The 70,291-nt window shown below is 52.1% G+C and overlaps 1 protein-coding gene and 1 pseudogene across 2 annotated transcripts; one reads left to right on the top strand and one right to left on the bottom strand.

The window, feature by feature from the left end:
• Positions 1–34,426: 34,426 nt before the first annotated feature.
• On the top strand, positions 34,427–37,436 carry LOC131834759 (olfactory receptor 2H1-like; annotated as a pseudogene).
• Positions 37,437–43,446: 6,010 nt separating this feature from the next.
• Positions 43,447–69,941, bottom strand: GABBR1 (gamma-aminobutyric acid type B receptor subunit 1). 2 transcript variants are annotated; one of them, XM_059179553.1, is made up of 23 exons: positions 69,811–69,941; positions 69,296–69,383; positions 68,472–68,675; positions 67,541–67,726; positions 66,176–66,196; positions 64,735–64,895; positions 61,603–61,737; positions 61,172–61,342; positions 59,887–59,988; positions 59,299–59,364; positions 58,729–58,920; positions 52,754–52,996; positions 52,122–52,185; positions 50,915–50,992; positions 48,646–48,796; positions 48,129–48,261; positions 46,976–47,092; positions 46,780–46,887; positions 46,351–46,444; positions 45,705–45,832; positions 45,081–45,209; positions 44,794–44,937; positions 43,447–44,519 (listed from the first exon to the last, which is right to left on the bottom strand). In XM_059179553.1, exons 2-23 carry the CDS (start codon positions 69,381–69,383, stop codon positions 44,346–44,348), a joined length of 2,889 nt encoding a protein of 962 aa, XP_059035536.1. In that variant the 5' UTR covers positions 69,811–69,941; the 3' UTR covers positions 43,447–44,345. The 2 variants fall into 2 exon arrangements, with proteins under 2 accessions (XP_059035536.1, XP_059035537.1); XM_059179554.1 differs by lacking the exon at positions 67,541–67,726.
• Positions 69,942–70,291: the final 350 nt, after the last annotated feature.

The raw sequence follows: 70,291 nt of genomic DNA, 5'->3' as shown, positions 1-70,291 counted from the left end.
AAAAGGTCAGAGCAGGTTGGCGGTAGCAGGGAGCAGGTCCACAGCAGGAAATGAGGGGAAGCTCACGAGCCCAGGCTCCTCACTCCACATTTCATCTGCGCCCGTTACCTTCTTGGGCCTTTGCCTCCTTCCTGGAAAGGGAAGCCGAGAGGAGGCATCTAGAGCTGCTTAGCATGAAGTCATTCTGCTCCTCCTCCCCCTTCTAGTCTTCCTGCCTGGGCAGCCTACACCATCTTGGGGCAATGATCTCTTTTCTGGGCAAGCAGGGAACCTTGAGAGAAGCTCCTGCCCGGAGAGCCCAGGAACCACGTTTCTCAGGATGGTGTCTGTCAGAGCTGTACCCGCAGCCCTGATCCGAGCGGCAGATCTGCAAGTCTAGCAGCTTGTGTGCATGGTTCCAAGTTTCCTGCCACCAGGTCACAAAGCATGCATCTCCTTCCAGCTCTACCCAGGGTCAGGGATTACACAGATACAAGATGTAAGCTGTGCCTCCTCCAGGAAGCCTTCCCTAGCTCCTGTCCCAATCTGGGTCATGTGCCATCCTCTGTCCAATTGTTCACCCTCCCCAAGCCCCTCAGAGCAAGTGTCTCCAGCAGGAAGATCATCTGCTTATTTGTCTACTTGCCCCCATGAAACACTGGAGACCTGGGGCAGGGGGTCCATGATTGTGTCTTGACTAACTTGGATCTCTAGCACTTCCCAGGCATACTGTCTGGTACATGAAATACTTAGCATTTACCGAATGCATGAATGAACTAAAAAAAAAAAAAAAAAAAAAAAAAAAAAAAAAAAAAAAAGAGTAAGTAAGTAAATTAAGAAATTGGAAAATAACATTTAACGAGTACTTGCTAGAGTTCAGGAGCTGCACAAGGTGTTCGTAAATGGCCCCTGATGCACTGTTCTAGCTTTCTAATGAGGTAAGTGTCCGTTTCCCCACTGCGCAGCACGCAGTGAGCTCACCCACAATCACATCGGGAGGAGCAGGTGAGCAAGTCTTCAGGTGCATATCTCGACGGTTGTCCTTCTGCTCATCTCCTCCCAGTGGAAAGGAAGGGGGGCTTGACATGCGCAGTTTTGCGTTACAGGGAGGGCACACATCAGGGAAGGGGTACAGACAGACCAAGGAAAGCAGAGCCTTCGAGGAGCCTTGTGAGGAATGAGCAAGGAGAGTCTGGGCCCATATGTGGGTAGGAGCAGCCACGGGCAAAGAGCCTGTGAGTGCAGCAGGCCGAGGCTGGGGAAGGATGGCAGCCCGCCCAGGACTGGGAGGGTTAACGGTGCCACTGTGTCACTCGCCTCAGCCACAGGGATCTCCAGCAGGGAGCTACCTCAAGGGCCAGCCTCAGATGCTCCCAGGAGTCAGTGATTCAGGGGCTTCCCTACCCAGCCAGATCTGGATTCTGAGAAACACTGTCCCTTCGAGGAATCAGAATAGCAAGCCTAGACATTGACCTCTCTCTTTCCCTCCTCCCTTCCCTGTGCAGTTCCTTTCCACGCCAAGGGGCGCGGCAAGGGCTGTCCCCCGCTGAGTCACAGCTAGGACTTCTCCCCACCACCTGACCTCCACCCTGCTTCCTAGCACACTGTCAGTCCGGCGTTTTTCCCTCTGTGCCACAGTAAATGTTTTCAGAGGTGGGAGGATCGCTTTCCATCTGCCCTTCGACAAATTCAGGAAACCAGCCAAGGTAAAAGGTCATGAAGACCTCACAAGGACACAAAACAAACATCTTAGATACACACTCAGATACACACATCTCAGACCTCCCCGTGTGACTCCCTCGCTGATGCGCAGTCTTGGGAAGCTCATTGCCTTGCTGAATCCTTCCTGGAGAAGGAAGCAGGCTCTGCCTTCTGCACTCACAGGCTCTTTGCTCCTGTCTCTTTAATGGTCCCCAGGAAGGTGCTTGTTAAACTGCTTTGACATCTAGAATATTGCTTCAGAAATGTAAACCAAATTCGCTCAGAAACCTACTGTGACTTTTCCTTTATTGATGATTGGGAGAAAATATTCATCCACTCTCAAAGGTCAATTTGGAAAAACTTATAAATATAAGTCTTTATTTGTGGATATTTCCATTATGTTCCATTGCTCTATTTGTCTATCCTTACATCACTACGACACTGTTTTTGTCTCTCAAGGTCATAATGAGTTTTGAAATCAGAGTATATAATTTTAACATTTTTTTAACAAATCTGTTTTAGCTATTCTCAGTCCCTTGTATTCCCATTAAAGTTTTAAGATTAGCTAGTCAATTTCTAAAAACAAAACAAAACAGGATCCTGCTTTTTAAATTTCTCTATCTATAGAGAAATTGGAGAATACCCACTTTTTTAAAATACCCAATTTTAAATTTTCTTCTAGAGTTCTTAGAGTTTAGCAGTTAGGTCTGAGATCCCTTTTGAGTGTATAATATGAGATAAGGAGATCCAGATGAAAATACTTCTTGGTGTTGGTGTATGTTGATCTCTGATTGTAACAGGACAATTTTTTAAAAGACTATCTTTTTAAGACAAGGCAAGATGGCAGAAGAGTAGGGACCTAATTACATCTGGCTCCTTGAATTTAGCTGGATATATATTAAACCATTCTGAATGACCATGAATCCAGCCTGAGATGTAGAAAATATATCTGGATCTCCACAACTAGAACAGTGACTGCTTTTTACAAGGTAGGACGTGCAGAGTCCTGAATCTGCGAGGAGTCACCAGAAGATCAACGGAGCGGGGAGGGAGCCTCCATAAGCTGGCTCCTGGAAAGTGACAGAACATCAGAAGCACAAAATCAGAACCCTTAGAAACTGCTCCAATGAGAGACATCCCTCTCTGAAAGGCGCTCAGGGGATGAAAAGGGCAGAATTCTATTGAGTCATTGTGGTTTCAGGATCCCAGGAGACACAGAAGGAATGGGGGTGCCTGAGCCAGTAGAGTTACCAAGCAGTGGAGCAGGGAAACTGGTTACGGTCACCAAGCCCAAGAGGGACTCTCAGCTTGGCTCACCATAAACTGTGAGCTGGACCAGTTGGGTGACCACTCTTTCCCTGAGCATCCTGAAAAGGACTAGAACTTGCAGGCCATTTACCATCCCCTGGGAGGGGTCAAACAGCTGTGGCCATGAGCGGCAACAGCTCTCAGGGTGGGGGTGGCCCTGGAAAGGACTGCACCCAGCTGTGACCCAGGAGCAGAGGAGCAGGGTGTATTCGTGAGCTGGCAATAGCTAGCAGACCCAAGTACACAAAGGGCACTGGCACTCTCGGGTCCCTGGGACTCCCACCAGGAGACTGTAGTGGGCATGCGCCACAAGAGTCTATGAAGTTTGGCACCAATGAAAGTGAAGACTCTTTGTCCCAGAGAGTTGATCGAAGGAGGGGGGGCCACAATTTTTCAGTTCTAGGCCAGAAATCCAGGCACAGCCCTTGTTGCTCTGACCCTCTGATGTGGTACAGAAAGCCTCCAGGGAACAAAAACCACACAGAGAACCAGCTTACACTGAGCCCAGCCCCTTGACAAGGGGCAGGGCAAATCCATGGATGCAAAGACCCCTGAGAAGCAGCACAGCATATCCCCCCCCCAGAAGACAGGCTGGAAGAACAGGTGGACTAGGACTTCATGGATCCACAAGACTGTACACCTCCAGCACCGGGGGAAACTAGTACACTGAGCTCCAGGTGTTTTCTCACAACCCATTCAACTTTCAGTCTAAAGGTTTCCATTTCTTTTTTTTTTTTTTTTTTAGCTTTTCTGCATTTCAATTAGATATTTATTTTACCAACTTATGTTTTTAAGTCTCTTTTTAACTTTCAATTTTGACTTTTACATTTTATAGGTATATGCTTCATTTTAGTTCTTTGTTCCCTTCATTCAATTATATAATATATATATTGCTTTGTGTTATTTGCAGTTTGGGGAGGTGGAGTCTTCTAACACAGAGACCAAAATTCAATCAGGAACAAGTGGGTCACCCTGCTTTGTCCACCCTGGGAGGTTATAATCTCCCCCCACCCTTTCTTAGGTTTTGTTTCATTTTGGTAGTGTTTGCTTTTCTGTTGTGGCTTCAGACTTTTCTAGGGTATATTTTCCTCGGGTCATGGTTGATATTTTGGACTCTGCTCATTCGCTCACCCATCCTTCTCTGGGCAAAATAACCAGAAGGTGTAATTCACAACAAAAGGAGGAATTAGAGGCAATATTCCCTGATACAGAGCTAATCGTTATGGATATAGGTAAGATATCAGAGATGGAATTCAGCAGTAATTAATAGATAGACAGTACAGAATCTCTAAGGGTAGAAATGAGATTGAATCATGTTGAAATTTAAAATAATATGAATGAGATGCAGTCTAAACCGATGCTATAACAGCTAGGGTCAATGACGCAGAAAAGAGAACAAGTGATCTAGAGGACAGGCTGACTGGAAGGAAGAAAGGGGAAGAAAAGAGAAAGACAGCCAATAGTCCATAAAGAAAGGCTTCCAGAATTTAACGATGCCTTGTAAGGAACCAATGTCAGAATTAATGGGATCCCAGAGTAAGTGTAGAGATAGAGAGGGCTAGAAGGTACATTGGAGCAAAGCATGGCTGCGAATTTCCATAATCTGGGGAAGAGAACAAGCATTCATGTCCAAGTGGCAAGAAGAACCTCCCAAAATCAATAAAAATAGGTCAACACCGGGGCGATGGTTGGGAGGTGGGGGAGCCTGGTGGTGGGTATTATGGAGGGCACATATTGCATGGAGCATTGGGTGTGGTGCATAAAAAATGAATTCTGTTTCACTGAAAAGAAATTAAATAATAAATAAATAAATAAATAAATAATTTTTAAAAAATTTTTAAAAAAGAAAAAGAAAAATTAGGAACCACTGTTTAAAAAAAGATAAAAGATCAACACCCTGACATGTAATAGTAAAGTTTGAAAATATTAGAGAAAAAACGTTATCCTGAGAACAACTAGGGAGAGGAGGTTTCTTACATATGGAGAGAAGAGCACCAGAATACTATCACGCCTGTCCACAGAAACCAGGCAAGCCAGAAAGGGCTGGCAAGACATATTCAGGGTACTGAATGAAAAAAATGTGCAGCCAAGAATACGTTAGCCAGCAAGGTTCCCATTCAGAATGGAGGAGAGATAAAGAGCTTCCAGAACAGACAGAAACTGAACAAATATCAGAACACCAAACCAGTCCTTCAAGAAATATTAAGGGGGGGGGGGGCGCCTGGGTGGCTCAGTGGGTTAAGCCGCTGCCTTCGGCTCAGGTCATGATCTCAGGGTCCTGGGATCGAGTCCCACATCGGGCTTTCTGCTCAGCAGGGAGCCTGCTTCTCTCTCTCTCTCTCTCTCTCTCTCTCTCTGCCTGCCTCTCCATCTACTTGTGATCTCTCTCTGTCAAATAAATAATAAAAAAAAGAAATATTAAGGGGGATACTGTAAGTGAAGAGAGACCCCAAGAGTCACAGAGACCAGAAAGAAACATATAATCTACAGAAACAAGGACTTTACAGGAAACACAATGCCAGTAAATTTGTATCTTTCAATAGTTGCATGAATGTAAATGGGCTAAATACTCCAATCAAAAAACACAGGGTATCAGATTGGATAAAAGAGCAAGAACCATCCATGTGCTGTCTATAAAAGACTCGTTTTGAAACTAAGGACACCTCCAGATGGAAAGTGAGGGGATGGAGAACCATTTACCACACAAGGAACCTCAAAAGAAAGCTGGGGTAGCGAACATCGTATCAGATAAATTAGATTTTAAACCAAATACTGTTGTAAGAGATGTAAAGAGACACTATATTATGCTTAAAGGGTCTACCCAACAAGAAGATCTAACAATTGTAAATATCTCTGCCCCCAAAGTGGGAGCAGCCAATTATATAAAACAATGAATACCCAAAATAAAGTAACATGAAGATAATAATACATTAATACGAGGAGACCTCAGTATTCCACTCACAGCAATGGATAGATCATGAGACAGAAGATCAAAAAGAAACAAGAGCTCTGAATGACACATTGGACCAGATACACTTTGTAGATATATACAGGCTACTCCATCCTAAAACAACAGAAAACTCATTCTTCTCAAGTGTACAGGAGACATTCTCCGAAACAGATCCCACACCAGGTCACAAATCAGGTCACAACCAGTACCAAAAGACTGAGATTGTCCCCTGCATATTTTCATACCACAGTGCTTTGGAACTCAATCACAAGAGGAAATTTGAAAGGAACACAAACACTTGGAGGTTAAAGAGCATCCTGCAAAAAAATGAAGGGGTCAACCAGGAAATTAAGGAACTTAAACAATTCACTGAAACCAATGAGAATGAAAATGCATTAGTTCAAAACAGCAAAGGTGGTCCTTAGAGGGAAGTACATAGCATTACAAGACTCTGAAGAAAATTAGAAAAATCCCAAATACACAAGCTAACCATACATCTAAATGATCTGGTGAAAGAACAGCAAATGAAGCCTAAACCCAACAGGAGATGAGAAATAATAAAGATTAAAACAGAAATCAGGGGCGCCTGGGTGGCTCAGTGGGTTAAAGCCTCTGCCTTCAGCTCAGGTCATGATCCCAGGGTCCTGTGATCGAGCCCTGCATCGGTCTCTCTGCTCAATGGGGAGCCTGCTTCCTCCTCTCTCTCTGCCTGCCTCTCTGCCTACTTGTGATCTGTCAAATAAATAAATAAAAATATTTTTTAAAAAAACAGAAATCAATGAAATAGAGGCCAGAAGAACAGGGGAACAGATCAATAAAACTAGAAGGTGGTTCTTTGAAAGAATTGATAAGATTGAAAAACCTCTGGCCAGGCTTATCCAAAAGTAAAGGGAAAATGACACAAATTAATAAAACCATGAAAGAAAGGGGAGAGATCATGACCAACACCAAGGAAATACAGACAAGTATAATAACACATTAGGAGCTAATACATCCCTCCCAAAAAATAGGAATCTGGAAGAGATGAATGCATTCTTAGACATGTATAAACAACAAGAATGAAACTGGAAGAAATAAAAAAAAAAAACTTGAACAGACCCATAACCAACAAGGAAATTGAAATAGTCATCAAAGATTTCCCAACACACAAGAGTCCAGGGCCAGATGGCTTCCCAGGGGAATTCTACCAAACATTTAAAGAAGAAATAATACCTACTCTTCTGAAGCTTTTTGGAAGGAAAACTTCTAAACTCATCCTATGAGGCTAGCACTACATTGACCCCAAACCAGACAAAGACCCCACCACAAAGAAGAATTACAGACCAATATCCCTGATGAACATGGATCCAAATATTCTCACCAAAATATTAGCCAAAAGGATCCAACAGTACATAAAAAGGATTATTCACCATGGCGAAATGGGATTCATGCCTGAGCTCCAAGTCTGGTTCTACATCTGCAAATCAATCAGGGTGATACAATACATGTATAAAAGAAAGGACAAGAACCATATGACCCTTTCAATTGATGCAGAAAAAGCATTTGATCAAATACAGCATCCTATCTCTAAAGATTTTATTTATTTATTTGACAGAGATCACAAGTAGGCAGAGAGGCAGGCAGAGAGAGAGAGAGAGAGGAAGCAGGCTCCCCGCTAAGCAGAGAGCTTGATGCAGAGCTTGATCCCAAGACCCTGGGATCATGACCTGAGCCGAAAGCAGGGGCTTTAACCCCTGAGCAACCCAGGCACCCCATACAGTATACTTTGTTGATTAAAACCCTTCACAGTGTAGGGATAGAGGGAACATACCTCAGTATCACAAAAGCCATCTACAAAAGTCCACAGTGACTATCATTCTCAACGGGAAAAGAAAGAGAGCTTTTCCCTTAAGGTCAGGAACACGGCAGGGACGTCCCCTATCATCGCTGCTATTCACCGTAGTACTAAAAGTCCTAGCCTCACCAATCAGACAACAAAAAGAAATAAAAGGCATCTGAATCAGCAAAGATGAAGCCAAACCCTCTCTTTGCAAATGACATCATACTCTATGTGGAAAACCCCAAAATGCCACCCCTAAGTGACTAGAACTCATACAGCAATTCAGCAAAGTGGCAGGATATAAAATCAATACACAGAAATAAGTTGCATTTCTATACACCAACAATGAGACACAAGAAAAGAAATTAAGGAGTCGATCCCATTTACAATTGCACCCAAGCCATAAGATACTTTGGAATATACCTAACCAAAGAGGCAAAGGATTTGTACTCAAAAAACTACAGAATACTCATGAAATAAATGTGGAAGATACAAGGAAATGGAAAAACATTCCATGCTCATGAATTGGAAGAACAAATACTGATAAAATTTCTATGCTAGGGGTGCCTGGGTGGCTCAGTGGTTTAAAGCCTCTGCCTTCGGCTCGGGACATGATCCCAGGGTCCTGGGATCAAGCCCTGCATCAGGCTCTCTGCTCAGCAGGGAGCCTGCTTCCTCCTCTCTCTCTCTGCCTACCTCTCTGCCTACTTGTGATCTCTGTCAAACAAATAAATAAAATCTTTAAAAATGTCTATGCTACCCAGAGCAATGTACACATTCAGTATAATCCCTATCAAAATACCATCGACATTTTTCACAGGGCTGGAATAAACAATCCTAAAACTTGTATGGAACCAGAAAAGACCCCGAATAGCCAAAGAAATGTTGAAAAAGAAAATCTGAGCTGGTGGCATCACAGTTCTGGACTTTAAGCTCTATTACAAAGCTGTAATCATCAAGGCAATATGGTACTGGCACAAAAACAGATATATAGATCAATGGAACAGAATAGAAACCCCAGAAGTGGATGGTCAACTAATCTTCAATGAAACAGGAAAGAAGATCCAATGGAAAGAAGATAGTCTCTTCAATATATGGTTTTGGGAAAAATTGGACAGCCACATGCAGAAGAATGAAACTGGATCATTTCCTTACACCACACACAAAAATATACTCAAAATAGATGAAAGACCTCAATGTGAAACAAGACTCCATCAAAATCCTAGAGGAGAACTCAGGCAGCAACCTCTTCAACATTGGCTGCAGCAATTTCTTGCTAGACATGTCTCCAAAGGCAAGGGAAACAAAAGCAAAAATGAACTATTGGGACTTCCTCAAGATAAAAAGCTTCTGCACAGCAAAGAACAGTTGTCAAAACCAAAAGGCAACCTAAGGAAAGGGAAAAAATATTTGCAAATGACATATCAGATAAAGGGCTGGTATCCAAAATCTAAAAAGAATGCATATTCAACACCCAAAGAGTAAATGATCCAGTCACAAAATGGGCAGAAGGCATAAACAAACTTTCTCCAAAAAATACATCCAATGGCCAACAGATGTCACGGGCAGCTACGTACATAATAAGCAACATGGCGCTTGCGCCTGTGGCCAGGCAGAGGACCTGCGCACCACCTGAAAGATGATTGGCTATGCCCAGAACAGGAAGCGGACACTGCGTGCCTTTTATCATGCTAAGTGTTGATCATGCTTCCTTTCACGTGTACAGTCTGCTGATTGGAGGAGAGGGGATATAAATAGGGGTAAACATCTGGGTAAGGGGAGAACAATAAAGATTCACAAGCTTGTCACTCCGTGTCTCCTGGTCATTCTTGCTGGCAAGAGCGACAAGTGGCGCCAAAACCCGGGAACCTCAAAATTCGGTATAGGAGACAGGGGATTGACAACAAGAAGGTCAGTGTGCACCCAGAGTCTGTCTTTTGACAGGGAAGTTCCATAAGTAGGAGAGAAAAGCTTTCCTTTTTTTTTTTTTTAAAAGATTTATTTATTTGACAGAGAGAAATCACAAGTAGAGAGGCAGGCAGAGAGGGGGGGGGGGGAAGCAGGCTCCCCGCTGAGCAGAGAGCCCAATATGGGACTCGATCCCAGGACCCTGAGATCATGACCTGAGCCGAAGGCAGCGGCTTAACCCACTGAGCCACCCAGGTGCCCCCGAGAAAAGCTTTCCAAAATGGGAAACGAGGTATCTAGACTTAGGATGGAGGGACCTTTGCGGGAGCTGCTTAAAGCTAACGGCACCCCCTTAAAGGTGAAAACAGCCCGTGCCTTTTTAAAAGAGGTTGAGAGAGGAGCGCCCTGGTTTCTGGAGGAAGGACTCCTGAATATACCCCAGTGGGAGCATTTGGGAAAAGACCTTAGGCGTGATCCGGAAGTCAGCGGTGGCCGCCTTGCCGTGTGGTCTTTAGTAAAACTATGCTTGCAGTCAGAGCGGGGGCCAGTGCGGGAAGTCATAAAACAGGGGGAAGAGGTTTTAGAGCAAGTGAAAGAGGAATCTCGTAGAGAGCCGCTCCGAAGCTCTAATACTGCTAGTGAAAGCTCCGAAGGGCTCTCTGAGGACGAGCTCGAAGACATAGCCACGCAGGAGAAGGTGAAGGGAGAAGAAAATTTAAAAGAGGGAGAAGTGAGGAAGGTTCTGGCTCAACTGAGAGAAGAAAGAGGAGTTAGAAAAGGTTATGGCGTAGTTAAAATTAAAAGAGGAAGTAGGGAATAAACCTGATACCACAGCGCCATCTCCTGGCCCTACAGCCCCACCTTATGAATGGCCACCCCCTTACAGGCCCGCCTGTTCGGGGGCGTGTCGATGTCCCGCTTGCATCGCGGAAAATTGGAGGGAGGTACTAGAAAAGGGTTTTTTCCTCTTATGGAAGATCAGAACCAGCAGAGGTATCATCAGCCCTTAGACTTCAAATTGGTGAAGCAACTTAAGGAGGCGGTTATGCCATACGGGCCACAGGCTGCTTTCACAATTTCCTTGGTGGAAGCTGTGGGGAGCCTTTACCTCACTCCTGAAGATTGGGGAAATTTAGCTAAAGCTGTACGATCAGGGGGACAGTATTTGGAATGGAAAATATAAAATCAAGATAACTGTCAGGAGACAGCAAGGAGGAATGCAGCAGCAGGAAATCCTCAGTGGAATTTAGATATGTTAACTGGCACTGGGCTTTATCTGGGATCCCAAGCGCAAAGTCTATACCCACCTGGAGTTTATCATCAAATAGCTACAGCGGCGACTAGAGCTTGGAGAACCTTGTGGGGGGGCGGGAGACTTGCAAGGGCAACTGTCCAAAGTATTGCAGGGGCCAAATGAGCCTTACACAGATTTTGTAGATAGGTTAATGCAAACAGCAGGGAGAGTATTTGGGGACGTGGATACTGCCATGCCTCTGGTTAAACAGTTGGCTTTCGAAAATGCAAATAAGTGGTGTAGAGAAGCTATTAGGCCATGGAAGGCTAAGGATTTATCTGTTTATATTAAAGTTTGCCGAGACATTTCAGGGCAAGTCATTCAAGGACAGGTTATGGCTGCTGCGTTTGCGCAAGCCTTACAAGACACAAGAGCAAGACCCAAAGGATGCTTCCTGTGGGGCCAAGAAGGCCACCTCAAGAGGGACTGCCCTCAAAGAAAAATGCAATATCAAGGTCAAGGGCAGATAAAAACAGTTACGTTTGTGAAGCCTGGTGAAGCAGCTAGTGGTAAATCTCCAGGATATCCTAAACCCAACTTATGCCCAAGGTGCAGAAAAGGAAACCACTTGGCTAGTGAATGCCGTTCTGTGGTTGATACAGAAGGCAACCCATTACCCTCTAATAATTGGGGCGAGTCAAAAAACGGACGGCCGGGCCCATCCCCGGGGCCCGAATCAAATGTACGGGGCGGTCATGACTCTGCCCCAGATGGCGCGGCAACTTTACCCCCCAACAGACCAAGGCGAGCAACTGCAGGATCTGCAGGACTCGACATCTGTGCAACCTCCAGACTGGTCCTAACGCCAGATATGGGAGTGCAGGCGGTTCCCTCTGATCTAGCGGAAGGCCCCCAGAGGGAACCGTGGGGTTGCTTATAGGGAGGAGTTCCTCTACCTTAAAAGGCTTAATTGTTCATCCAGGAGTGATTGATCCAGATTTTACTGGAGAGGTTAAAATCTTGGTTTCTTCCCCAAAGGGTATAACAGTCATTAACCCTGGAGAAAGAATTGCTCAGCTCTTGATTTCGCCTAGTAAGCATGATAACTATGCACCTACGGGTCTTCAAAGAAAAGGAGGGTTTGGGTCGACAGGGGATTCTTTAGCATGCTTAACTATGGATATGAAACATAGGCCTATGTTACCCTTAAAGATAAGGGGAAGGAAGTTCTATGGACTATTGGATACAGGAGCTGACAAAAGCATCATTAACCAAAGAGACTGGCCAAAAGATTGGGCACTAGTAAAAGCAAATCAAACACTAAGAGGTCTTGGAGTGGCCACGAGTCCAGACCTTAGTGCCTCTTCATTAGAGTGGGAGGATGAGGAGGGACATAGCGGAGTCTTCCGACCTTATGTGCATCCCCTTCCCATAACGCTCTGGGGACGAGATGTCTTGGAACAAATGGATATTGTGATAACCACAGAGAAATTATATAGTGATCCTGCAAAGCATATAATGGAGAATATGGGATATAAACCAGGAGAAGGACTAGGAAAGCAAAGGCAAGGAGACCCTAGGCTACCATCTATGGGGGGCCAGGGTTTTTTCCAGCGGCCACTGGGGCAATAAGAATTAAATGGAAGGACGATACGCCTCGGTGGGTGCCTCAGTGGCCGCTGACAAAAGAGAAATTGATGGCAGCTAGAGAACTTGTCCAAGACCAATTGAAGGAGGGTCATTTGCATGAATCCACATCTCCTTGGAATACTCCTATATTTGTCATAAAGAAAAAGTCAGGTAAGTGGAGGCTGTTGCATGATCTCAGGCAGATAAACGAGCAAATGCAGTTAATGGGACCCATTCAATTGGGACTTCCCGTAGTCACTGCATTGCCAAAAAATTGGCCGTCCTTAGTTATTGACATTAAAGACTGCTTCTTCTCCATACCCCTACACTCAGAGGACACAGAAAGGTTTGCATTTACCCTCCCATCTGTTAATCATGCCGAGCCTGATCAAAGATATGAATGGGTTGTCCTCCCACAAGGGATGGCCAATAGTCCTACAATGTGCCAATTGTATGTCAGCAATGCCCTTCAGTCTTTTCAAAAAAGATTCACATATATTCATTGTTATCATTACATGGATGATATTTTACTTTGTGGAGAGGATCCGCAGACACTCCCTGAGGCATTGACTTACATGCAACAACAGCTTGCCACATGGGGGCTAGTAATCTCCCCTGAGAAGATTCAAGCAGGAAACCTGAAGGAATATTTAGGTCTGAGGGTTTCAGACACGATGATATCATCCCAGAAAATGAGCATACGAAAGGATCACCTTAAAACCCTAAATGATTTCCAAAAACTCCTAGGAGATATTAACTAGATAAGACCATATATTAAAGTCACCACAAGTGAATTACAACCTTTATTTGATATTCTACGTGGGGATCCAGGTTTAGATTCTCCTAGATCCCTCACCCCTGAGGCTGTTAAGACTTTAAATTTGATTGAAGAGAGAATCTCTAACACTACTGCAGATAGATGTAACCTTGCAGATCCAGTGATGGCTACAGTCATCCCATCGCCAGGCTCACCTACAGGAGTGCTCTGGCTAGGAGGGCCTCTCCAGTGGGCTTACTTCCCACATAATCTCTCCCGTGCTGCTACTACATGTCCAAATGCTGTTGCTAGCTTAACTGCCAAAGTCATAAGGATGTGTCTTAGCATTCTTGGACGATTACCTGATACTTGCATTATTCCCTATGATAAGGGTCAAGTGAATATCCTTGTAAATTCCAATGATGATTGGGCTATTTTAGTGACTTCTTACCATGTAAAGTTTGATAATCTCTATCCCTCTCATCCTCTAATTGACTTCTGTAAAGAAGCATATTTCATATGGCCAAAGGTATGTCACTTAGAACCTTTAGCAGGAGCTACCACTTTTTTCACTGATGGTAGCAAAGCTGGAACGGGTGCGTATGTTATAGATGGACAAGTAACACCTGTGGTGGTACCAGCAAATACAGCACAAAGGACAGAATTGCTGGTAATTACTGTGGTCCTACAGTCATTTGCTGACACACCCCTCAACATAATGTCAGACAGCAAATATGCAGTCGCTGTTACTCGCTCGATAGAAACAGCTATTATTTCTCCATCTCAATCTCCCATCTCCTTATTATCAGACTTAAGGAGCACTATAAGAGCCCGATATGCACCCTTTTATATTGGCCATATGAGAGCTCACTCGGGGATGCCTGGACCTTTGACAGAAGGTAACAACTTGGCAGATGCAAATGCTAAGTTTGATCTCTGCTGTACTATAGAAGAAGCAAAGCACTATCATCAAAAATGGCACGTGAACCCTGATACCTTGAAAATGCGATTTAACATATCCAGAGCAAACGCGCGGGAGATTGTGCGAAGTTGTGGTAATTGTTCTGTACATCTTCCAATGCCCTCATGGGGTGTTAACCCTAAAGGCCTGCTCCCCAATCATTTGTGGCAGATGGATGTGACACATGTTCCATCCTTTGGACTTCAGAGATAGCTGCATCTGTCCATAGATACTTGCTCGGGAATAGTAACGGCCACACCACTAAGAGGAGAAAATGTTAAAAATGTAATAACCCATTGTTTACGAAGCTTTGCATGCTGGGGTGACCCAAAAGTTTGAAAACAGATAATGGGCCTGTTTATACGTCTAAAACATTCAAGAGCTCTTTAACCTGCTACGGTATTCAACATAGCACAGGAATCCCTTATAATCCACAAGGCCAAGGAATAGTGGAGAGAGCCCACTTAACCTTCAAGACCACATTACAAAAAATAAAAAGAGGGGGAGCAGGGGAAGAATACACCACCCCCAGAGATCTCACCAATTTAGTAACATTTATTTTAAATTTTCTGACGCTAGATACGGATGGCCTGTCCGCCGCAGAAAGGCACTGGGGCCAGCACAAGCAGTCACAGATGATGGTTAAATGGAAAGATATCCTTACTGGGATATGGAAAGGCCCGGACCCGGTGCTCCGGTGGCACCGAGGATGTCTCTGTGTTTTTCCACAGGATGCCGCGACTCCTGTGTGGGTTCCTGAGAGGCTCATGAGGATGGTGGCAATGGAGCCTGTGGATGATGATGGTGATGATCCTGAGCCAGGACAGCACGATAGAGGCGAGCCAATGACAGATGTGGGCGCTGGTGAAGGCCTGGCCTGTCCCAATGCCACTGACAAATGAGCCGGAGATCCTCCCTCCTATCTTCACAACCAATGCTACTACCGGCGTGCCTTGGGTGACAGGTGCTGGTTGTCTGAATGTTGGAACAGCTCGACAGGGGACTCTGCTTTGATAACAAGAATACCAACATACATTCCTATGCCGGTGTTGGTTAACACAGACGAACGGCCTGTGTTGCTGCGACCTAGAAGGGACTTTGGAATTACAGCCACAATCGTGGCTGCAATAGCAGCTTCGGCAGCTGCAGCCACGGCAGCTATAGCCCTGACTACATCTGTACAGACTGCCGCAGCACTCAACAATGTGACAACTAACAGAGGCATTGGCTACCCAGGAACAGATCAATGGACACTTACATGCATGGATCCTAATTGTAAATCAGAGAGTGGACTTGCTACAAGAACAAATGGAGATTCTAGAGGGACTTCTGACGGTGGGATGTATAAGCAATATGAAGGGAATCTGTGTTATGCCAGTAGAGTATCATAATTTCACCTGAGCTGCCAATATCTCCAAAGAGTTAGGAAAAATGCTCAATGGGACTTGGTCCGCCAAATTTCATAACCTTACACGACTGCTTAGATCCCAAATTGTAAGCCTAAATGCCACCAAAGTGTCCCTGGCTTCCGTAGGAGACTGGGCTAAATTGATTCAAAGCTCATTGACCTTCCTGAAGGAATGGGCAGGCATAGGAGTATTTTGTGCTCTTATGGTGGGAGCGTCTATATTTATGCTAAGATACCTCTGCCGTCTAGGCCGCCAACAACGACAACAACGAGATATGACTGTACAAGCTATGATGGCCTTCGAAGCTGGGACCTCCCCCCAAATATGGCTCAGCATGCTGGACCGGTAGTCAAAGACGGATAAGACTGGTCCCACATCCATAGCAACCTAAGACAGGGGCTCCTCGACCAGGGGGAGTACCTGATGACGGGTAAGCATGGAAGGTGAGGATCGGCAACCTAAGACAGGCACGGTCCCTGCCATATATATAAAAGAAAAGGGGGAGCTGTCGGGGGCAGCTACGTACATAATACGCAACATGGCGCTTGCGCCTGCGGCCAGGCAGAGGACCTGCGCACCACCTGAAAGATGATTGGCTATGCCCAGAACAGGAAGCCCGTGGACACTGCGTGCTTTCTATCATGCTAAGCATTGATCATGCTTCCTTTCACGTGTACAGTCTGCTGATTGGAGGAGAGGGGATATAAATAGGGGTAAACATCGGGGTAGAGAGAGAACAATAAAGATTCGCAAGCTTGTCACTCCGTGGCTCCGTTCTTATTGGCGAGAGTGACAAACAGACACATGAAAAATCATCAACTTCATCCAGCATCAGGGAAAACAAATCAAAACCACAATGCAATCCCACTTCACCCCAGTCAGAATGGCTAACATGAAGAAGTCAGGAAATGACAGATGCTGGCGAGGATGCGGAGAAAGGGGAACCCTCCTACACTGTTGGCGGGAAAGCAAGCTGGTGCAGCCGCTCTGGAAAATGGTATGGAGTTTCCTCAAGAAGTTGAAAATAGAGCTATTCTATGACCCAGGAATTGCACTACTGGGTATTTACCCCAAAGATATAAATGTAGGATCCAAAGGAGCACCTGCACCCCAATGTTCACAGCAGCAATGTCCACAATTGCCAAACTACGGAAAGATTCCAGATGTCTACCAACAGATGATTGGATAAAGAAGATGTGGTACATACATGCTATGGAAGACTATTCAGTCATCCAAAAAGTGAAATCTTGCCATTTGCAATGATATGGACAGAACTAGAGGGTATGATGCCAAGTAAAGTAAGTCAATCAGAGAAAAACATTATTGGGGCGCCTGGGTGGATCATTGGGTTAACACCTCTGCCTTCGGCTCAGGTCATGATCTCAGGGTCCTGGGATCGAGTCCCGCATCGGGCTCTCTGCTCAGCAGGGAACCTGCTTCCTCCTCTCTCTCTCTCTGCCTGCCTCTCTGTCTACTTGTGATCTCTGTCTGTCAAATAAATAAATAAATTCTTTTTTAAAAAAATGAAAAAAAGAAAGACATTATCATATGATCTCAGTGATATTTGGAAGTTAAGAAACACAACAGAAGATCAGAGGGAAGAGAAGGAAAAATAAAACAAGATGAAACTAGTGAGAGACAAACCGTAAGAGACTCTTAATCGTAGGAAACAATCTGAGGGCTGCTGGAAGGCAGGGAGGGGAGGGTGGAGTCACTGGGTGATGGGCATGAAGGAGGCGTCTGGTACAATGAAATTAATTAAATTCAATTAATTATTTTGTTTCTTTTTTTTAAAGATTTTATTTATTTATTTGACAGAGAGAAATCACAAGTAGATGGAGAGGCAGGCAGAGAGAGAGAGAGAGAGAGAAGCAGGCTCCCTGCCGAGCAGAGAGCCCGATGCGGGACTCGATCCCAGGACCCTGAGATCATGACCTGAGCGGAAGGCAGCGGCTTAACCCACTGAGCCACCCAGGCGCCCCAAATTCAATTAATTAACATAAAATGTATTATACGTATATTACCTAAGACTGATGCGGGGCGCCTGGGTGGCTCAGTCGTTAAGTGTCTGCCTTCAGCCCAGGTCATGATCCCAGGGTCCTGGTCAGCAGGAAACCCGCTTCTCCCTCTCCCGCTCCCCCTGCTTATGTTCCCTCTCTCGATGTGTCTTTCTCTGTCAAACAAATAAATAAATAAATAAAATATTTTTTAAAAAAAAGACTGATGAGTTACAAGCATGTACCTCTGAAACGTATAATACATTTTATGTTAATTAATTGAATTTGAATTTTAAAAACGTTTTAAAAAAAGAAGTTTGACTACCATGTCTGAGGGATTATGTGGAGAGGTCCTACGAGAACAGGTGGGTGGAATGGAATCCAGAAGAACCAAGACTTACGGTTGAACACACCAAGGTACTAATCATAGGAATAAAGCTGTCTTTGGATCTGGAGCAGTCCATTTCCTGGCCGAACCCCTCCAAGTGATCCCAGATGATGCTACAAAAGAAACACCAGCCAAACATTCCCCGTGTCTGGCTCACATTATGAGATACCGTTAAATAGTTGTTGGCCTAAGTCACCAGTTTTGGGAGCAGTTGGTTACGCAGCAGTAGGCAACTTGGAACACCCCCAGGGCAGCCACCGGTGTGAGTAAAGCGAGGGGTAGAAGCAAGAATGTGGAGGGCGAGGAGATCTGACCCACCTGCTCACAGGCCTTGTGCAGCTCTCGGCTGCTCGTTTTTGATCTGGGACATGGAATTTCTATCCAACGGTGATTCAAGCTGGAACTCCTGAGCTTATCCCTTGATTGGTCTGCTAGAACCCAGCTCATCATGGGCAGTTTCCAACGCCCCCATGGATACTCGCTGTCCCATGTCAGGAGCCCTGTCTCTGCTAAAGCCCAGTAGTGGGCCAGGAGCTCTCCCCTAATAGGACACACCCCTTCGCAGTAGACAGCACGGCTTGATCAGGAACCTGGGGTGTGTGTCATGCCTCTCTGTTGGGGTCTTACCAGCAGGAACACCACACTGCCTCTTGTCCCACCTCGGCGACCTCTACAGCCTGGGCATCTCTTGGCTGTGGTGGAGCTCCTCCAGAGCCCCGTTCTGTTCTGGGCTCCAGTCAGTCACTGGAAATGGTCTCGTGAACGCAAACATGGAGGGTGTCCAGGCATTCGTGGTGTTACCATCAACTGTGTTAAATATGACAAGGAATAATCTGTTCTTTACCTTAGAGCAATGACCTGGCATGCTCCAGACCACTGGCCCTCTAGAAACTTCAGGGATGTGGAGGGCCTTGAAACATAACAGGGTTTCTCTCCCAATCTCAGGAACCCACTGCCTTACCAACACCACCAACATATTCACCAATCCTGGCTCATCCTGCTTGTGTAATTATATATCATCAATCTGGTGGAACCAAGTGAGGTTCTGTGGCATGTCCAGAAGGCCCATACCCGGAGGCCGCCCGAGTGGCCTCATATTTTCTCATGAGAGCAGTTAGATTTTCAGGCATTTTGCAAACCACTTGTTAAAACAGCCACTATTAAAAACAAGTCATTATAAACTTGTAAATTATATTAAAAGCAGAGATAATATTTTAAAGTCATCATTTCCTAGTTATTTTACTATATTTTGTGATTTTTTTTCTTTTATTTGTATTTATTTTATGCAGAATTTACTCCCAGGCCATACACTGTTGCTTCTTCAGTTCTTCTGGGACAGCTTTTTCTTCTGGGCAGCCTCCTCTTCTGCTTCAGGAGCAATCTGCTCTTTCTCAGTAAGGATCATCTCAGTGTGGCAGGGAGAGCTCACGTGTGGTTGAATCTGACCATGAACCCAGTAACTTCTGTGCCACATCTTGGGGCTTTGTTCACCTGAATGTGCTCAGGGGGCCAGAGAATCTACTAAACTCTTAAGCTCAGCATTACTCTCTGCAGTTTTAAGCGTGTGCAGTAAAATCTGGCACTCTTTTTGGGCCACTGGCCCTGTGTCCACCCCACTGTTTGGCCTGGCGACACCTCCCAACACCACCATTGTACCCAGGGAGCCGTGCACGCTGCTTCTGCAGTGACGTCCTTCAGATACTTGGTGGCTTTCCTGATACGCATATTTCTGATGATCTGGGCAGTTTCGGGTGTGATCTTAAAGTAAACACAAAGATTCGAGCTTCTTTTTTTTTTTTTTTAAGAATTTATTTATTTATTTGTCAGAGAGAGAGAGCGAGCACAGGCAGACAGAGTGGCAGGCAGAGTCAGAGGGAGAGGCAGGCTCCCTGCAGAGCAAGGAGCCCGATGTGGGACTCGATTCCAGGACGCTGGGATCACGACCCGAGCCAAAGGCAGCTGCTTAACCAACTGAGCCACCCAGGCGTCCCAAGATTCGAGCTTCTTGATTTGCATCATTTTGTAGGGTTTTCTGGGTCAAGTGAATAGTGAACTATTTTCAGAGATAACCTCAGACTGCTTATGGGACGAGCTATATTTTATGCTAAACTATACTTATTGACATCTATTGTGTCTGTATGATTAAAAAAAATACAAGAATACACTGGATGGGGGTGTGTTACTGTGTACAGCTCTCCAAATCTGCATTTTCAGCAAAGTCACACTTTTACTGGCAGCTTAAAATCAGATGTGGTAGAAACAGTCACACTACAAGGGCACCTGGGTGGCTCAGTGGGTTAAGCCTTTGTCTTCAGCTCAGGTCACGATCCCAGGGTTCTAGGATGGAGACCCACATCAAACTCTTTGCTCAGTATGGAGCCTGCTTCCCTCTCTCTCTCTGCAAACCTCTCTGCCTACTTGTGATCTCTCCCTCTCTGTCAAATAAATAAATAAAAATCTTTTTTAAAAATTAAAAAAAAAAGAAAAGAAACAGTCACACTACAGAAATCACCAAACAGGACAAATGATGCTTTTCTGCCTATAGTACCAACACATGCTGTCCACGTCCCTTTGGGCCACATTACGATGCCAGAGTTGATACAGTAACATAAATGTGTAGTTGTACACATGTCATGCAGAGGCGAACTGCTCCTCATCCTCCATCCTGACACTATTTAAAAACACATTCATCAGTAGCCAAGAGCCACATGTCAGAGCCCCAAACTCTGTTAATTAGGCATGACAGCTACCATTAGGACAACCACCTGGTTGAGTTCCTCATGGCCTACTGTCACCTTCCAGGATCTGGTCTGGTATTTGTAGGGACCAGAGGGTCAATGAAGGATATAGGACAGGAACAACCACCTCCTGCATCCATTTAGGCGGCATCAACCTCCACCATTTCCTTTGGACTGTGATATTGCTCTAGACTTAGTGTCTTTGTGGAGAAGGGGGTACAGATTTGGGGCTCCCACTCAGCCTCCTCCTACCATATCACTTACTCCACTGGTCCAAGAACAAGTGTGGCGATTCTGCCAAATACCGGGTGTTCCAACTAGACATTCAGGGACTGTAAGAATGACTACTAAGGGGCGCCTGGGTGGCTCAGTTGGTTAAGCGACTGCCTTCAGCTCGGGTCATGACCCTGGAGTCCTGGGATTGAGTCCCATATCGGGCTTCCAGCTCCATGGGGAGTCCAATTCTCCCTCTGACCTTCTCCCCTCTCATGCTCTCTCTCTCAAATAAATAAAATGTTAAAAAAAAAAAAAAAAAGAATGACTACTAGGTAGGTCCACAGACTTCACAGAGCCACTGTGATTTGGGCCAGGGTGCCACTGATCAGCCGCTCCCATGATTCCCTACTGCAATGAAGGACAGGCATGTTCATGACTCAGCTACGCTGTATGACCTTTAGACTGCTCCAGCCCTAGGGTTTTGTAGTTCTGTGCTACTGCAATCAGTCCGACTCAGAAAGAAGTCAATGGGACAGGAGGAAGTTGAGCACTTTAAAAAGTAGGATCCTACATAGTTGGATCAGAGTCTTTGAGGAACATCTAGAAGCCTGGGGGAGTCTCTGGAGTGGGAGGGTGGAGACCTCCTCGTTCTTCCTGACAGAAAGAAGCAGTGGGGGACCTCTTTACCCTCCACAGGGATAAATGCTGGCACAGTTCCTCTAGATAGTCCCCTGCCTCTCTACAATAATCAGGGGCTAATTGTCTTTTGACTATGGGACCCTAGGGTCTTAATAACATTAATGAGCTCTTTCCCCCATGGGATGGGGGTCATGCAATCTCTCCCTCCGGCACCAGATCAACACTTTTTCCTCCTACACCCATGAAACAGCCTACCTTCTCCCCAGCCAAGGGAAAAGGCTGCTCACAAGCAGGGGCCTCGGACCCCTGGGGCCTCCCCTTCTCTGCAGGGATGTAGTGGGCTGAGGTTGGCACGCAGCCCCTGCAGCCAGCCCACTGAGGTTCAGATGTCAGCTCTTGAGCTCACTGATCAGACTGAGGCAAGGGATCTCATCTGTCTCTGCTTCAGACTCTACTTCAGAGGGAGAGGGTGCCCAGAGTCGCTGTGTGGGTGATGAGGGGCATGCTGATGTTTGGCAACCAGCTTAGCTGGGGCAGATACAGCCCCCCATTGAAGGGCTGGCCAATTTCTGTGGCATAAATGTTCCCACAATGGCTAAGCCAAGCTACCAATGGTTTAACTCTCTCACAAAAGTCCCCAAAATTTAACAGTCAAGAGCTGTTACGAGCAGTTCCAACACATCTCCTGTCCGTGTGCCTAGAGAAGTGCCTGCTGGCAAGCATTAGCAGCCCTCCATACGACCAGGGACCCAAGGGCCCATTCCAGGCTACCCACTCCTGTCTGGTACGTCTCCCTCTTGATGTCCACAAGGAGGCACCAGTGGAGAGTTTTGCCATCACAGGCAGCAGAGGGGACTTCTTTTCACCCTCTTAACATTTTTAATAACAATAAACCACTCAAAAGAAGAGATATAGGGCTTACACTTTTATATTACAAAGGTATTTCATTTCTTCATCAATATTGGTATTTACATAATAGCCTGGAATTGTGAAATGAAAAACCAAGCCAAAGCAAATCAAAAGAGAAACAATGTTAAAGTAAAAGGCAACATGGTGATACTTTACATATGAAATAGAAAATGAAGTTGATGGGCAGACAAATTCTGATTCTGCAACAGATGAATACGAAAACTTCTAAGGGATTCACATCAATCAAACATGTTAGTTAATGAAAATAACAGCATTGTCTGGAGGCAAACGTTCTGGACTCAGTAGGTAGAAGTAAGGACCACAAATCAACCAAACATCATCATCAGGACCCTACTTCCCTTCTACTATCTTTTTTTTTTTTAAGATTATTTATTTATTTATTTGTCAAATAAATAAGAGAGATCACAAGTAGGCAGAGAGGCAGGCAGAGAGAGGAGAGGAGGAAGCAGGCTCCCTGCTGAGCAGAGAGCCCAATGCGGGACTCGATCCCAGGACCCTGAGATCATGACCTGAGCCGAAGGCAGCGGCTTAACCCACTGAGCCACCCAGGCGCCCCCCCCTTCTACTATCTTTAATGAAGGAAGAAGTGAAAGAGGTGGTAATCCATCTTCAGGATGGGTGAAAAGGTTCAGGACCCTTAGCAGGAAATGCTGGAAATTCCAAAAGACACATCATGCCCTTGCTTATTTCTTATTTTGTTACCCGTAGCCTATCCATACTCACAGACAACCAGACTATGCTCAATGGCCTAGCAATGAACTTGTAAATTACTATATACTGGTGCTATGGATAAGTATTATTTGGGGTATACAGATACTAATAAGCAGGACTAAACCACAGAATTTATGACAAATCTCGCAGCCTTCCAAAGGCAATACGTTTTTAAAACATACTCAGGGTAAATATTAAACAAAAAAGTTTAATAAAACATATTCATTTTTATTCCCAGCTAAATCTTATTTCATTTTCTTATTATTATTATTATTATGTTCAGTTAGCTAACGTACAGTACATGATTAGTTTTCGATGTAGTGTTCAATGTTTCATTAGCTGCATGTAACACCCAGTGCTCATCACACACATGCCCTCCTATTGCCCATCACCCAGCTACCTCATCCCTCCACCCAGCTCCCCTCCAACAACTCTTTGTTTCCTAGGGGTTAAGAGTCTCTCATGGCTTTTCTCCCGCTCTGACGGCTTCCCATTCCGTTTTCCCTCCCTTCCCCCGCGCTCCTCCACTCTGTTCTTTCTGTTCCACATATGAGTGAAACCATACAGTTGTCTTTCTCTGCCTGACTTATTCAACTCAGCATAATAACCTTCCAGTTCCATCCACGTCAGAGTAAATGACAAGTATTCATCCTGTCTGATGGCCGAGGAATAGCCATTGTATATATGAACCACATCTTCTTTACCCATTCATCTGTTGAAGGGCATCTCAGCACCTTCCACAATTTGGCTATTGTGGACATGGCTGCTATGAACATTGCGGTGCAGGTGCCCTTTCAAATCAGTACATTTGTATCTTTAGGGTAAATACCTAGTAGTGCAATCCTGTGTCATAGGGTAGCCTATTTTTAACATCCTGAGGAACCTCCATACTGTTTTCCAGAGTTGCTGTACCAGCTCACATTGCCACCAACAGTGTAAGAGGATTCCCCTTCTCCACATCCTCACTAACATTTGTTGTTTCCTGTCTTGTTAAATTTTGCCATTTCAACTGATGTAAGATGATATCTCAATGAGAGGTTTTGATTTGTCTTTCCCTGACAGCTAGTGATATGGACGATTTTGTCATGTGTCTGTTGGCCATTTGTATGTCTTCTTTGGAGAAGTGTCTGTTCATGTCTTCTGCCTCTTTCTTGAGTGGATTATCTGGTTTTGGGGTGTTGAGTTTGAGAAGTTCTTTATAGATCTTGGATACCAGCCCTTTATCTGAAATGTCATTTGCAAATATGTTCTCTCACTCCGTGCATTGTTTCTTTGTTTTGTTGATTGTTTCCTTTCTGTGCAGAAGCTTTTTTTTAAAAAGATTTTATTTATTTATTTGACAGACAGAGATCATAAGTAGGCACAGAGACAGGCAGAGAGAGGAGAGGGAAGCAGGCTCCCCACTGAGCAGAGAGACTGATGCGGGGCTTGATCCCAGGACCCTGGGATTGCGACCTGAGCTGAAGGCAGAGGATTTAACCCACTGAGCCACCCAGGCGCCCCTGTGCAGAAGCTTTTTATCTTTTTGTTTCCCTTGCCTTTAGAGATGTGTCTTGCAAGAAGTTGCTGTGGTCAAGGTGGAAAAGGTTGCAGCCTGTGTTCTCCTCTAGGAATTTTATGGATGCCTGTCTTACAGGGAGGTCTCTCATCCATTTTGAGTTTATCTTTGTGTATGGAGTCCGAGAATGATCCAGTTTCATTCTTCTTCATGTGGCTGTCCAATTTTCTCAGCACCATTTATTGAAGAGACTTTTTTTTTCCCCATTGGATATTCTTTCCTGCTTTGTCAAAGATTAGTTGACCATAGAGTTGAGCATCCATTTCTGGGCTCTCTATCCTGTTCCATTGATCTGTGTGTCTGTTTTGTGCCAATACCATGCTGTTTGGTGACCACAGCTTTGTAACAAAGCTTGAAGTCAGGCATTGCTATGTCCTTAGCTTTGGTTTTCTTTTTCAGCATTCCCTGGCAATTCAGAGTCTTTTCTGGTTCCATACAAGTTTTAGGATTTTTGGCTCGAGCTCTGTGAAAAATTTCAATGGCATTTTGATAGAAATTGCATTGAATGTGTAGTTTGCTCTGGGTAGCATAGACATTTTCACAGTGTTTATTCTTCCAACCCATGAACACAGAATATTTTTCATTCCCTTTGTGTCTTCATCAATTTCTTTCATAAGTGTTCTGTAGTTTCTAGAGTATAGTATGTTTACCTCTTTGGTTAGATTTATTCCTAGGTATCTTATGGATTTTTATGCTATTGTAAATGGGATGGATTCATTAATTTCTCTTTCTTCTGTCTTGTTGGTGGTGTACAGAAATGCAACTGATTTCTGTGAATTGTTTTTGTATCCTGCCACATTGCTGAACTGCTGTATGAGTTCTAGTAACTTAGGGGTGGAGTCTTTAGGGTTTTCTACATAGAGTATCATGTCATCTGGGAAGGGTGAGACTTCTTGACTTCTTCTTTGCTGATTCAGATGCATTTTATTTCTTTTTGTTGTCTGATTGCTGAGGCTAGGGCTTCTAGTACTATGTTGACCAGCAGTGATGATAGTGGACAGCCCTGCCATGTTCCTGACCTTAGGGAAAAGCTCTCAGTTTTTCCCCATTGAAGATGATATTTGCTGTGGGTTTGCCATAGATGGCTTTTATGATATTGAGGTATGTACCCCCTACCATACACTGTGAAGAGTTTTGATCAGGAAGGGATGCTGCACTTTGTCAAATGCTTTTTCAGCATCTATACAGAGTATCATAGGTTCTTGTTCTTTCTTTTACTAATGTATTGAATCCATTGATTGATTTGCAGATGTTGAACCAACTTTGCAGCCCAAGAATAAATCCCACTTGGTCATGGTGAATAATCCTTTTACTGCACTGTGGGATCCTATTGGCTAGTATTTTGGTGAGAATTTTTTCATCCATGTTCATCAAGGATATTGGTCTGTAATTCTCATTTTTGATGCAGTCTTTGTCTGGTTTGGGGATCAAGGTAATGCTGGCCTCATAAAATGAGTTTGGAGGTTTTCCTTCCATGTCTATTTTTTGGAACATTTTCAGGAGAACAGGTATTAATTCTTCTTTAAATGTTTGGTAGAATTCCCCTGGGAAACCGTCTGGTCCTGGGCTCTTGTTTCTTGGGAGAGTTTTGATGACTGCTTCCATCTCCTTACTGGCTATGGGTCTGTTCAGGTTTTCTATTTCTTCCTGATTTAGTTTTCATAGTTTATATGTCTCTAAGAAGGCATCCATTTCTTCCAGATGGTCAAATTTGCTGGTGTATGTTGCTCATAATATGTTTTCATAGTTGTATTCCTTTGTTGTTGGTTATGATCTCTCCTCTTTCATTCATGATTTTATTTATTTGGGTCCTGTCTCTTTTCTTTTTGATAAGTCTGGCCAGGGGGTTATCAATCTTAAGAACTAGCTCCTAGTTTTGTTGATCTGTTCTATTGTTCTTTCAGTTTCTATTTCATTGATTTCTGCTCTGATCTTTATTATTTCTATTCTCCTCCTGGACTTCAGCTTTCTTTGCTGTTCTTTCTCCAGCTCCTCTAGGTGTAGGGTCAGCCTGTGTACTTGAGATCTTTCTTGTTTCTTGAGAAAGGCTTGTATTGATATATACTTTCTCCTCAGGACAGTCTTTGCTGCATCCCAAAGGTTTTGAACAACTATGGTTTTATTTTCATTTGTTTCCATTATTTTTTTTTTAGAAATTTGCTTCGATGATTTTTTTTAATTCTTCTTTAATTTCCTGGTTGACTCATTTTTTTCTTTAGTAGGATGTTCTTTAATCTTCATGAATTTGAGTTCTTTCCAATTTTGCTCTTGTGGTTGAGTTCTAGTTTCAAAGTATTGTGGTCTGAAAATACACAGAGAATGATCCCAATATTTGGTACTAGTTGAGTCCTGATTTGTAACCCAGGATGTGATCTATTCTGGAGGATGTTCCATGTACACTAGAGTACACTGTGTATTTTGTTGCTTTGGGATGGAATGCTCTGAATATATCTGTAATGTCCATCTGATCCAATGTGTCATTTGAAGCCTTTATTTCCTTGTTGATCTTCTTTAAAAAGATTTTATTTATTTCTTTGAGAGTGAGATCACAACTAGGCAGAGAGGCAGACGGGGGTGGGGGAAGCAGGCTCCTTGCTGAACAGAGAGCCCAACACGGGGCTTGATCCCAGGACCCCAAGACCATGACCTGAGCTGAAGACAGGGGCTTAACCCACTGAGTCACCCAGGCCCCCCTCCTTGTTGATCTTTTAATTAGATGATCTGTCCATTTCAGTGAGGGGAGTGTTAAAGTCCCCTACTATTATTGTATTATTGTTGATGTGTTTCTTTGATTTTGTTATTAATTGGTTTGTATAATTGGCTCCTCCCATATTAGGGTCATAGACATTTAAAAAAATTATTGACGTCTTCTTGTTGGATAGACCCTTTAAGTATGATATACTGTCCTTCCTCATCTCTTATTATAGTCTTTGGCTTAAAATCTAATTTATCTGATATAAGGATTGCCACCCCAGCATTCTTTTGATGTTCATTAGCATGGTAAATGGTTTTCCACCCCCTTACTTTAAATCTGGAGGTGTCTTTGGATCTGAAATGGGTTTCTTGCAAACAGCATATTGGTTGGCCTTGTTTTTTAATTTAATTTGGTATATTTATTTAACAGAGAGAGCAAGAGACACAAGCAAGCAGAGGGAGAGGGAGAAGCAGGCTACCCACGGAGCAGGGATCCCAATGCAGGGCTCAATTCCAGGACCCTGGGATCAGGACCCTGGGATCATGAACTAAAGGCAGTCACTTAATCAAATGAGCCACCCAGGTGCCCCTGGGTGTTGTTTTTTTAATCCATTCTGATACCTCATGTCTTTTGATTGGAGCATTTAGCCCATTTACATTCAGGGTAACTAAAAAAATGTATTAATTTAGTACCACTATATTGCCTGTAAAGTAACTGTTACTGTATATTGTCTCAGTTCCTTTCTGTTCTTAGGCTCTCTCTTTGCTAAGAGGATCACTTTCAATATTTCCTTTTGGCATTTGAAAATTCTTTTCATTTTTGATTGGCCTAGAAGCTTTTTATTTCTCCTCCGATATTCAATGACAGCCGAGCTGGATATATTATTCTTGGCTGCATGTTTTTCGCAATTAATGCTCTGAATATATCATGCCAGTCCTTTCTGGCCTGCCAGGTCTCTATGGACAGGTCTGATTCCAATCTAATATTTGTACCATTGTATGTTACAGACCTCTTCTCCTGAGCTACTTTCAGGATTTTCTCTTTGTCACTGAGACTTGTAAGTTTTACTATTAGATGATGGGGTATTGACATTTTTATTGATTTTGAGGGACGTTCTCTGTGCCTCCTGGGTTTTGTTTTTGGGTTTTTTTTTTTTTTTTGTCAGAGAGAGAGAGAGAACAGGCAGAGTGGCAGGCAGAGTCAGAGGGAGAGGCAGGCTTCCTGCGGGGCAAGGAGCCCGATGTGGGACTCAATCCCAGGACGCTGGGATCATGACCTGAGCCGAAGGCAGCTGCTTAACCAACTGAGCCACCCAGGAGTCCCTGTGCCTCCTGGGTTTTGATGCGGTTTCATTCGCCAAATTAGGGCAGTTATCTTCTATAATTTGCTCCAATATACCTTCTGCCCCTCTCTCTCTTTCTTCTTCTTCTGAGATCCCAATTATTCTAATATTGTTTCATCTTATGGCATCACTTTTCTCTTGAATTCTCCCCTCATGATCCAGTAGTTGTTTATCTCTCTTTTTCTCAGCTTCTTTATTCTCTTTCATTTGGTTTCCTATATCATTAGTTCTCTCTTCTGCCTCATTTATCCTAGCAGTAAGAGCCTCCATTTTTTATTGCACCTTCTTAATAGCTTTTTAAATTTCAATTTGGTTAGATTTTAGTTCTTTTATTTCTCCAGAAAGGGATTTTATTTCCTCAGAAAGGGATTATCTAGTATATTCTATGCTTTTTTCAAGCCCAGCTAGTATCCCTTTTTTTTTTAAAGATTTATTTATTTTTTTATTTATTTGACAGACAGAGATCACAAGCAAGCAGAGAGAGAAGGAGCGGAAGCAGGCTCCCTGCTGAGCAGAGAGCCTGATGCTGGGCTTGATCCCAGGACCCTGGGATCATGACCTGAGCTGAAGGCAGAGGCTTTAACCCACTGAGCCACCCAGGTGCCCCCAAGCTAGCATCTTTATAATCGTCATTCTTAAGTCTACTTCTGACATCTTACTAATGTCCATATTGATTAGGTCCCTAGCAGTCAGTACTCCATCTTGTTTGTTTGTTTGTTTTTAAGATTTTATTAATTTACATTCCAGAGAGAGCTCAAGATTACAAGCAGGCTCCCTGCTCTTGTGGGACTTGATGTGGAGGAGCCCAGTGTGGGACTCAATCCCACAACCCTGGGATCATGACCTGAGCTGAAGGCAGATGCTTAACCAACTGAGCCACCCAGGTGTCCCTCTTGTTCTTTTTTTTTTTTTTTTTTTTTTTTTTAGGTGAGTTTTTCCACCTTGTCATTTTGTCCAGAGAAGAATAGATGAATGAGAGAAAAAAATTCTAAAATGGTAACAACGAGCCCAGAAAAATATACACTAACCAAATCAGAAGAGACTCAAAACTGGGGGCAGAAGAAAGGGGAAGAAAAAAAAATATTTAGGCTGGTGAATAGAACAGAGCCACATGCTTGATTTTGAATGTATTATGGTCTATTAGAAGAAATTGCCTCCCAAAATTTTAAAGAAAGAAAAACTTAAATATATACAAAAATAAGGGTAAACATGATGAAGGGATAAATTATGACTATAAAGATGAAAATTAAAAAGATGTCACAGGGGCCCCTGGGTGGCTCAGTGGGTTAAAGCCTCCACCTTTGACTCAGGGCATGATCCCAGGGTCCTGGGATGGAGTCCTGCATTAGGCTTTCTGCTCAGCAGGGAGCCTGCTTCTTCCTCTCGCTCTGCCTGCCTCTCTGCCCACTTGTGATCTCTGTCTGTAAAATAAATAAATAAAATCTTTAAAAAAAATTTATAAAAAGAACTGGAAAATAAGTTGGCTGAAAAAAAAAAAGTAGAGAATGTGACCAGGCTAGAGACTAGACCAAAGCCATACATTAGATTTAAGGTATATTATGGTCTGTTGGAAGAAACTGTATCCCAAAATTTAAAGAAAAAAAACTTATACAAATACAAAAAATAAGGTTAAGTACAATGAAGGGATAGACTATGACTATAAAAATGAACATTATAAAAGGTATCGATAAGGGATGCCTGGATGGCTCAGTTGGTTAAGCAACTGCGTACAGCTAGGGTCATGATCCTGGAGTCCTGGGATCAAGTCCCGTATCAGGCTCTCTGCTCAGAACTGGTCTGCTTCTGCCTTTGACCCTCTCCCCTCTCATGCTCTCTCTCTATCACTCTCTCAAGTAAATAAATAAAACGTTTTAAAAAATAAAAAATAAAAAGGTATTGATAAGATAAACTAGTTAAAATAGAAAAGAGGAAAAATTCAAAAAATAGAAAAAGAGAAAAGTAAAATTTTTAAAAATTTAACTTTGAAAGACTAAAGGATCATGGGGGGAAAATCCATGAATTCTGTGTGCTGCATTCCTGTATCTCTGGAGTTCCACCATTTTCATTGATCTGTGAACTTGGTCTTGGCTGGATGTTCTTGCTGATCTTCTGGGGGCCTGTCACCGTGACTCTCAAATGTCTTTGCAGAACTGCACCGCCCTTGCCAGGGGCCAGGCTAAGCAATCTGTGTGGTTATGGTCTTGGGAGCCTTTGTTCCCTGAGCGCTTTCTGTAGAGTTCCCGCGGACAGGAATGAAAATGATGGCCTCCCAGTCTCCCACCTGGAGGAGCCAAGAGCTCAGGGCCCCACTCCTCAGTGCGCGCTCAGAGAAAAGCGCTCAATCCCTCCCATCTCCCTGGTTTCTGGCTACGCTCTGAGCTCCCCCGGCATGTAGCCGAGCATTTCTGTCTCAGGCGCACGGCCCTGTTTGGAGTCTCCAAACCCAGCAGATTCCTGCCACGCCCTCCCGCACCACTCCTCCTGGAAAAGGAGGGGGTGTCCCCAGATCTGCCACTTGTGGGGTCCCTGCTCCAAGAGCAGGGGTCAAATGTGCCTTGTATCACAGTTTAAGGTAATCCTGAGCTGAAAGCCCCCGCCTTGGCTCTGTCTCTGCAGCCGGCTTCCCCACTCTGATGCCTGGGGTCTCTGTCACACTCAGACACCCCTGGTCTTTCTGTGACCCCACGGGTCCTGAGACCACACAGTCCCCACGAGGGCTCCGCCCCCGCTTAGCCTCTGGGGCCGCGTCTCTCAGTGGAGCAGACTTCTAAAAGTTCAGATTTTGTGCTCCGCTGCTCTACCACTTGCTGGGAGCTGGCCCCTCCCCCTCCCCAGGTCTATCTTCCTGTATGTCACTTTGGCTTCACTTCACACATCCTACCTACCAAAAAGGGGTCACTTTTCTGTTTCAAGAGTTGTTGATCTTCTCTTCACTCTCTTGTTGAGTTTGTAGGTGTTCAGAGTGGTTGGATAACTATCCAGCTGGATCCCTCGGACCAGATGAAATTTAGGTCTACTCCTCTGCCGTCTTGCTCTTCCTCTGAAAAGCTCTCAGCTTTTCCCTGTTGAGGACCATACTTGCTGTGGGCTTTTCATAGATAGCTTTTATGTTATTGAGCTATGTGCCCTCTATCCCAATATTTTGAAGAGTTTTAATCAGGAAAGGATGCTGTATTTGGTCAAATGCCTTTTCTGCTTTAATTGAGAGGATCATAAGGTTCTTATTTCTTCTTTTGTTAATGTGACCCATCACACTGGCAGAGGGGATTTTAATCTGACTGACGGTGAGTAGAGAATTTGTTCTTTTTTTAGGAGACCTCAGCTCCTACCAGCCCCCAGCAGTGGAGCACCAGAGTGGAAGTTAACCACGGTCTACACTCCTGGCCCTGGCACCCACTGGCTGGGTCCCCTCAGCCATGTCTTAACCTCTGAAACTGTTTACTTCCTGATACAGATAGAGTAAGAGCATCTTGTTTGCAGGGCTGCTGAGAGATCCAGGTGACTGGGCAGCTGTGAGGCACGTAGGGAGCATTCCACACCTCCTGGTTACTGATAGCTCTGGATTATCACAAACTCCTTTGTGTTGGTCCCCGCCCGCCCCTGGTGCCCTGGCTCCCAGTACACGGCTGGCGGGTGCTCGTGGAGCCCAGGGAAGGCTCAAATGCAGAAACCACTGAATGACTGTGTCACGGGCAAGAGCCAGGAGCAAAATGGTAAGTGAGAGCGTGGAGAAGACAAAGACAGGGAGAAAAGGTGAGGGGTCACTAAGGAGAGGCCGTTCTACAGAGACTCGGGAAGGAGGTAGGGGAGCACCAGGAGAATGAGAAATTCAGAAATGCAAACAAAGCGATTAGGGTGAGAGCTGAGGAATCACAAGAACCACGGGCTGCTGTTTCAGTGATAGTAACTGCCTATTACAGAGCAAGCAAAGGAAGGGAGACTGCTTCTTGGCATGAGGTTTTGTTTGGGGGTGATGAGATGTTCTGGAGGCTGATAGTATTGCTTGCACAATAGCGAATATACTAAAACCACTAAATTATACATTTTTAATTGGGTCTATGTAAACTCTATCTCCAGACAGTAAAAGGAATAAGGGGAAATGCAGCGTGCTGGTCCCATCTGGGGTGTGTGCGCGCGGGAGCACTGAAGACACTCGAAACATGTGCTCAGTTCTTCATGGTCATGCCAGGGGTTGATTTTCTTACTCATTAAACTGTAGAGATATGCTTTACTTATGCTTTTTTGATTGTATAAAAATATGACAAAAAGTTAAAATGCGTCCTATAAGGGAGAAAAGCATGGGAGAAAAAGAACAAACCGAGGAAGATACCGGAGCAGAAATATCTAGGAGAAGAGATGCAGCGGGATGGGTACCTGCGTCAGGAGATGCTCAGGCCACCCTGTAGGCTGCCCAGGCACTTCTGCCAGCCGGCCCCACCCCAAGCCCTCCCTGAGGCTGGAGGTCAGCTAAGCTTAGCTGGGAGCTGCCAATGGCCTCAGCCTCCTGCCCCAGCTCTGACTTGGCTTTCTATGCCCAATGTTCCTCTTTTTTTATATAAAATATACAGCCACCTCCTCCAGGATGTTTTCCCTGATATAGCCAACCAAACTGGTCCCTTGCCACCTTATAGACCCTACTCCCTCACTCGGGATGCTGGTGTCCCGACCTTGAAGGCTTGGGGTCTTTGATATTGTCTCTGTGAACTGCTCAGTGGTTTTAATATGCTCGGGGTCATGCCTGCCTCCCACCTGTAAGCGTCTCAGGGCAGTGACTGAACATGTGGGCAAGTCCCCCCAGCCAGACAGCCAGCTCAGCTACTTGAGCAACCAAACGGCTCTGGGAATGGTGTCCTTACACACAAAGGGAAAACCTCTCTCCCAGATACAACACTCTGTCTCTAAGGCTCCCCTGCAAAAAAGATGCACAGAATATAATGTGGTATAAAGAGCTCCACAACAGTCACCTGACAGAGAAATGATGAACTCTATGTAGATAGCTTATAACCTGAAAATCCACTTGAAAATACATGACTTTGCTGGCTCTTCCAACAAACATAAGGACAACGAAACACTTAACACTTAGAACAGGACGCAGAGGCACTCCGTACAGGCGGTGCTGAAGTGCTCCGTCAGCTCACACCTGCTTGCTTTCCACCAGCCTCCTTTACGCTCAGCCAGCAGCCCAGGGCCCCAGCAGACAGCTCTGTCCGTCTGCCAGCACGTCCTGCTGCCCCCACGCCAGCTAGCCCACACTGACCAGGAGGGATGAGAAGGGACGAGCCGCTGAGGGTGGTGTCCAGGAGAGGACACTGGTGGGACGATGGGAAGAGAAAGGTGCACCTGCTGTGGCCTGACCAGTGCCAGCTGGGGTCTCAGACGATAGACGTCCCTCCAGACCGGGGCAGGAAGAGGTCATGGCCACCCAGAGCTCCCCTGGCGGCTTCCTCCTTCGGGGTTTCTCTGAACGCCCAGGACTTGAAAGAAGCCTCTTCGCGGTTGTCCTACCTTCTGACTCAGGTGGGCAACACCCTCACCATTCTGCTGTCTGACCTTTTTCCTCTCTGACCTGTCCTTCTTGGACCTTCTTGGATGAGTTCCATCCTCCAGATGCTGGTCAACCCCTGGGGCCCAAAACCCATCAGCTTCCTTGGCTGCTCTGTTCAGCTCTTCATCTTTCTGTTCCCGGGGACCACTGAGTGCACCCTCCTGGCAGTGATGGCCTCCGACTGCTATGCGGCCACCCGCCAGCGCCCCCACTACACCACCATCATCTAGCCCTGCCGGTGCCAGCAGCTGGCATCCGTGGCCGGGGTCATCGGGCTGCTGGAGTCAGTAGTCCAGACGCCACCCCCTCTCCGCCTGCCCCTCTGTCCCCATCGGCAGATGGATGGCTTCGTGTGTGAGGTCCCAGCTCTAATCACATTGTCCTGTGGGACCACCACCTACAACGAGACCCGGAGGGCTGTGGCCAGCGTCCTCATTCTGGTCGTGCCCCTCGGCCTCATCCTTGTCTCTTACTGTGCCATCGCCCGAGCAGTGCTGAGGATTAACTTGGCGCAAGAGTGGAGGAAGATGTTTGGGACCTTCCCCTCCCATCTCACAGCGGTCACCCTCTGGTACAGCTCAGGCATTGTCGTCTCCCTCCAGCCCCAGAGTTCCTATGCTCACAAATGGGGCAAGTTCTTTGGTCGCTTCTATGCCGCGGGCACCCCAGCACTTACCCTCTCACCTGAGGAACAAGGAAGTCAAGAGAGCCTTCAGGAGACTGCTGGGGAAGGACAGGGACACAAGCGGAGCCGAGTGCGGGTCCATGTGCTGCCCAGTCCAGAAGAGGTCCTCGTGCCGCTGGCAGGAAGCCTGTGTTCCCCGCACCTGTGCCCTCCCCCACGGTGCCACGCCAGTGGATGATGGCCACGTGTGTGCACGCAGGGGTGCTTGCATGTGCCCTATCTGTAAGGCAGGGACAGGAAGTGGGCTGAGGTGCGGAAGGCACCGATACGTGAAACAGGAGAGATTTCAGATGATCTCCTCTTTGATCTATTTTGTCTTTAATGGTCTTTGCCTTCACCACGATGTGTCTACACCATCTGTCCTAATGGTTTCACACCCATTTCTGATCCCTGCCACACCATTTTGCTTCTCCCTTCAGTTTTTCCCACACTTCCTTCTGTGTGTTTTGCATTGTTCATTCATTTCATCCTCCCAAATGACAGCAGGAGGGGGAGCTGAGGTCAGGCAAGCTCTGAAACCAGCCCAGGAGCACAGACTTTAGATCTAAGATCTAAGCCACGCAACCTCTCTTAGGGTACTCAGATGTCCTCGCACCTTCAGCCTGGGAACAGAGCAGCCTCTGGACAGAGAGGGGAGTCACTTGATGCCTGCATTTCACACACACACACACGCACACACACACACACGCACACACACACATGCACACACACACACACACACACACCATGGGTCACATCAGCACCTGCATTTTACCCCCCCCATCCCCACCCTAGAGGTCACCTCGGCACCAGCATTGCTTTCCCTGGTGTCCACAGGACACCTTGGTGTGGACATTCTTTCCTCCAGCATCCACAGGTCACCTCGGTGTGGACATTCCTTCTCTCAGTGTCCACAGGCCACTTTGGTGTAGACATTCCTTCCCCTGGCATCCATGGGTCACCTCAGTGTGGACATTCACTCCCCTGGTGTCCACAGGTCCCCTAAGTGTGGACATTCCTTCCCTTGGTGTCCAAGGGTCACCTCGGTCCCTCCATTCCTTCCATCAGCATCCACAGGTCTCCTTGGCTTCTCCATGCCTTTCCCCCAGTGTCCACGGGTCATCTCAGTGCAGGCGTTCCTTCCTCCAGCATCCATGGGTCACCTAGATTTCTCCACTCCTTCCCCAGCACCCATGAGTCACTTTGGCATGGACATTCCTTCCCCCCACGTGCACGGGTCACCTAGGGGCGGGTGTTATCCTCTGGGCAGAGGAAAATCTCAGAGCCAGGAGCGCCCCCACCGTGGGCACTGAGCAGGAACGTGTCCACCAGGTGGACCCACAGGGATTCTCCTGGAGGTCATCATCAGCCCCGCATTCTGCTCAGACCATTGTCGTCACTGAGTGTGCACTGATTAGGGCACTCCAGGTACCATGTACGTGATTTACTCGTATCAATGCATTGTACCATGTACTTGATTTACGCGTATCAATGCATTGTACCATGTACGTGATTTACGCGTATCAATGCATTTAATCCCTGTCACACCATGAGGTGGATCCTAGCTTTTTCAGATGCACAGAGTCTTTTTCATAAGACACAGAGCTAAGCAGCAGCTTCAGGTCAGCAATCTTTCCCCAGGAGGCTGACTCAAGTCTCTACGTCCTTAACCCTGTCTTTTGGTAGAAACAGTGCTTCTACTGCCCAGGTAAGAAGTCTCAGCTTCTCAGTAAACTTTGAGGAACTCATCCCAATCTAGAAACAAATCTAAACCAATTTTGCATCCAAGGGAAGTTTCCTTCCTGGGAATAAGAAATTATTGAAGGCCTCAAAGCATCCCATGTGATCAAGACGCCGCAGTAAGTGGTTGGAAGTTTTGTTACAGCTCATGGTATGCATTCCTGGCTTAGATGCCCCAGAAGGCTTCAGACTCCCAGAAGGCGAGGGCCAAAATGTTGTGGAAAATTGGCACCCAATTAATTCTATGAATGAACGAATGAATCTCTCCAAAGAATGCATATGGCTTTCTGGAGATCCTAATCGCACACATGCTGTCTCTCAGCTTTTCCGTGGCAATGACAACACCAAATTCTCTTTGGCGCATGCTGATGAAATAAGAAAATGGGAAAATCCTACTTTTATTCTAACCCCAGCACAAAATGGCTTTGGCGGAACATTTTCTCCCTGCAGCAGCAGCACACAACAGCAGACTTAACTCCGTGTTCATCCTGAGCCTCCCAGCAAGCCACGGGCAGTACCCTTATGTCCCTCATGCTCCTCTCAGACCACGTCCCGCTCTTAATGTAGATCCCCCAGCTGGTAGTAATAGCCTCATCTCATCCCTGCAAGTACTACTGACCCTGATCTCACTTTTCAGATCATGGCATTTCTTTTTCTCCTGACCCGCCACCTTTTCTCGCCTGCACCCGCTCTTCAGCTCTGGTCGTACAGAAGCCTGTGGGGGACACAACAGAGCCTGACATGAAGCAGTCTGAAAGGAACTGTTTTAATGAAACCTGACGTGTTTGAATAAAGGGCTTAACACAGGCTTTAGAACTAGCATTTCAGTCTGAATTAATTCTCCGTGTGACGTTATCTACTCAAAACGTCAGGAGGAAATCTATGCTAAACTTAACAATAACCCTCGAAGTGTGCAGGGAAGACAGAGGTGGTCGGAGACAGATTTCCAGCTTATGTAACTGAGTGTGAGGCTGTTAGCCTTACGAGTCAAACCCATCAGTTATCTCACCAGCACGAGATGGGTTTACTCAGGGATTAAAAAAAAAAAAAAATGCAGGGGCGCCTGGGTGGCTCAGTGGGTTAAGCTTCTGCCTTCGGCTCAGGTCATGATCCCAGGGTCTCAGCAGGGATCCTACGTCCCCCTGTCTCTGCCTACTTGTGATCTCTGTCTGTCCAATAAATAAATAAAGTCTTTAAAAAAAATAAGAATTATAATCCAGGACAAACGAGATTCAGCAAAACGGTACGCAAGTCCAGGAAACACAGGAGAGTTACACTTTTTTCTTCTTAAGGATTAAAGGACTGAGTGGAGAATGCTGTTAGGAACTACCAGTCCCTTGCAGTAAGCTGGGGATTCAAAGCGTGGTTGCTTTTCACTGCCTGAGCGGCTCTAGGGGCGGGGCTGAGAAGGCTCCATCCATCCTGCTGGAATAGTAGAGGGGCGTCCACAGAGAGCTCCCCTCCCTGTCTTCCTGTCAGGTCTGCTGGTCACCAGGAGAGGCGGGGCTGACAGCTCACACTGTTGGCCTCCCAGCCCAGTGGGGGTGAGCTGTCCCATCACCCCTCACAAGAAGCCCAGAACAAAAGAACAAAGTGCGTGAGTGCCTAGGTGTGTGGGAAGCAGAGGGTTCTTCCTAGAGGTCTGAACCTCTGCAGAGGGAACAAAATTAATACGAAATATTTGCCAATGCCTCACGTGTAAAGAGCTAAACGGTCTTGCGCATGAGTGACCCCGGAGTGGCAGGCAAGCTGAGGACAAAGCGGGCGCTGGCGCCCCACCATCCCCCTGCTGTGGGTATGTGTGACATTCAGGCACTCCAGTGGCCCTAAAGGAAGAACTAATAGTTAGCTTGTAGATCACAGTCCTGCGAGACGAGTCTCCTTCAGTTTACAAATGTCTTAGCGATCCACAAGAACAAAGTATTTCTGTCAATGGCTTAGCTTCCAGAAGGAAATGTAGATACAGTTAAATGTCCTTGGAACCTGCAGCCCATGACAGATTCTTGAGGCAGGCAGAGTGCAGTGTTTCTCCAGGAAGCTTCCTACTGTCTTGTTAATGCCTTGCTAGAGGGGGAAACAACCTTAACTTGACAATGGCAAGGCCTCCCAGCATCCTGCAAGTCTTTAACACATGAAAATCCTTTTGAAACCTCTCTTTTCCTTACCTCCCCAGCCCCATAGTATATAATCACCAGCCCTGGAAACCCCAGGGCAGCTGCTCTTTCTGCCCACAGGTCCTGTCCCTGTGCTTGGTACCGGCACAAAAACAGACATGTAGACCCACCATTTTGCACCAAAGATGTCTCAAGAGTTCATTCTTGGCTCCAGACCTCACCCCAGTGAACCCCACCTATATTCCGAAATCCCATCATGAGGCTGGGACGCTGTGGGAGAAGGGTCACAACAGGAACCCAATGATTGAGGAGGAAGGTAGGGATTGTGAACTGGATTGTGAATTGGTCCCTCCTCAATGCTTGAAGCCTGTAAGATTTAGGTCCCATGAGGACAGGCACGTACCTGCCCAACTCAAGTACAGCACTTGAGTTGGAAGCCTTTGAGGGATGGCCTTCAAGAACTCAGTTTTAGCTGCCTACTCAAGTAGGGACAGCAGCTCCTTCTGACGGCCTCACTGAATCATGAGTAGACACGGGTGCACAGAGCCCAGTTCACACTGCACCCCCTGGCCACTGTGGAGCCAGGCTCCTATTCTATGCAGAGTTAATCATGCTGGAGAATACCAGAGGTCACCTCCAAGAGAGGCCTCTTTGGCATGTGGATTATTTTGAGCTAAGGCCTGTTGAGGATTCAATAACAGGCAAAGTCTCCCTTTTGCAAAGCAAAATCACATTTCTAAAAGGGCCTTCCTCCCTGAACTCCTGGAGGAATCTTCACACCTTCTGTCAATGGGGAAGTCATCAACTTAAATCTGGGTAACAAACCTAACTATGCAGCCCTCTTCACAACTACTTCCCTGACTTCCTTCCTTAGCTGTCCTCAACCACCCTTTCCCTTTGTTTGGCCTAAAGTGGTTAAGCCCCACCAGTAACTGGCCGCTAGGGTCCCTCATCACTGGGGGCCCCTTGTGTGTGTGTGTGTGTGTGTGTGTGTGTGAGAGAGAGAGAGAGAGATGCAGGGTTCAAGATGTATTTGACCATAGCATTGAGGGTCCATATCTGGGCTCTCTACTCTGTTCCAATGGTCTATGTGTCTGTTTTTTGTGCCAGTACCATGCTGTCTTGGTGATCACAGCTTTGTAATAGAGCTGGAAGTCAGGCAACGTGATGCCCCCAGCTTTGGTTTCTTTTTCGACATTTCCTTAGCAATTCAAGGTCTTTCTGGTTCCTTACAAGTTAGGGTTGCTTGTTCCAGCTCTATGAAAAATGCTGTTGATATTTTGATCAGGATGGCATTGAAAGTGCACATTGCTCTGGGGAGCACGGACATTTTCACAGTATGTATTCTTCCGATTCCCTCTCCTGGTGACCAGCAGACCTGAGAGGAAGACAGGGAGGGGAGCTCTCTGAGGACGCCCCTCTACTATTCCAGCAGGATGGACGGATCTCCCTGATATGAGGAAGTGGAGATGCAACATGGGGGCTTAAGTGGGTAGGAGAAGAATCAATGAAACAACATGGGACTGGGAGGGAGACAAACCATAAGTGACTCTTAATCTCACAAAACAAACTGAGGGTTGCTGGGGGGAGGGGGGTTGGGAGAAGAGGGGTGGGGTTATGGACATTGGGGAGGGTATGGGCTTTGGTGAGTGCTGTGAAGTGTGTAAGCCTGGTGATTCACAGACCTGTACCCCTGGAGATAAAAATATATGTTTATAAAACATCCATGTCGATAAAAAAAGGGGTATTCATCCTTTCTGATGGGATGCTCTTCCATGTCTTTCATGAGACAGATCCTTTACCTCTTTGGTTAGGTTTATTCCCAGGTATCTTAGCTATTGTAAATGGAATTGATTCTCTAATTTCTCTTTCTACAGTTACATTCTTAGTGTACAGGAAAGCAACTGGTTCCTATACACAATGGAATAGTCCTCAGTCATCAGAAAGGATGAATACCCAACTTTTTTTATTGACATGGATGGGACTGGAGGAGATCATGCTGAGTGAAATAAGTCAAAGCCTGGATAAGGGGCTCCCGGTCCCTGTGCCCGAGCACGCAGCACCTGCCTGACAGGGCTGCCCGGGGCCTGGGAGCTGATGACCGCCGAGCCCAGCACCCCAGGTCGCTCTCCCACCAACCTTGTTTCTTTTTTTTTTAATGATTTTTTAAATTTTTTTTATTTTTTATAAACATATATTTTTATCCCCAGGGATACAGGTCTGTGAATCGCCAGGTTTACACACTTCACAGCACTCACCAAAGCCCATACCCTCCCCAATGTCCATAACCCCACCCCCCTTCTCCCAACCCCCCTCCCCCCAGCAGCCCTCAGTTTGTTTTGTGAGATTAAGAGTCACTTATGGTTTGTCTCCCTCCCAATCCCATCTTGTTTCTTTGATTCTTCTCCTACCCACTTAAGCCCCCATGTTGCATCACCACTTCCTCATATCAGGGAGATCATATGATAGTTGTCTTTCTCCGCTTGACTTATTTCGCTAAGCATGATACGCTCTAGTTCCATCCATGTTGTCGCAAATGGCAAGATTTCATTTCTTTTGATGGCTGCATAGTATTCCATTGTGTATATATACCACTTCTTCTTGATCCATTCATCTGTTGATGGACATCTAGGTTCTTTCCATAGTTTGGCTATTGTAGACATTGCTGCTATAAACATTCGGGTGCATGTGCCCCTTCGGATCACCACGTTTGTATCTTTAGTGTAAATACCCAGTAGTGCGATTGCTGGGTCATAGGGTAGCTCTATTTTCAACTTTTTGAGGAACCTCCATGCTGTTTTCCAGAGCGGCTGCACCAGCTTGCATTCCCACCAACAGTGTAGGAGGGTTCCCCTTTCTCCGCATCCTCGCCAGCATCTGTCATTTCCTGACTTGTTGATTTTAGCCATTCTGACTGGGGTGAAGTAGTATCTCATTGTGGTTTTGAGTTGTATTTCCCTGATGCTGAGTGATGTGGAGCACTTTTTCATGCACCTACCTTGTTTCTGAACTTGACCTGCTTGCACACTTCCTGTCTTCCCACATGGAGAAACGGCGTCCCATGAAGCCCAGAGGAGCAGCTGCCCTAGCAGCATCCCCAGTCAAAACTCGCTTATTGAGAAGACAACAAAACCAAGGCAGCACAGAGTGCTCCGAAATGCTGTTAGTGACCGAGTAGGCAGACAGGCTCCGGGTGGCCCCCCACACACGCACTCCGGTGGGCTCAGCAGTCAGAAAACTGGCTGAAGCCTGCCGGCGGCTGAGTCCCCTCGGAACAGAGGTAGGGAGGGAGGGTGGCCGGGTGCTGCTCTCACCACCGCCCGCCCCCTGGGGCCTCTGCCAGTGGTTCCGGACTCCTGCTTGCAGAGGAGTCCGGCTCCCCGGGTCACAGCAGGACTTCTGATCCCATGCAATGTACACCCAACGAAGTACAAAGAGAGCCGGAGGCTATAGTTCTGGTCTTCTCGCATCCACCATGGGGCAGTTGTGAAGCCCATGGTTCACTTTCCAGTCGGCAGGCTTACCTACTCCACAGGCCTCTTGAGAACAGACACACGGGAAGAGGGGAACTCATACTACGTCCGGTCAGCCTCAGCCAGAGAGTCCCGGCCCACTGGTTTTCCAGCTCAGGTCTGGTGCCTCCTCTGCACGAGGTCTGCGGAACTTCAGAAACTGCCTCCTGAACAGGCTGACGAAATGGCAGGACCCACCCAACCCTTCAGCTCTTTGCAAAAATGGGAGAATAGCTTAAGGGAAAAAAAAACAAAAAAACAAAAAAAACACAGTGCCGAAGAGAAAGAGGGAAGTCCAGGAGCCGAGCACCCTTCTCTGCGAGGACACAAGCTCTCTAAGAGCCTCAGCACGCTTCCTTCCTTCGCGGACCACTCAGAATATTCTCGCCTAGGACAGTAACTTCCTTCCCAGCTGCTCAGCTCTCCCAAAGACTTTGCAGGCCGGGAGCGCTTGGGGCTGTCCCAAGGGCCATCTCTCCACTGTCCCCAGCAGCAGCCATTTTCCTGTTGTTCTTGGTTCTTAGGAGGGAGGGTCCTCACGTCTGAGCAGCCACATGCTCAGGTCCCCCAGGAAGTGCCCCCCCCTGCCCCGTCAGAGGGCTCATTCAGCAGGAGTAGTGACGGGGCCAGCACGGCCAAACATACTCCCGGGTCAAGGACAGTCGGAGCACCAGTCCTCGCACCTGGCGTGGCTGTGATGAGCGGATGTCCACTGTTATCTTCACAAATGAGGCCACGGAGATCAGAGATCCAGAACTTACTCCCACGCGGTGGTGACTGACCCGGGCCAGCGGACCCCACACTTGGAAGCTCTAATGCTGTCCCTCACTTGTTTCAGCCTAACCCTGTCCTGCGTGGCCCTGCGAGGCCCTCAGTGGACCAACGCAATGCCTCTTTGAACCCCTGTACCCCAGGGCCTTTTCCCTAACATAGAGACCCCCGAGCCTCCCTCCTTGGACAGAAGCCCAGTCTGCTCACAGTAAGGGACGAGCCGCTGAGTCACACGGTTCACTGGTTTATTGAGACTGGGGGAGATCCCTCCCCAAGAGACGCCTTGGCATGGAAGGGATGCCCCCTCCTGCCCGGTGGCTCCGTCTGTCCCTGCCAGCCATCGGGGTTGGGGAGCCTTCCTGTGGTTGGGATTCTCACCAACTGTCTGCTGGAAGCAGCTCCCCAAGCTTGCCCCCATTCCTTCTCCCTCAAGTACCCCCAGAAAAACACAAAACCAAAGGGAGCAGCCCTGGGAAGGACGCAGAGCGTGGACATAGCGTGGACATGAGCACGACGGTGGGGTGGGGGTTCAAGCAGAAAGCACGGGAGGGTGTGAGCTGCGGAGAGTGCATAAGGACGTGGAGCGTGCGCGCCTCGGGCTCTGCTAGGAGGACACAATGGTCTTAAGGTGCAAAGGCAGGGTACCTGGGTTCCATGAGCACACACGGGGGAACGCAGGGGGAAACACGGATGTGCGCTGGTGGGGAAGGCCTCCGCTCGGCACACAACGGGCGCAGGGGCCCGGAGCGCAGGAGGGAGGCGAGGACAGGGCACACACGTGCGCGCCAGAGGGAGAGGCACGTGTGAGCACGCATGCACACGCGCGTGTGTGTCGGGAAGTGTGAGCACGCACGGGGCGGAGGCGGGCACCTCCAGGGGGACGAAGCTGGCAGAGCGGGAAGGGTGGGCGGGAGGCAGGAGACCAGGCTGCGGCGGGCACGGGCAGGAGGGGAAGGGGCGCGGTGCGGCGGGGCAGGAAGCTGCAGCCAGGCACAAACCGGCCAGCGCGGCGGTCGGAAAACTGCAAGCGCGGAGAGCAAACGCGCCGGGTCTGCAGTCCTGGGGACCCAGCCGATCCCAGACCCACAGAGGAGGCCTTCCTCCCAGCCCCTCCCCGGTCCCCGGGGCCCTCACTTGTACAGCAAATGAACCCGGCTCCCGTCACAGCTGAGCCTGTCCGGGGGCTCATGGGGCCCCCTGGGCAGGCCCCCCGAGGGGTCTGGGGGCGTCGAGGGGTGGCGCCGGGGGCGCAGCTGCTGCCGGGACCGAAGCTGATGGCGCAGCTCGGAGACTCGCTCCTCTTTCTGCAGGAAGAGAGATCGGGAGAGGTTGGATGAAGGGGAAGTGAGGAAGGGCTCGCAGAGAAGAATGTGGGGTGTGAGCGGGGGACGGGGGAGGGCCGCCAACACGGACAGCAGACGCCAACATGAGGCACCAGGAACGATGCAGCAAAGAGAGGCATCAGGTGAGGAGGGACCAGGGCAATGAGGAGTGGGAGGCAGGGGAGGGGGGAGAGGCCCATGCCCACAGATTTGTGCAGGCGCCCCACACCCCCCAGCGCCCCCAGCGCCCCCACACCTCAGCAATGATCTTCTCCAGCTCCCGGTTCTCCTTCTCCAACAGCCGGGACTTTTCCTCCTCATTGTTGTTGGTGGAGGAGCCTGTCTTCATGGTGTCCTGCGCCTCCGACTGCCACTCGCCCCGGGTGATCAGCCTGCGCATCTGGGGGCCGAGGACTGCACATGAGATGGGGGAGCGGGACCAGCCGGTGGCGAGGCCCGTGGGGCCCCTCCCGAGGGCAGGAGCAGGAGAGGCTCCCAGGAAGCAGGGCTGGGCTGCGGGGACGGAAGCGGGCACCGCCTCACCTTGGGCACGAAGAGCACGACCAGAGTGATGTAGGAGGAGAACACTATGGCAAGGGACGCGAAGGCGAAGGCTGCGTCCTGCTGGCTGGACAGGATCATGGTGACCGGGGCAGTGATGAGGCACAGGACCTGCGGGTGCACCGTGTTGGGGGCCTCCAGGCTTTCCTCCCCCAGGAGGGAGCCCATGAGGACAGGTCCTGGGGGAACTTCCCATCGCTAAAGGCTCCAGACCCCAGGCCACCCTCAACTCCAGAGCGGGAAGAATCCCAGACCACGTCCCGCTCCAGGTGAGCCCCTGTGCTGGGATCCTCGCACCGGCCCAAGCGGAGTCCCTGAGCGCTGAGCGTCCGGGCACTCTGGCCGGAAGCGGACTCGGATTCCAGCCTGGGAGCCGGGGACACGGCATCTCACCTCCCCACTCTGCTTCCTCACCTGTGCGGGGGCGGTAATATCTGCTTCGTGTGCCCCGGGCAGAGCTGTTAAGTGTCTGTGCAGGGCTTTACCCACCAGGCAGAGCTTTACAGACCCGCGGCACTAAGAGGCTTCTTCAGACTCCCGCCCACGGGTCCCAGCCCCGACTCCTCCCCAGCGGCCCTGGGGTCAGCACCAGGGCTCCAGGCTCACCGCCACGTTGTAGATGGCCATGCCCACAGCCCGGTGGTCGTTGATCTTCTCCGTAGACACGCTCTTGGTCTCGTACGCAAGGAAAATGCCGAGCAGCAGCAGCAGCCCCTTGGAGCCGTAGAAGATGCCTGGGGCGGAGGCGACGGCCGCTTGGCGACAAGACCTCCAGGCGTCCACTCAGCCCCGGGCCCTCCAGGCCCGCCACCCACTGCTGCTCCAGCTTCGAGCTCCACGGGTGAAGGGGCTCCTTTCCGATCGGCCCCCTGACCTAGCACACCTGTCTCTGTCTGTCCCCGCAACTTGTCCCGTGGTCCAGGAAGACGGCTGCGGAGAGCTGGCGACGGCCGTGCCACGCCCTGGCCCTCCCCCTCCCGGCTGAGGGCGGCCATGCCCTTTCCGACCCCGCACCGGTGTGCAGGCCTCCCCGGGCCTCCCCGTCCTGCTCGCACTCTAGGGAGCCGGCCAGACGGATGGGGTCAGGCAGTCCCCACGGGCCACTCTGCCCCCAGCTCTGCCCCAAGCCTGCTTTACGCCCCCCGGCTCCTCACGGAAGAAGACCGGCTCTCCCTCCCTTCCAGAAAGGATCGGGGCAAGGCCGCCCTCCTCCCGCGGGCCCTCCGGCGCCGGCCCTCCCCCGGCCGCGCACCGAGCCACGTGTTCATCTTCCTGGAGCTGCAGTGCTCCAGCTGCGGCAGGATGGACACGTCGATGTCTTCCTTCGGCTCCTCCTTGGCGAAAGTCTAAGGGAGAAATGGGGCCCCGGGGAGACCCCGGTCACGCTCCCTGCCCCACCTCTGCTCAGTCCTGATGCCCAGCTCGGCCTCCTCTTTCCCAGGCGGCCCTCAGCACAGAAGCCAGGCCCCACTCTAGGCCCGGGAGGGCTTTCACGAGAACCTGGGAAGGGCGTGTTCCTGGCTTTCCATGAGGCCTGGGACGTCTGCGCATCCTTCCGGGATCCCCACCCCCTGCCTCCCCACCCGCACTGGGCCTCCTCAGGGCACGGGGAGGCGGCTCTCCTCCTGGGTCCCCAGGCGTGCAGAGGCCCCGGCCCCCTGGGCCTCCTCTCAACGGGTACCTCGATGGTCCGGTGCAAGGGGTCCACGATCTGCCAGATGGCGAGAGTGAGGACGTCCATGCCCACCAGCAGGCCCACGGTGGCGTACAGCTTCCAGGGTTCCAGGGTCTGGGTGGACACAGAGCACCGGCAGGTCGGGAACCCTCTGAGCCCCGAGAGCCAGGGGCCTGCGGGCCGAGGAGCAGCAGCTGCTCACCTTCCTCCACTCCTTCTTCTCCTCCTTCTTCGTGAAGACCGTGTGGACCCACCAGATCTTGGTGAACATGGAGCCGTAGCCCAGACTAAAGCCCAGACCCAGGAGCCAGAGGCGCGCCTAGGACAGGAGAGGGAGCAGGGCACAACCGTGCGCAAAGCAGTGCAGTCAGGCGCCACGGGGGTGCACGCGGGGCCGGCGAGTGGGTCTGCCTCCAGCAGCTTCCTTCCACCCACCCCCTCCTCTGCCGGCAGGGCCTCCCTGCGACAGCCGCCTGCGGAATCCCCCTGGCCCGGGGCTGCGGTGTGGCGGCACACCCTGCACGACACAGCCCCTGCCGGCCGGCTCCTCGTCCTTTCCTCCCAGCAGGCTGTGGCCTCGCCGACGGCTCACCTCATCTACTGGCGTTCGACCCCCGCAGGCCACCTGAGTGACCCCCCGTGCCTCCCGCTGAGGAAGGCCCGCACATCCTTGACACTCCAGTGCGGGCCCAGCTACTCCGGAGCCGGCCCCCGGCGGCCCGCCTCTGCTGCACAGACCTCTCACACACCCCGGAGGTCAGTGTGCCCACTCCCGCTGCCCACTCATTTCCCTGGGGGCGACAGCCTCTGGGGAAGTGCGCTTGTGTGTGCCAACACCACGTGCCCAGCTGAACGGTCAGGAGAGGGCCCAGGATGGAGGAGTACAGACGGGCAGGGACAGGGGCTGTGTCCCACCAGCATAAGAGAGCTGCACACGTGTGGCCACAGAAGCCAGCCTTTCCCAGAGCCCCAGGACCTCCCACACCCCAAAACCAAGCATGCACCTCATTCCCGCCCCCGCTGTCAGGTCCAGTCCCTGCCTCTGCCCTTCCCCCAGGAGTGCACAGTTCCTGGCCTCCGTCCTCAGGCCGCAGCCAAGATGCCAGTATTGAAGGGTTCTTTGTGCAGACCCTTCCCGCGCCCGAGCGCCCCCCTCCATGAGGCAGGCCATGGCAACCTTGGAACTGGCTAGAGCCACCCAGCAGCAAGGTCTGGAGGGTGGGAAGAAGGGAGGCAGCCCACAGAGACTGGGGGAGCAGGGACAGTCTGGGAAAGGCCGCGCCCCGCGCCTCCAGGAGCGGCTCCCAAGCGGGGAAAGCCAGGGTCCACGGCGAGTCTGCCCGCCTCCTCCTCACCTGGCAGACGAAGGGGAACTGGCTTCTCCCGATGTGGTAACCATCCAGCCCAAGGGGGAAGACAGCCGCCAGCGCCAGGGAGCAGCCCACAGCAGTCAGATTGTTCAAGTTGGGCTGGGAGTTCTGGATGTAACTAGGGCAGAGGCGGGACAGGAGGAGGGCGAGGAGCAGAATTAACCTCTTCTTCTGGGAGGCCCTGCTCTCCAGAGCCATGGGGCCTGCCCCAGCCGGTGCAGCCTGGGCCAGGGCCCAGCAGGGGCAGGCTGGAGTCTCCCAGCACCCGCACCTGCACACATGGAGCAGAGCCCCCGTGGTGTCCCCCAAGAACTTGGTAGTTGTGGGTGAGCTACTCTGGAGCTGGGATGTGTCTGGTTTCCCCCTTTGGTGGTCACGGTCACTGGAAAGGCACAGGCCAGAGTGGACGCCTCGCCCCCCCACGACGTGGCAGTCACACGGGGGCATGCTCACAGTCTCCGAGGGCAGAGAGCAGGAGGACAGCGTCCGAAAGTAAACTTACCGGACGTGAGAGTTGTAGATATTAAACGACAGACACACCACAGCCAGGACGATGCCCAGGCTGGACAGCACAGAGACCGAGATGAAGAGTTTCTGGGACATGAAGCGGAATGTCTTGATGACAAGGGTCTGGTCAGCCGGGGGGGCCCCTCCTGCATGGCATTAGGGATAAGAGGGGGGTCTAGTCAGCTGGGGGCCCCTCCTGTGTGGCCCTGGGGGAGGGGTCTGGTCAGCTGGGGGCCCCTCCTGTGTGGCCCTGGGGAGGGGTCTGGTCAGCTGGGGGCCCCTCCTGTGTGGCCCTGGGGAGGGGTCTGGTCAGCTGGGGGCCCCTCCTGCATGGCCCTGGGGGAGGGGTCTGGTCAGCTGGGGGCCCCTCCTGCGTGGCCCAGGGGAGGGGTCTGGTCAGCTGGGGGCCCCTCCTGCATGGCCCTGGGGGAGGGGTCTGGTCAGCTGGGGGCCCCTCCTGCGTGGCCCAGGGGAGGGGTCTGGTCAGCTGGGGGCCCCTCCTGTGTGGCCCTGGGGAGGGGTCTGGTCAGCTGGGGGGTCTCTCCTGCATGGCCCAGGGGAGGGGTCTGGTCAGCTGGGGGCCCCTCCTGTGTGGCCCTGGGGAGGGGTCTGGTCAGCTGGGGGCCCCTCCTGTGTGGCCCTGGGGAGGGGTCTGGTCAGCTGGGGGCCCCTCCTGCATGGCCCAGGGGAGGGGTCTGGTCAGCTGGGGGCCCCTCCTGCGTGGCCCAGGGGAGGGGTCTGGTCAGCTGGGGGCCCCTCCTGTGTGGCCCTGGGGAGGGGTCTGGTCAGCTGGGGGGTCTCTCCTGCATGGCCCAGGGGAGGGGTCTGGTCAGCTGGGGGCCCCTCCTGTGTGGCCCTGGGGAGGGGTCTGGTCAGCTGGGGGCCCCTCCTGTGTGGCCCTGGGGAGGGGTCTGGTCAGCTGGGGGCCCCTCCTGTGTGGCCCAGGGGAGGGGTCTGGTCAGCTGGGGGCCCCTCCTGCATGGCCCAGGGGAGGGGTCTGGTCAGCTGGGGGCCCCTCCTGCATGACACCAGGAAGTAAGGGGAGGGACAAGGACATGAAGATGAGGCAGAGGAAGGGGCAAGGGACACCTGTCTCTAGCCCTGAGGACGTGGGGCCCTCGCTGCCCTTAATGCTGAGTGGGGGTGCTGCGGAGCAATGCTGCCCGGCCCGGGGTGGCGGGGTCTCAGGAAGCAGTCGGAAGGGAGAGGTGGGAATGGAGCTGGGGGCCAAGATGTGTCACCAAAGCTGGGGTGTTTCTGGTAGTGTCTGTTCTGTGATTTGTGTCTTTTCGACCCAAAGGAACTGGGAGAGAAAGAAGGGAACGGCTGAGAGGTGACACTCGTGAGTCTCTCGCACTCAGATCCCCAAAGCTGCAGATGACGGTTGTGCAATCATAAAGCTAAGACTTCGAAGCACCCTGCCTGGCCTCCGGACCCCAGGAAGACAACCCGACCTGGGAGCTTCAACCCCGGCAGGGTGATGTTCCCAACAGTGTCTTCTAGTGATTCTCAAGAGGAAACTCAGATTTGTCAACGAGTTCACAGCAAAAAAAAAAAAAAACTAATTTCAATTTGCTTAGCTTTAAAAAGAGAAGCATAATTTAGGCCATGCAGCATTTATAGCAGTAGAGAATACTGTCCTAAATTCAAATTATAAAAAAATATGTCCGAACTCCAGCAGTGCCAGCAGCTACCAGCTTCCAGTCGGGTAGGGCAGCCGGCAGCTGGCTCCGTCCCTGACGCGCCCGGCCCGATTCAGCGGCAGGTCCTTCCTCCTCCTGTCCACAGGAGTGTCCTTCCCGCTGCCGGTCGTTTGGCCCGCGAAGCGCATGGGCAACACTTGCTTTTACTTTGTCTCTTTAAAAAGCACATTCGAGGGGAAGACACTCCAGGAGGTTTTGCAACCTCTCCTGTAATTTAAGCAACTAGTTTCCTGAGAAGGATGAAGAGGCGACTCCAAGCTCCAGTAGCTGGTCCAGATAGATCAAGGTACCAGAACATGTAGGAGACCCAAACGGGGTTTCCCAGCCACCCACTATGCGCCTGCATCTCTGATCCTAGTACCTGAGCGGCACATTACTTTTGCTAGTGCATCGCTCCCTCTTCAAAAACATACCCCACCAATGTCTTAACCCGGACCCCAGCCATCTCCTTGGCGCGTTTCCAGCGCATGGCACCTGCCACCCCAGCTTCGTTCACGTGCACAACACCTGGTCTTACTTGCTCAGAGGCACCGAAGGAGAATACAGACAGGACCCGCTTACCGATCCACTTGTCCGTTTTGGACCAGGAAAGATCGTCCTTGGTGCTGTCATAGTAGCCGATCTTCTTGTAGCTGCCCCCTGGGCGGGAGACAACGGAAGGCTGAAGAGCCCAGCCCAGGCCCGAGCTTCTCACTCCCCTCAAGTCACTCTCCCTGCTTGCGTCTGAGCCCCCGAGGGGTCCCTGGGAGGACAGGAGGGCTCTCGAGTCAGCCACCTGGCTGACGGGCAATGCAAGGTGTCTGCCAAGGCTCATGGGTATGTGACAGCACCTCGGGGGTTCGAGGCCTCTGGGGAGACGCCACTGCTCAGCCTCACGCCTCTCCCGCCGATCGTCTCGCACTTCGATTCTGGCTTCGGAAGCCTGCGACATCTCTGCTGATTCTCCCTCTCATGACAGACAGAATCACAGGATCTATTTTCCCCATGGCTTTCATTTTAATTTTAGAAATTTCTCTTCTGTTGGCTTGGGTTCTAATTCCTTGGAAAGTTGCATCTGCCTCTTAGAGCCATGAGGTGGGGGGTAGTTCAGCCATCCCTAAGAATTCCTGTTCCAGAACTTTTCCCTCAGAAGCCAACCCACAGCCCTGGCGTTTGGGCCACAAGGAGGCTGTGCGGACCGCTGGGAGCGGGGAGAAGGAGAGGGCACGCTCCGGGAGGTGTGGGGACAGTCCAACCGGCAGAGGCTCGGCAGACACGTGTGTGCTGACGTTTAAGGAGATACAAGTGAGAAAAGCCAGACTACACAGGAGACCCGAGAATCAGAAAAGCTTGCTTAGACAGCAAGGAAATGCAGTAGGTTTCCTCTGAAAATAGCAGCTCTGCCAGACGCCGCTCGCCTGGAGTCCGCAGGCTGCACCTGACAGGGGTTAGCCCCTCAGAGCCAGGCCCCCAAAGGGAAATTTCCGAAATGACAAGGGAAGCCCCTGAGGAAGGCAATGTGTCTGCCCCTTCCCAGTCCTGGACACCCCCCACCCCCACTGAGCTTTTTACTCTTCTTATTAGGTAAACACTTGACAAACCCGTTCAAAGAGAAGGGCAGATGGGCACGCACAAGCCACCCTCCCGATCTCCGTCCTCGGGCGGGGCCACCAGACCTCAGCCCGCACCCCTGCGCTCACCCTGCACCGCCCAACCCTGCGGGCCCCACGCACCCCTGCGCTCACCCTGCACCGCCTGACCCCATGGGCCCCCACACTCCTGAACTCACCCTGCAGCTGCTCGATGAGGGTCCAGGCCATCCGGGAGCCGCTGGCATCAAACACCACGTGACCCTGCGTGCGGGAACATGAGGAGGCGGTAAAGGTGATAAAAGCGGGAGCCAGGAGAGAGCTCAGGGCCTCTCTGGATCCTTATGTGTTTGATGTCACTGAGCCTCTGAATGAATTCTATTTATGGAATTTGCCTGCATATAGGACATACCCCAGATGCCCATACCCTAGATTTTAGAAACACTCTTTCTTTGGAAAAGAAGCTTCCCCCATGGGATTTGAGTGGGAAGCGTCCCCGGACAGAGCCCCAGGAGCCCCGGCCTCTGGCTGTGGGACCCAGGTGTGGCACCCCGCTGTTCTCCCCGCTTGGAGAAGGACAGGTGACCGCTCAGACTGTCTCCTCCTTTAAAATCCTGTGATTCTCATCTGACTCATAAATATCTGGACTGAAAATCCATGAGGGAGAAGCTGAAAGAAATGGAATACAGCATCTTCCCCTCTTGCCTCCTGCGGGTTTTTCTGGCCTGGGGGTCTGAGACCAATCCCGCAGGTTAACGGGAGCACAGGAAAGGAGAGTGTGCGCCCTCTCGGGGGAGCGCAGGGGAGCGTCGGGGAGACCGCCGCCACTCACAGAGACGCCCTCGAAGGACGAGGAGTTCATCGCCCGGTAGATCTGGTCGGTAATGGTCTGGTTGTTATAGTTGAAGTCTTCCAGGCGCACGCCGGAGCGGCCGCCCCCACCGGACGTCTTGTTCAGGGCCAGCGCCAAGGCCCAGATGGCGTCGTAGGCCAGCGGCGCCTCCTGGAAGCCACCCGTCTCCTCGGGGTGTCTCTTGAGCCTCTTGGTCAGTTTCTCCACAAACTCCTGGGACGTCTGCGGAGGGAAGGATGGGGCGCACGGTTGGCAGGGGCGCGGGGCACACTCCCCACCCGGCTGCAGCCCTGTAATCCAACAGACGGTTGGAGTTGTGCCATCGGAGGGAGCACACGGAACTTTGAAAGCTGGACTTGGAGGGGCTGGACTGGAGCTGGGGTGAGGTGGCCCAGGAGCCTCGGCACACAGCCGCTGGTCCAGAACTGGAGCCAAAGTTGTAAGGAGTGGACACTGCACAACAGACGGCAGAAGAAAGGAGAGGTGGGCCTGCATGGCGATGTCCCCCCGGGGCTCAGACGTTCTCCGTGGGCCGGACCCAGCACCTCACAGCCCCTGCGATTCTACAGCAGCCTAGAGGGGCCCCCGCAGAGCCTTCCTCGCCGGACCCAAGCAGCGCACTACCTCCCTGAGTGCTCTCCCCTGCTTTCAGCTCCCAGGCCCTGGAGGGTTCTCAGGAGATGGGGCCCCAGAGGCACTCTTCACGTGATTGAAAGCTGGTGTTCAGGCCCTGCCCACCCTCCCCACCCCCTATCTTTGTTCTCCAAGAAAGCTGAAGACAAGGACAGCTCCTGTAACTCTCCCATGAAATAGGTCAAGAGACCTGAATTTCTATACCAGGCAATGACCTCGTTTGGCTAAAAACCACAGGTAAATTGCTCAAGGGTTTGGAAATGTCCACTATGCAATGGAGAAAAACACACCGGGCCTTTCTGACCTCCCAGAAGCCACACAAGGAAAGGCTCGGCGGCCCCCTCTCGGCAAGGCAGCCGTAACAGACAGGGCGAGATCTGGGATGTACCAACAGCCTCACCCTCTAAAGAAGGCGGGAGCAGATGAAGAATACAAAAAAATCTGTTCCCCATGCCCTGCCCACTTGTCTCTCTACTGAACTTTCTGAAGACACGGGACAGGGGAGGGCAAGGCACAGACCGTGCGGAAACAGCCTTGGAAAACCAGCCCGGGACCGACCACATCCGCAGCTCCACAAGCGGGAGGCCAGGACCACGGCCCGTGCCCCTGCACACCTCTGCTCCTGCACACCTCTGCTCCCGGCACCGTGCCTGGCCCCAGACCGACCACACCCACTGCATCACGCCTGCGGCATCGCGGCAGGGAGCTACTGTGTGTGGCGTGTGCGGTGGTCCGTGGGACCGCGCACCTGTCTTCCGCACGGAAGGTACCGCCCAGACCACGCACTCCGGGTGGGAGCACTCTGAGGGCAGTGCTGCCGACGGCGGATGCCGTCCAAGTGTGCGGTCCCGGAGCGCCCTCCGCTCAGTTCTGCTGCAGACTCTGACCGCTCTGAAAAAGTTTTTAAAAATGTCCATGGGGCAGATAAACAGATGCACGGATGGATCTCAGGTCCAACCCATCCACCCGCCTGCTGAGGGACCTCAAACGAGTTAGGAACCTGCACTGGGTGGTCATTCAGCTTTAGAATGGGGACGACACTGCCTACCTCGAAGAGCTGCTCCGGAAAACCACAACATAGAGAAAACGCTGGGTATAAAGTCAAGTCGCGGTTTGTCTTTGCAAGTCTCCCTGCCCTCAGCCTCACGTCCGTCATGTGCTCAGACCTACAGTCCAGCTCAGCATCTCATCCCACTGGAGCTCTAAGATCAATAATCCAAAATTTAAAATGTCTAAGACGAGGTCCACTTTACCTCACTCCCCAACACTTCCCAGTACAGGAGACTGAAGGCTTGGACTCACCAAGTCCTCTTAATTCTTCCACTGAAACGTTTCTTTGGGTTTTTTTTAAGATTTTATTTATTGGGGCACCTGGGTGGCTCAGTGGGTTAAGCCTCTGCCTTCGGCTCAGGTCATGATCTCAGGGTCCTGGGATCGAGCCCCACATCGGGCTCTCTGCTCAGCAGGGAGCCTGCTTCCTCCTCTCTCTGTCTGCCTCTCTGCCGACTTGTGATCTCTGTCTATGTCAGATAAAGAAATAAAAATCTTTTAAAAAATTAAAATTAAAATAAATAAAGATTTTACTTATTTCTTTGACGACAGAGACAGACACAGGGAGAGAGGAAACACAGGCAGGGGGAGAGGAGAGGAAGCAGCAGCTTCTCACGGAGCAGGAAGCCCGACCCCTGGGATCACAGCCTGAGCCAAAGGCAGATGCTTAACTGACTGAGCCCCCCAGGTGCCCCTCTTGAAATGTTTCATTAAGACCATCAGTGCCGGGCGCCTGGGTGGCTCAGTGGGTTAAGCCGCTGCCTTCAGCTCAGGTCATGATCCCAGGGACCTGGGATCGAGCCCCGCATCGGGCTCTCTGCTCAGCAGGGAGCCTGCTTCCTCCTCTCTGCCTGCCTCTCTGCCTGTTTGTGATCTCTCTCTGTCAAATAAATAAATAAAATCTTTAAAAAAAAAAAAAAAAAAAAAAAAAAAAAAAAAAAAAAAAAAGACCATCAGTGCCTACACAGAGCAGTCTTAATTATAATAATAATAATAGGGGGCGCCTGGGTGGCTCAGTCGTTAGGCACGTGCCTTTGGCTCAGGTCATGATCCTGGGGTCCTGGGATGGAGCCCCACCTCGGGCTCCCTGCTCAGTGGGAAGCCTGCTTCTCCCTCTCCCACTCCCACTGCTTGTGGTCTCTCTCTCCCTGTGTCTCTGTCAAATAAATAAATAAAATCTTTTTTGAAAAAATAAAAATAAGAAGAAGACCTAACATTTATATTTCCTTACAATGTTCCAGGCATTTTTCCATGTTTCAAGGTATTCGTAGATAGAAACAGGCACATAGAGTTTAGCTTGCCGGGAGTGCCCGTGCGTGGCAGGGCTGGGACTCAAGCCCATGCAGCCCGGCCTCTGTGCCCTCAATCTTCCCGGGACCCTCGCGTCGCCGCGGCACGCTGACTGCCTCCCTGCCCAAGAGCGCCTGCTCGGCCGCTGGCCGCGGCCGCCTTCCAAGTGGTCACGAGTCTGTCCCATCTCCAGGTCGACGTCCACGCCGGGCCACGAGAACCTCTGATGGAAAGGGACTCACGCAGCCTGCACAGTGCTCTCCCCACCCAGACCTTCGACTCTTCCCCGGCTCCAGGCTGCCTGACAAACATGCTTACCCCCAGAATCGTTCCCCCTCGGGCCAGCAAAGACACCACTGCAAATTTCCAGGTGGAAACATGGCGAAGCAGCTCCAGAAAAAGTAAACAGCGAAACTTCCACAACCCACAGAAATCAGTAAGTAATCAAGGGCAGCATTATGACCCTCATTTTCTGTCGCCCCTGCCGGCTGTGTCTGTGACGGGTGCCTGACCTTGACCTCGAGTGTACATCCTGAGGCAGCTTCTGATTTCAGACTGTACCAAGATCTGACGGGACCTCTGCCCCAACCTGTGAGAACTGGAAGAGAATGTCATCTCCAGGTAAGGCCACCTCCTAGCTGCCCCTCTAGCCCAGAGCCATCATGGGTCCCCAAAACCACTGCAACCCAATCTCCCACGCCGGGCTCCTTTCTAAGCCAGGGTTTCTCCACCCCTGTACGACTGACATTCAGATCAGGAGAACGCCTTGCTGTGGGGCACGGACCTCTGCATTACAGGCTGCCGGGAAGCATGCCCCTTCACCCGCTAGACACCGGTTGTGACGACCAAACTGTCTCTGGACATTGCTCCAGCCAACAGTTCTCAAAATGTGGTCTCAGATCAGCAGCATCAACAGCCCTAGGGAACCTGCTGGAAAGGCCCAGACCCCCCGCATCAGGACTTGTGAAGGAAGAGCCCAGTAATCTGTCCTCACCCACCCTCCAGGCCAGTAATGTCGGAGCACGAGGGCCCAAATAAAGCGACAGCAGCTCTGCTTCTCTTCCAGACCCAGTCTGCGTCGCTCTGGGTCCCAGGTCCAGCCCTAGCTTCTCATCTCCCTCTCCTGGGCCTGCGTGATGCATCCACCATCTCTTCCCTGCTCAGTCCTTACGACTGCTCTGCCCCCTGGAAAATCCTCGCTCTCCCAGGAGGCACTTCCAGCGACCACACAGACCTGCTGTCCCTAGAAGCTCTAGGGCCCCAAAGGCCCCAAAGGCACCACGTTTCTCTATAGACCCAGAGCCAGAAAGACGACCCTCCGGCGCAGTCAGCTCCAGAGCCCAGACGTCCATCCACACCCCTCCCCCGGTCCCTGCTCCCTGCCAGGGGCTCCTTTAGCTCCCTGCTGTGGGGCAGATCCCGGGCTCGGGGTGCCGATAAGCCTCTCGGCTTTGGGGCCAGCTCCTTTACTTCTGAAGGTCTCCCGGATGACTCGCTTCTCAGGTGCTCTACAGGGAAGTGACCCTCCAGAATCTTCCAGGCTATGTTTCAACCACGACACCTGAAACATGAAGTCCCTCAGAACTCCCCAGGACAGTGTCCACAATCAGAGTCTGCGGACACAGCCCACCATGAGGACAGACGGCCTGAGTCGTCTTCTTCCCTGGCTCAGGAGCTGCCGCCTGCCAGACAGTGTCGCCGGCAAAGGCACAGGCTCTTCTGTCGGGCTTCCGGATGCCCCATGGCAGCAACATGGCAGAGGGGTTTGGAGTTAGACTCAAACGGGGTCAGTTCTGGCTTCCCCACTCAGCAGTTTCGGAGCCTGTGCCAAGTCCCTCAACCTCTCTGCATCAGTTTCCTGGTCCGTAGAATGGACACGAGAAACCCCCAGCCAGCTTGGCCAGGAGGTCACAAAAACCAGGTCCCTGATTCCTGGGTTACTGCGCAAAAGCAATTATGACGACACCTCTGTTTTCGACACGGTCTATTTGGGGCTTTACAACCATGAACTCGCCCCTAGTGTGCTTCCCAAAACAGGTCTTCCAGGCCTGGGGTACCCCTGGCGAAAATATGCAGACACGGAGGCTGCCTCCTCAGCTTGCCCAAGATCCCTTTCTTCCGCCAGCCAGAACCCTGAGCAGAACAGAGCCTCAGCTGCGTGCCGCGCTCACTCGTGCCCCTCGCCTGCCAGCTGCCCGGCCTTCCCGGATCAGACGACGTGGCTGCTAGCCCCAGACCTGTCACCAATCAGCTCCCGGGAACAAACGGATTTCAAAAGTCCCTTGTACATTTAAAATTCTAAAAAAGGATCATTAAAAAAAACATCGGGAGCCAAGCTAATTGAGTATCAGTCAGGAGTGAGGATTAAGCAACTGCAAAGGACGCGGAAGTCCCTGAGAAAACAAACCGCATTCCTGCTCGGGAACAGCCCTCGTGTCAAGGTGTGCGTGCACCCGCGTCTGCACCCCTGCTCGGGAACAGCCCTCGTGTCAAGGTGTGCGTGCACACGCGTCTGCACCCCTGCTCGGGAACAGCCCTCGTGTCAAGGTGTGCGGGCACACGCGTCTGCACCCCTGCTCGAGAACAGCCCTCGTGTCAAGGTGTGCGTGCACCCGCGTCTGCACCCCTGCTCAGGAACAGCCCTCGTGTCAAGGTGGGCGTGCACAAGCGTCTGCACCCCTGCTCAGGAACAGCCCTCATGTCAAGGTGTGCGTGCACACGCGTCTGTGTTGTCGCCAACACCTCTCCCTCCTTTGACTTCTCTCCAACCGCTCCTCGTTGCCACGGTAACAGCCCTTCCTCTCATCAGAGGCCTCGCACACACACCACTCCCGACCCTCTCTCTGTCATTCCTGCTCAAGGAAGTCAGAGCCGAGGTGGAAGCCGCAGGAAGCGCGGTGCAGACAAGCCCGCGTGCCCTCCTGGGCCTGTGCGGTCCACTCCCGCCCCGCCCCCACGAGGCGCCCCGCCCCCGCGCTCACCATGTTGGAGATGCTGCGAGTGTTGGCAGGGTTCAGCATGACGATCTCGGTGGTGATGTGGCCTTCCACGGCCTGGGTCATCTCATCCACTGTGCAGTTGATGGACGGATCGTAGATCTTGAACCAGTTGTCAGCGTACCACCCGATGAGGAACCAGACGTACTTCTTCCCGAAGAGCCGCTCCTTGTACACCTGGGTGCAGAGAACGAGCAGGGCTGGGGCTCTGGGGCTCCTTCTGGCCTAATCCCCTTGACGCGATCCAGCCTCTCGGGAATCAGAAAGCAGGGAACTGCAGAGAGGACTCTACAAGTCCTGGCGGGCGTAGGAGCCGCTCGGGGACTCCTCCTTCTAAGCTCCTCCCCAGCCGGTCAGGAAAGATGGGGTCCGGGGGATCCTGGGGAACACTAAGGGGGAGGAAACGGAGATCCGGAGAACGTGCTGGGTGCGAGAAGCCAAGAGACGGAGTCGGAGCCAAGAGACAGCCGGCTACCGACCCGAGCAGAGAGACCCCATCAGACAGCCGGGGGCAGAGCCCACCCAGGCCCCTCCCGCTCCGGAGGCCAACTCTACCTCACAAAACACTTTCCGGGCTTCGGTCTCATAGAAAAGTCCCACGATGATTCGGGCATCCTGGCGCTACAGAGAGAGAGAAACAGCTCCGAAGAGCCGCCCGGAAACTCCCAAGCACTTCCACCCCTTGGATTCCCTGCCCCGGAGAGCTCAGTGCAGGGTCTGCTCACGGGGTGCTGGGCAAGTGCCAAGTGGACGAAGAGTAGAAATGTGCCAGAACCGGAACTGCCGGCGCACGCGAGGGCGGCAGTCCCACAACCGCACTGCCGCACACCCATGCGTCCCGCCAACGGTCGGCTTACGCGGCGCCGTCCGTCCCCCGTGTGCGATGTGTGACTGCACACGAGGCACAGTGCGACTCCTCCCAGGACGCACGGCCGCACTCTGTGCATGTGTGTACATGAAAACTCACCCACCAACGCTTCGCACACCTCAAGCTTATACGATGTTATATTCTAATTATAGCAGGACACAGAAAAACAAAAAACAAACGAAACCCACGTGCCCCTGCCTGGTTCTCCTCTCCGATCTCCATGCCCCCCACCTGGCCCCTCCACGGGCAGAGCCCCCCGCTCCCAAGCAGCACACCTTCAGGTTCTTGACGGGCACAGCCGGGTCGGAAAAGAAGCTCTGGCGGAAAGTGATCTCGATTCCAGCTTCCTTCACTCGCTCCTCGAGGTCGTCCAGAGTCTTGGGTGGGAATGAGCAGGAAATGCAGAAGATGTGAGGCGTGCAGTGGGGTCAAGAGCAGAGAGCATGGTGGGGACTGCACGAGCAGGAGGAGGGGCAGCTCTGAACCATGCTCCCGGCACGCCTGTCCCCGGGCCAGGGAGGGTGGCAAGGGCAGGGTCTGCGGCCTCCGGACCCAGACTCAACCCAGGAAGGCGCGGGAGCCCCTCCTGTGGGTCTGTGTCCCGGGAAGTGGCGCCACTCACCCCACGCCCACCAGGCAGCGAGGGCAGGGGAAAGGAGAGAAGACGCAGGGTGAGCACGACCGGTCTGGTGCGCACAGCACGGTCTCCGCTCAAGGGCCAGAAGCGCGGACAGAGGCGTCAGAGAAGGATGCCCTGAATCGCGGAGGGACTGGGGAGGCTTCCAGGGGGTGCAGCTGCAGCTCCCTCACACTGAATGTAAGGAGGGTGGGGTGTCCGAAGACGGGGAGACGTGAGAGGACCGGACTGTCTTCCCCGGCGCCCAGCCCTGCATTTCCTCTCCCGCTCCCGCGCCTCCTGTCTCTCCGCCCCCTTCCCTTTTCCGTTCTCTGCCTCCTTCTCTGTTCCCTTCTGTTCTCACTGTTCCTTCTCTCTCTCTCTCTCTTTCTCTCACACACACACCGAGGGTCTGGAATTTGTTCGTATCTTATATTCCCTCTCTTACATCAACTTTGGAGTGAACCTACTTTAATGGAAGTGGGTCATTTGGGGTCTACCTGTCTGGGAAAGGGATCATCAAAGGGAAAAACGTGTCCTAAAACCAAAAACTTGGAAAGGATCCTGAAAACCTAGCTCTGTTTATTCCTCTGGCTCCAGAGAGAACATGCACTTAACCACTCAGAATGTGTTTGCTTTTGATAAAGAAACAGGTTCTTTGGGCACCAGGGTGGCTCAGTCGGTTAAGGGTCTGGCTTCGGCTCAGGTTTCGATCCCAGGATCCAGCCTGGCATCGGGGTCCCTGCTCGGCTGCGAGCCTGCCTCTCCCTCTCCCAGTGCCCCTCCCCCTGCTCGTGCGCACACACACACTCTCCCTCTCTCTCTGTGAAAGAAATAAAGAAAAATATTAGAAAAGAGAAGAGAAGAAAGAAGCAGGCTCTTGTGTCCGGGAGGAGCCCTGGCCACCCCTCCGGGCGCGGGGCCGGCGACGCAGGCCTGCTCACCGAGGTGAAGACCTCCGTGGTCTGCTGGATGGTGGCGATCCTCCTCCAGCCCCACTTCTCAAAGAGCTTCACGCGCGTGGGGTTGTGCAGCGTGGCGGACGGGTGAGTTCGAAAGAATGTGGGAAAGCGCTGCCGGTTGGACAGGGCCGGTGAGCTGGAGCCGTAGGACAGCTGAAGGACAGGGACATGGTGCGGGACAGGCTCGCCCACAGCTCCTCTGTGACCCTGCTGGCTGCCCCAAGCCTCCCGCCCACCTCGGCCCTGTGTGCAGCGGCTCCCACGGCCCACAGGCCCGCAGCTCAGGTCCTGCTGAGGAAGAGCGGGGAGCTGCGGCCATCGGGCCACCGCTGGACGAGGCCGCAACGGCCTGGGAGTCCCGGGAGTGCCCCCCACCGGCAACCCCCATTCTCAGCCCTCCAAGCCCGGCCTACCACGATGAGGTTCCACATCCTGGCAGCCTCGGCCACGAGCGTGGACACGGAGCTGCAGCCGGGCATAAGGATGATCTTGATGGGGTCATTGTAGAGCAGCTCATACAGGTACTTGGTGGCTTGGCCTGGGTCACACTGAAGGGGTGGGGGTAAGCGTCGGGGGTCCCCAGCAATCCAGTCCCTTCTCAAGTACCCCCCGCCCCCGTCATCAGCACCACGTTCTTCTCCTCCCTGTCCAGTCTCTGGGCTCCCCTCACGTCCCAAGCCCGCCCCTCGTCTTCCCCTGCGCCCTCAGCCCCGTCCTCTCCTGCGCACACCTCCACCACGATCACCGCAAAGAGCACCTTTCCTCCCTTCCTCGGTCACCCTGTCCCCTTCCCCATGTTTCTAAGCTCCCAAGGTCTGCGAGTTTTAGGAAAGAGTCTGCAGGAATGAACCCCCCAAGTCCGCAGACAGCCTCCTCAGAGCCCAGCTATGGAAATCCCTCCTTCTGCCTCTGCAAACCCCCTCTCCGTGGGCCCCTGTTGGTCCCCTGCTCCTCTCTTTTCCAGGCTAGTGATAAATAAACTCGAGGACAACAGGGAACAAGGTCACTAGGGAGTCGTGCTTGGCTATCCCTCCCCTCCTGCTGGGCCCTGACATTTGACGGGTCCATTAGAAAAAGAGGCGCTTTGGAGGGGGTGGCCGTGGGGGAGAAACAGGGGAGGAAGACCTGGGGAGAACACACAGCGTGAGGTTCTCAACAAACCAGATGCTTTTAGGGGTGCCTGAGGGAGGGGCAGGGAGATGGGGAAAGTAAACAATGCAGAGAGTCAGGAGGGAAGGGACATGGGGAGGAAGAGCCGCATGGTGTCCCCCTGCCTGTTCCCCTCCTGCTGGAGGATGACATTTCAGAAGCTGCTGGAGCCCCAGAGGAAGTCGAGGAGAAACGGAAGGCCGTGGGGAGCCAGGGCAGGCGGCACAGGGGGCTGGGGACGGCCACGCAGGAATAAGGAAGGCCCCTAGAGCCTGCTCACTTCCCACTGGGGCCTGACATTTGAGACACCGTGGGCAGCTGGAGAAGGGGCGCTGGCAGAGCAGGAAGGAACCTCTGCGGCCCCCAGCGAAGGGGTGTTTGTGAAGATTCTGCCCTCCCCCTGGCTTCTCGGAGCATCTCGGCCATTCTTGGACCCCACCGTCCCACACTGCCCTAGCACGTTACCCCAGATCCTAGCCCAGTACCCCTGCAGCCTGGGAAAGGGTGGCGGGAACAGGGACACGTAAGAGCACACACAACACACACACAGGGCGAGGACGCAGGCTGACCCAGGGCTCTGCTCCTTCCTCCCCGACTCTCTCTCTTCCACACTCAGGTCCTCCCTGCAGATTCCCTGATTCTCACCCCCTCCCCAGGAGACTTCCTCTCCGCCTCTCCTCCGCTCTGTCTTCTGCGAAGCCTCCGGATTTGCGGGCAGGAAACCACACGTTCCAGTTTGCCTGCTTTCCGCTCTCCCTCCCTGCTTCTTCCATCTCCCTTCTCCCAGGCCCCCCATCTGCTCCCCAGCACCTCCGGGGACTCACCTGTCACAGAGCTCACACACGGGGCTATGGGGCTCCCAGGATCCCTGGGACCCCCTCTCCTGACCCTGGCACCCATCCCTCCTAGTTTCTCTCTGCAGGCTCCCACCTCCAGCAGACCCGACCCTCTGCTCCTCTCCCTGCCTCTCCGACAACACCTAATTTTTTTCCCTGGGTGCTGCTGCTCGCCGACAAGGACCCTGGGGACAGCTACTTAGGCATACCAGGACAGGACGAATAATGGTAAAAATGCAGATTCTTGGGATTCGTTCCTGACCATGGAGTTCATCGAATCTGTTTTAAACCCAGGCCTCTGGTGAACCTTGTGTACACGGAAGTTTGGAAATCCCTGCCAAAGTGTCGGGAGGGGGTTGAGGTCCTCTCTCCAAGCTGCCAACAGTCCGTGTGCTCTCTTTTCTCCAGGCACCCCACCTTCGACCCCACTCCGCCCGCTCCTCCCTCACAAACCCATTTCTCGATGCAGACAGCTGCTCGAAAGAATGAGGACACATGCTGGGTGCACCCAGGAGAAATGACCACAACCTCACCTCCCGCCCCGTGAAGGGCTGGGGCTGCACGTCAGAGAAGGTAAACTTGAGGTCCCAAGTCTCCTTCCTCCCCTGTGCCACATCCGTCCCCACACTCCCAGTCCCTCACAGGGGACAGGGTGGGGAAGGAATCTTATGGGGCCACGCCGTGCCCCCCCACCCAGATGTTCTCCCCTTCCCTCCCCCCCTCCCGCCCTCCCCCTACAGCCTACTTTCCTCCTCACATCTTGGAGGCCACAAGGCTGTAAGGAAGATTTCAACTTAAGACCCAAGTTCCACAGAACGCCCAAGAACTGAGCTCTGCCCCACACCTCCTCATCGGCCCCCTGCCCTACTGCCATTCTTTCCTGCTCCCTCTCCTGCCTCTGTCCAGACGCCCCCCTTTCCCCACCCGACTGGGAGGGCTCCTGCGCGCACCTCTAATCCGCTCATTCTCCCAGTGCCTCTGCCCAGCCCCGGACCATTCGCTTTTCCAGAACATGGTATGCCACATATCCCACAGTCTGGGGATCCGCGGCAGGACAGGGCTCACAGCTACCCCACCGCTTGTTGTGACAAATAAACCAGAGCGCTCTAGTCCCTCAAATTTTTCCTTATTCGGTCCCAACCTGCTGCCAAGATTACCTTGTTACCATGGTAAATCGGAAGCCCTGCTCCAGCTCACCCCTGACACCTCCTCCATCCCCGGAACCCATCCCAGGGTTAGTGGACTCGCCGCGACCGAGATCAGCTTGTACCCTAAATCCACCACCAGTCTCCCCAGCCCTCCCCCCACTTCCCTGCGTCCTGGGGAGCAGAAGGGTCTGCCCCACATCCTGATTCACCCTCCTAAGCCCCTAGACCCTCATCTTGAACCTGAAGCCCCTGTGACTGTCCCCAGGCTTGCGCACCCCCAGCCCCTCTCCCGCTAGTCACACGTGGGAGGGGTCCGCTTCGCAATCCCGAGTCCCTCGGACAGAGGCGCGCGCGCGGCCGGCTCCTGCCCCCCAGACCCCCGCCGCCCGCCCACTCCCACGTCCGGGGCTACCTTGCTGTCGTGGTGGATGAGCTTGAGCTCATAGTCCGGCAGGATGTCCCTGCGGCTGTTCACGTCCTCCAGCGCCATCTCCACCGCGGGCTGGCAGGCCTGGCCCCCGGGCCAGCCCCCGCTCATGGGGAACAGCGCCCCGATGTACACTGCGCGCCGTTCTGAAGAGGGGTGCGGGGGGACCCGCGGGTGAGGCCGCGGGAGATGAGGGGAGTGGGAGGCCCACACCGGAGTCACCCCCGTCGCCATCACCACCAGCAGCGGCAGCGGCCACCGCACCCGGGGAGCGGGGACCCCCGGACCCATGGCCGGGAGGGAGAGGGGCTGTCTGGGGAGGGGGAGGAGCTCAGGGGGGACACTTTTCCTGGGGAGGGCTGCTGAGGGGGTGTCGAGGAGGCGCCTCCATCCCGGCTCGTGCAGGGAGGAGGGGGCGAGGGCCCCAGGGAAGCGGGGAAGGTCGGCTTCCTAGGGCCCCCGCGGCTCCCGCTCCCGCCGCGGCCACCGCCACCGCCACCGCGGACTCTCCTCGCGGACTGACCGACCGACCGAGGGGAGGAGGAGGAGGAGGAGGAGGAGGAGGAGGAGGAGACGGCGGGCGGGGAGGGGGCCCTGACGTCACGCGCGGCGCGCGGCAGCTGCGGGGGGGAGGGGCGGGAGGGAGGCGCGCGCCGCCGTGGGAACGACAGGCGGAGGGGCGGGGCGGAGGACGCGACCCCCCGCGGAAGAGGCCCGGACGCGGAAGGGGGGTCCCACCTAAGGGGCGGCCGGGGAGGAGCCGAGAGGGGAAGGGGCGTGCCGGGAGGGCGGGGAGGGCCGGAGCGCGGGGGCGCCGGGATGGAGACGCGGAGGACGGCGGCGGGGCGCGCGTCTCAGTCGGGGGTGCGGACGGCTGGGGCGCCGGGCCGGGGGTGCGGGGCACAGGGCGATGGCAGCGGCTTAGGAGAGAGGCGGTTGGGTGGGATGGGGGTGGCGTGAAGGGGAGTGATGGGGCGCAGGCCGGGAACCCGGGGCTGGGGAGACGGAGCTCGGGAAGGGGTGGGCGCTGCGAGAAGGGGAAGGCTGACGGCGTGCGGAGGAGCCGAAGCGGGGAGCGCCGGGCCCGGCCGGGGGGAGACGGCAGCGCGGGGCGGCCGGGGTCTGCCCGCGCCCCCCGCCGCCGGCCCGGCTCTGCCCTTTGGCCCGAGCGGAGTCTGGGAGGAGGCGGAGCCCGGGGCAGGGCAGCCAAGCGGGGAGTTGGGAGGGACCGCGGCCTCGCAGAAAACCGGCACTGGAGGCAGAAAACAGGTAGGGAAAGAAGGGGCCGGCCGCGAACTGGGACGGGGGCGGGTCGCGGGCAGAAGGACGAGACCCCACAGCCTCGGGGCAGCACCCCTGGGGATGGAGGGTGAAGAGTGGGGGGCAAGGGGGTTGCAGTGCGCGAGATGAGGGTTTATGATCTCACCTGAGTGCGGCGTTCGATTCACTGGCAGCAGGAAAGACGGGGATCAGAGAAGAGTTACCACTGGCGCCCGGCTTCCCCGGCCAGATCCCCAGCCCCCTCCCACACCTGTCCAGGCCGGAGAGGACCGGGTAGAGCAGAAGCCTGCGTTTCTGAGGGGAGGGTGCCTGGGGATAAGAGCAAGGTGGGGCTGTGGGTCAGGACCTGCCGGTTTTCTTCTTTTATTTTTCATAGGACAACAGAATTTGAGACAGGAGTGCCAACAGCTAAGACACGGGCAGATCCTGGTTTTGTGGAGCCTAAATATTATTAAATGCAGGGGTCTCTCTTTAAGAGAAAAAAATACAAATACAATTGATTTTAAACCATTGCCTTTAAAATCTTACTTTTGCATTTCTTACGAAAGCTATGACCATGCGAACACATTATATTACAGCACAAGAAGAACCCTGTGTGAATGAGGGTCCCTGACGCTGAAACCGCAGTAGCTTGATGGTAAACCCACCCCCGGATGGGGCTCTGAATTTCCGGAACGGAACGGTAAACTACACGCAGAATAATTACATTAAGGGAGGAAAGCCAGGTTCAGAACCTTGGAAGAGTCTACAAGAGTGGGGGAAGCATGAGGTATGCCTGTATCCCTCAGAGAAGACTACACAGGGAGAATCCGGGTGCCCAGGAAATGGGGGATCCTGCAGAACGAAATGCCCAAAAAAGGGGTTGGACACAAGACTGAGTCCCTTGGGAATGGTGGGGGTTGTCTGAGAATTCCAGAAAAGGCCTGTCCCTTGCCCCTCCCCCATCCCTGGGTGGTCCTTAGTGCTCTGACCGTTCTGCCCCCAATTTTAAGTCTTTTTAATTTTTACCCTGATAATTTTCCACCCCAGATATTCTTTCCAATCTTAACATTTTTTCTAAGTATGACATATGATTTATTTCTGAGTCTTTACAATAATCCAGTTATATAACAAGCGGAGAGGAATCCGTTGTAGAGGAGAGTTATGCATAGAAAGTTCTAAGTTTAGAGAAAGGGGCTGAGGCTAGGGCAAACTGGAGTATTCAAGCCTTAAGAAAGTTAATAGAGGGCGAGACTCAAAAAGGAAGAGACCATGTGAAGATTTGGGAGCAGGGAGGGGATATGAAAAGAGGGAGATGGAGGAAAGAAGCTCCAGTGTAGGTAAAGTGGGCACTGGGGCTGCAGAAGGGGGCCGCAGACAGGTGGGAGGGGAAGCAGAGTTGGGTTCTCACCTCCAGTCCCCCACAGCCCCCCATCTCGCACAGCTCCCCATCCTTTCCCGCCCGCCCTTCCCGCCCTGCTCCCGTCCTCCGCAAGCGCCCTCGGCGGCAAGCAGGCGGCCAGTCCCTCACCCTGGCACTGCGGCTTGGGAGTGCTCCACTGGCCCTGACTACAGACGCTCCTGGAGCTGCCCACAAGATGGAAGTCAGGGTCACATCGGAAATCCACCCGGGCTCCGTCCAGAGCGGGGAGGTCCCCACCCGTGAGGAAAACCTTCCCGTTCTCCAGGGCCAAATAGGACTTGGAGCAGATTCGGACTGTGGAGAGATACGAAAAATGAGAAAGAGAGGCGCGTTGGGGAAGGCTCCTTCCCCTTAAAGAGCAGGGAGGGACCTCCGATGAGGCCTTGGGGCCTCAAGCGTCGTCCTCTGCAGGAAATCAGGGGTGCAAAGGACTTGCCTCTCTAGCTTCCACTCCCGCCTGAAGCCTGGAAGCATCCACACATTACCCACAGGAAAAGGAAAAAGCCTTTCCGAGGTAGGAACCCGAGATGGAGCTATAAGCACATAGAAGGGGTCTCTCCAAAGTCAGCGGCAGGGGGCGGGTCCCCGGCAGGGGGCGGGTCCCTGGCGGATGGATGTAACTTAAGATGCACAGATTTACCCTCCTTGTTATAGGTGACTTACACTAATGTCAAACAGGGTTTTGCTTTGTGTGTATATGATCTCTGCGTTGGAGACAGAGGTATTCAAAAATGCCACGAAATCATTCTGAGTGGTTTTGCACAATCTGCCACTAATCCTCCTCAAAGAAAAGAACTCACAAGATGAGCATTTTATCAGAGGGTCCGTGGCCTAACGCAGGGAGGATGAGATGAAATGAAAGGTGTGCGCTGCTAACTTGACTCCCTCCAAGTGCGCATAGTAAAATCCTTCTCACACCGTGTCCGCTCCATGAACAAATCTGGATTTTGTTGCAGTGGATTTAAAGTGCTGACTTGTAAGCAATCATGCTAAGTTCGAGGGGTCTTGAAGAGAAGAGGGGCTTTCCCAGGCTACTCACCGCATCTGCTGGGCGTGTCCATGTCCGTCCAGGAGCCGTTGGCCAGGCACTTCCGGACCTTGGGCCCCACCACCTCGCGCTCGCCCCGGCACACATACTCTATCTCATAGTCCACGGGCAGGAAGTTGATAGCCTTCACCTGGTCCCGGGTCAGGCCCCTGTACCTGATGCCCCCTTCCCAAGGCGGGTGTATGATCTGGCAACCTGAGGGGTGAGTCCCAGGAGTCAGAGAGGGGTGGGAGGCGGGCAGAGCCCGCTTTGGGAAGCACAGGAGCCTAGGGCGTGGTCGGTGGGCAGGTGGCAGACCAGAGCCCCAGGGGGATGCGGGGGATGGGTGCAGAACCCTGGGCTAAACGGGGAGCCCTGAGCAAGGGCTAAGGCCAATGAGAGCTCACAGGTGAGGAGGGAAGCGCGCTGTCTGGGGGTAGTGGGAAGATTGGGAATTCGTGAAAGGGTCCAGTGTGCCGGTGAGCTGGTCAAACAGGCTATAGGAGGATTTCTGAGTAAATTAGGAGGAGAGTAAAGGGAGGCTTCTCCTCCACCCCGGCAGCAGTGTGGGCAGGAAGGAGGGCTGGGGTCGAGAAGACAATGCAGGGTCACCGAAAGGCGGCGGATGCAGTGACGTGGGGCAGAGAAGAAGGGGTGCTGGGTCGGAGGCGGGGTGAGGGGAAGGGGGTCAGGGTGCTGACGTGGGGCCGGGCGGACGGGACGGCCAGGCCGGGATGCTATCTCTGTAGGGCTGACGGGATGGTAATGAGGACCAGAAAAGGGGTGCAAGGACAGCGGAGTGGTGGGGGTGCCCGAGGTCGCCGGAGAAGGCGCACCTTCTGAGGTGGCGTTGGGGGTCTGCGCCCCGCTCGCGCCCGGGGGCCGGAGGAAGAGCGGCGGCAGCAGCAGCAGCAGCAGCAGCATCTGAGTGACAGGCGGCCGTGAGGACCGGACCGAGCTCCGCCGGTGCGGCCCAGCCCGGCGCGCGGGGGTGGGGGTGGGGTGCTGCCGCCCGGCCTCGCTCGCCCGGCCTCGCTCGCCCGGCCTCGCGGGCTCCGACCCGGCTCCGACCCGGCTCCGCCTGCGGACCAGACGCGCGCCCCGCGGAGGAGGCGGGGGCGGAGCCCGGCGCGGGGAGGGGGGGAGGAGAGAGCGCCTGTCCCCACCCTCCTCCTGCCTCCCTCGGCCCCCCACCCTCCCGGGACTCCACCTCTAACCACCTCCTCTCCCCCGGCCCCCGCGGCTCTCCGAGCCCCGCGTCCCCGCGCGCCCCGGCCGCTGCCCCGCGCGCCCCGGCGCGGCCCTCCCCCGCGCGCCCCTCTCGGAGCCCGGCTCCCGGCCCGGCTCTTACCTCGGCGCGCCGGCCCGGCTCCCCGGCTCCCCGGCCTCTAGGCCCCAGGCCCGGCCGCTCCTCCCGCTCCCGCTCCCCCGCCTTTCTCCTCAGCCTTCCCCTCCTCCCAGCCCTCCTCCCCGCGAATCCGGGTTCCTGCCCGGCCGGGGTCTCGCTCCCCTCGCGCTCCCCCAAACCCCACCCCGGTCTCTCCTTCCCGGGGCGGCGGCGGCCGCGGGAGCGGGAGCCGGGAGCGAAGGAGGCGGCGCCGGGGACCGGGGGAGGATCCGGGCGGAGGGAGGAAGGAGGGTGCGGAGAAGACGGGGCGGGGGGAGGGGGGACCGAGGCGAGGGCGCCTCCCACAAGCCGAACCCCGGGAGCCGCCCCGATCCCGGCCCCGCCCTGGACCGCCCACGGCGGCGGGGGGGGGGGGGTTGGCGGCGGCGGGCAGGGGGGGCAGGCTGGGGCGCGCACCCGAGCCGGGTGGGGGCGAGGGGCCCGA

This window comes from Mustela lutreola, chromosome 6 (assembly GCF_030435805.1).
Source record: "Mustela lutreola isolate mMusLut2 chromosome 6, mMusLut2.pri, whole genome shotgun sequence".
In the NCBI taxonomy this organism is placed as follows: Eukaryota; Metazoa; Chordata; class Mammalia; order Carnivora; family Mustelidae; genus Mustela; species Mustela lutreola.
Note: the sequence above shows the minus strand (reverse complement) of the source record. Positions and strands in the feature narration are given on the sequence as shown.

Excerpts from the sequence above, each read along its gene's own strand:
- GABBR1 (XM_059179553.1), bottom strand. The coding sequence starts at position 69,383 with ATGCTGCTGCTGCTGCTGCTGCTGCCGCCGCTCTTCCTCCGGCCCCCG. Across the intron at positions 58,921-59,298 it reads CCCGGAAAGTGTTTTGTGAG|GTGTACAAGGAGCGGCTCTT; the intron begins GTAGAGTTGGCC and ends CTCTGCACCCAG. Across the intron at positions 48,262-48,645 it reads ATCTACAACTCTCACGTCCG|TTACATCCAGAACTCCCAGC; the intron begins GTAAGTTTACTT and ends CCTCTGCCCTAG.